Raw genomic sequence first — 72,089 nt, 5'->3', positions numbered from 1 at the left:
AAATGTGGGAAGCCAGTGTATTTTGGCTATGTCTTGTGTGTACCATATATTGTGTGTGCTTTTAATGTACATATGTGCCTATATAAATGTTCCTAGTTGAATTTTTCTCAATTTCCCTCTGCTTTTACATACCCACAGTAAACTCATGATGTCAGTGTTATCTTTGGCAGGCTGATATAGATGTCTTAGCGTATCATACAGTATACTAATTAAGGTAAGGATAGTCCAGAAACGCATCTGGTATCCATAATTTATAATATAAAAATAAGGACAGTACAAATATGTAGGCAAGTATGTTGGCATTTTATGATTATAAATTATTCTACTTAAGATAAGGCTAAATACACAGGTGGCCATTGTTTGGAGCAAAGATTATAGCAATAAAGGTAATGAGGATCATAAGTTAAGCCTAAATAAATACTGGATAAGAGCATAAGCGGAGTCTACTGAAGTGTAATTTGTCTCCATAAGGATAATACATTGCAGTTATTAGACAATAAATTAGGCCCTAAACATATGTGAGAAATCTGGCAACCATGTTCGCTGGCATACTATACCTCAACCAAAAGGGTACTGCCCTTTTAGCATCTGGCCATTTATTAAAGAGGGAAGGCAAGGGGTGCACCTTGATTCTGACCTTAGAGGAGATCTGGCAACAATGTAGCTTGGATGCAAATTGTTATATTTCAGCAATGGCTCTAATATAGTGTGGTGGTTAGCGCACTGGACTCACATTCGGGACGCTGACGGTTCCAAGCCGCATTCTGATCAAGGTCTTCCGTGATTTCCTTAAATCTCTTCAGGCAAATGCCGGGATATTTCCTTTGAAAGGACACGGCCGATTACCTTTCCCCATCCTTCCCTTATCCGATGGGACTGATGACCTTGCTGTCTGGGGGAACCAACCAACCAACAAACCAACCATGGCTAAAGTTACTTTCACATCTGTCAATGACTCCTCATGCAAGATAAGATGCTGCGTCCTCTCTGTCACAATGTTCTCAGTTTAATCATAAATTTCTGAATGCTCCATGAGAACATACTTTTATTAATTGGGTATGGTGTGGTACTGAGCCAGATGTTTTTCGGAAATCAAGAAATACTGCAATTCCCTGACTGCCTTCAATTAGAGCAGGGCTTAACAACTGGCTGGTTTTGAGCGCGAGTACTCGCGTCTGCTCAGGCACGTGCTCGCGAGCAGGTGCAAGGTCGCGGAGTAGGAAGGGTGGGGAGGGAGGGGGTGGGCTCGAACGCATCAATTGCCTTCGACAATGATGTTCTGTGACTGTCTTCGTCTGTTTCAGTAGCTACTAAAATGTTCTGTCTTCCCCCGCCATGCCGGTCTGCGACATCAACATTACCGTTCTTAAGACGTTGAAAACACTCTATGCACGTTCTTCCACTAATAATTCCCTCACCATTGGTCATGCCAGCATTTTAAGAGCTACGGCCGCAGATTTCTTCATGTTAAAGCAGAAAGTTAAAACTTCCCGCAAATGGCGAGAAATGGGCACGTAAGTTGACGTACTTAATCGAGAATAACCTTATGATCCAATCACAAAACGACATTTTTATGGCATTATGTTTACAGATGCCTAAGCTTATTGTATTACACGTATGACCAACCACTTGAACCCCACTTGCCACTACTGCCGTCTATTGCAAAGCGGCGGAGGCAAAGTTGTAGACCTAATAATTTCGAATATGTTGCACTACTATACATTATCGAACGCTCTTCCAGGTCAAAAAATATCAACAGGTCTTGATTTTTCTTAAGTCTTGCTTATGTTTTCAGTCGCAACGTTAGAACTGCCTTCTCATGCCAAAGGAGTCTGTCGAATTAAAAATGTTATGGATCTAATAAACTGGGACGGAAGTTCCAATTTAAACAGGGGTTCGGATATGGCACCCAGTTTATTGAAATCTAGCCGCCCAACACATCTACTAGAGCTGGAAGATGCTGACAGAAAGTGCGTTTCACGGGAAAACTGTGCGTCTTCCGAAAAACAAATGAGCATTAAAATGCGTACAGGACGCCGGTAGTGTAGCTAGGCCACTAACAGCGGCGCGACGCCAGCAGTGCCTGGCAGTCTGGTTGGACTCTGGACAGTGAGTACAGCTGACAGCACCTGACACTGGGTCGCCGGTCGAAATATCGTGCAGAAAAATGGACACCTGTGACTGAAGGGGAAAGTAGTACAGTCACGGAAAAAACACTGGCAGCAACGGGTAAAATTAAGCCAATTCAAAATATTATGTATTCAGTGCCCTACACAGGGTGTTACAAAAAGGTACGGCCAAATTGTCAGGAAACATTCCTCACACACAAAGAAGGAAAATATGTTATGTGGACATGTGTCCGGAAACGCTTACTTTCCATGTTAGAGCTCATTTTATTACTTCTCTTCAAATCACATTAATCATGGAATGGAAACACACAGCAACAGAACGTACCGGCGTGACTTAAAAGCCCGCATCTCGTGGTCGTGCGGTAGCGTTCTCGCTTCCCACGCCTGGGTTCCCGGGTTCGATTCCCGGCGGGGTCAGGGATTTTCTCTGACTCGTGATGGCTGGGTGTTGTGTGCTGTCCTTAGGTTAGTTAGGTTTAAGTAGTTCTAAGTTCTAGGGGACTTATGACCACAGCAGTTGAGTCCCATAGTGCTCAGAGCCATTTTTTTTTTTTTTTTACTTAAAACACTTCGGTACAGGAAATGTTCAAAATGTCTTCCGTTAGCGAGGATACATGCATCCACCCTCCGTCGCATGGAATCCCTGATGCGCTGATGCAGCCCTGGAGAATGGCGTAGTGTATCACAGCCGTCCACAATACGAGCACGAAGAGTCTTTACATGTGGTACCGTGGTTGCGTAGACAAGAGCTTTCAAATGCCCCCATAAATGAAAGTCAAGAGGGTTGAAGTCAGGAGAGCGTGGAGGCCATGGAATTGGTCCGCCTCTACCAATCCATCGGTCACCGAATCTGTTGTTGAGAAGCGTACGAACACTTCGACTGAAATGTGCATGAGGTCCATCGCGCATGAACCACATGTTGTGTCGTACTTGTAAAGGCACATGTTCTAGCAGCACAGGTAGAGTATCCCGTATGAAATCATGATAACGTGCTCCACTGAGCATAGGTGGAAGAACATGGGGCCCAATCACGATATCACCAACAATGCCTGCCCAAACGTTCACAGAAAATCTGTGTTGATGAGATGATTGCACAATTGCGTGCGGATTCTCGTCAGCCCACACATATTGATTGTGAAAATTTACAATTTGATCACGTTGGAATGAAGCCACATCCGTAAAGAGAACATTTGCACTGAAATGAGGATTGACACATTGTTGGATGAACCATTCGCAGAAGTGTACCCGTGGAGGCCAATCAGCTGCTGATAGTGCCTGCACACGCTATACATGGTACGGAAACAATTGGTTCTCCCGTAGCACTCTCCATACAGTAACGTGGTCAACGTTACCTTGTACAGCAGCAACTTCTCTGACGCTGACATTAGGGTTATCGTCAACTGCACGAAGAATTGCCTCGTCCATTGCAGGTGTCCTCGTCGTTCTAGGTCTTCCCCAGTCGCGAGTCATAGGCTGGAAGGTTCCGTGCTCCCTAAGACGCCGATCAATTGCTTCGAACGTCTTCCTGTCGGGACACCTTCGTTCTGGAAATCTGTCTCGATACAAACGTACCGCGCCACGGCTATTGCCCCGTGCTAATTCATACATCAAATGGGCATCTGCGAGCTCCGCATTTGTAAACATTGCACTGACTGCAAAACCACGTTCGTGATGAACACTAACCTGTTGATGCTACGTACTGATGTGCTTGATGCTAGTACAGTAGAGCAATGAGTCGCATGTCAACACAAGCACCAAAGTCAACATTACCTTCCTTCAATTGGGCCAACTGGTGGTGAATCGAGGAAGTACCGTACATACTAACGAAACTAAAATGAGCTCTAACATGGAAATTAAGCGTTTCCGGACACATGTCCACATAACATCTTTTCTTTATTTGTGTGTGAGGAATGTTTCCTGAAAGTTTGGCCGTACCTTTTTGTAACGCCCTGTATAGAACACCCTATATACATATATAGCATGGCGCTACTTTCAATAGCCGGCCGCGGTGGTCTCGCGGTTCTAGGCGCGCAGTCCGGAACCGCGCGACTGCATCGGTCGCAGGTTCGAATCCTGCCTCGGGCGTGGATGTGTGTGATGTCCTTAGGTTAGTTAGGTTTAATTAGTTCTAAGTTCTAGGGGACTAATGACCACAGCTGTGAAGTCCCATAGTGCTCAGAGCCATTTGAACCATTTGAACTACTTTCAATAGCCTGTATTGTTGGTAGCTGGGGAAGGAAGGAAAAAATATATATTTTTTATCCAGCTTGGTAGATCGGGGCTAGGGAGGGGTCGCGCAGGCATAGTTCACGACGATAGTTGCGACACAGATTCACCGCCAGGTGCCAAGGTCTCGTGTGAGCTGGCAGGCGGCGTAGTGCGAGTTTCTGCGCATAGCGTATCGCTTGGCGCATCTACCGTCGCGCATTTCCTGCAAGGGGCACGTGACCGGCTTAATAACTCAGCGAGTTAAACAAACTAGGCCATTATTCACACTGAAAATGCCGCCAGCCGTGTTTATGGAACGGCGCTCTTGACATACGAGACTGTTTACTAATTTTCATTGTGCAGCTTGTTGCATGCAAATAGCTCGGCCTTAAACATTCCCGACAAAGAGTCGCCGCAGATTTCTGCTGCGACGCAAGTAGCCTAGTTGTGAGTCGATGTTCAATAAAATTGGCGCGTAAACGAATCATAAATATGCTTGCAGCTGTTTCGATTCTGTGCAGAAAAATCAAGATGTGAGTAACTCGCTTCGTTGTGTGACACATGCCGTTATGTGGAGGCTGCTTCTAGTCTAAGCATCTATCCTTACTACTCGCATTAGGTGAATCCAATTCCTGGCGATAAGACACAATTTCCTATGCGTCTTGCCACTCGTTCGATGTGGTCCAGCAGGATTTCTTCGCTTGTAGTAATTAATCACTTGTTGAATATATTCCAATCTTTGCCTTACCATACCACTAATACTATCAAAAATGGCTCTGAGCACTATGGGACTTAACTTCTGAGGTCATCAGTCCCCTAGAACTTAGAACTACTTAAACCTAACTAACCTAAGGACATCACACACATCCATGCCCGAGGCAGGATTCGATCCTGCGACCGTAAGAGTCACCCGGCTCCGGACTGTAGCGTCTAGAACAGCTCGGCCACTCCGGCTGGCCTAATACTATCAATGGCTCCCTCTAGTATCATGGAATTCATTCCTTGACAATATATATATACAGGGTGTTTCAAAAATGACCGGTATATTTGAAACGGCAATAAAAACTAAACGAGCAGCGATAGAAATACACCGTTTGTTGTAATATGCTTGGGACAACAGTACATTTTCAGGCAGACAAACTTTCGAAATTACAGAAGCTCGTTTAGTTTTTATTGCCGTTTCAAATATACCGGTCATTTTTGAAACACCCTGTATATATATATATATATATATATATACAGGGTGTTTGAAAAGGCTCACCGGCCATTTACTATCTTCTTCTGTGCCGATGCACAAACAGTGCCCGAACTCTTACGGAAGTCGGCAGCAAGCCGCTAGAGTATAACGGGCAGGGGCACTATGAATACAGTGTGGGACAATAAGTTGCAACACCGTTTGTTGCAATATGCTTGGGACAACAGTACATTTTCAGGCAGACAAACTTTCGAAATTACAGAAGCTCGTTTAGTTTTTATTGCCGTTTCAAATATACCGGTCATTTTTGAAACACCCTGTATATATATATATATATATATATATATATATATATATATATATATATATATATATATATATATACAGGGTGTTTGAAAAGGCTCACCGGCCATTTGGCCATTTACCATCTTCTTCTGTGCCGATGCACAAACAGTGCCCGAACTCTTACGGAAATCGGCAGCAAGCCGCTAGAGTATAACGGGCAGGGGCACTATGAATACAGTGTGGGACAATAAGTTGGGAATGTGGGTCTCACGGGAGGCGTGCCAGAGAAAATTCCCTGCAGTCGCGCTATCCTCTGTGTCCTCGGAGGCTCAGATGCATGCCAGCACGGTAGCTCAGCGTGTTCGGTCAGAGGGCTTAGCTACTGAGTGAACGGATCAACGACCATCGGACGTACGCCACGAACAAATTCGACGAACAGTATATAACAAAATGAGATAAAAAAAGATGGATAGAGTGTCTGCCATGTAGCAGGAGATCCTGGGTTCGAGTCGCTGTCGGGCCACACATTTTCAACTGTCCCCGTTGACTTACATGAACGCCTGTATGCTGCTAGGAGTATTCGTTTCATTGTAATTCCATCTTAGCATATGTCTATCTTCCTATCCCTTCTGCTAATTAATGCTTCCCACGTATTTCTTTCTTTGGTGATTTTTTCAGAATACTCACCATTTCTCATCTTATCAGCAGACATTCTTTTCTCCATCTTTCTGTTACGCTAAACCTGACCGCTTCTGTTTCAAATCGGAACCTATGTTTGATACTGACAGACTTATTTTAATGAGGAATTCTTTCTTTACCTGTGCTAGTTTGCTCATTACGTGCTCCTAGTTGGTTTCTGCTCTCCTCATTACTTCACGTTCCTTTGATATACTCCCAGTCTCTATTTTACGCTCGGTAGTCTTGAAACTTCTTTATTAAGTATTTCACTTAAACTGCTGAGTGAAATTGAATGTAAGTGAACCTACTTTCTCTTTACTTATTCTTATAATGTCAACACTGACCCCACAATATTCTAGCGCAATGCAATCTGACTGTTCAAGAAGAGGATAACCGCAATCTGACTGCTCAAAAAAAGGATAATCTGACTTCAAATAATTAATTCGAAAGAATGGCCCTGACTAAAAAGAAATCTTATCAATAACCTATACATTTCATTAGACACTTACTTCACAAAAATCTTTACTACGCGAACTACTGCAATACAGCGAGCGTCAGTACTGCCAGCTAAATAAAAGATTCTAATTACTAAAGCCACTAACTACTAATAGACATGTGGTTAGCAAAGGAAAGATTTTGTTGCAAATCAAATGATGTATTTTTTTACCTTAATAATGTGACATCCAGTTCAGACACAAACATAAATCGTCACTGACATCTAGTACAAAGGTATATAATCATGAATAATATTCAATTTCCAAGTCGAACATGTACAGATCGTCAGCCTACGCTAACTCTTCAGACCTCTACCCTCCATCAATGCTAACTTCTCACATCTAACATCCATCACTGCTGGCCGTTCACCTCCAACTGCCCAACAGTACTTCCATCACTGCTAGCGACTAATTTCCAACTGCCCAACACTACTTGCGATTAACTTCCAACAACGAGTCCAACCAGCCACAGAGTCTCTTACAAAGAAAGCGCAGTCAGAGATCCAATGCAAAGCGCTACACAGCGCTGCCAACACAGAAGCAGCCCACTTACAGTCTCATCATTGTATTCATGTAATCCTGTAATTCATTCTCACTCCCGCAGATTAATGATGTTCTCGATAACCAGTAAACCCCAGAGTCTTTAAGTGTAATGTATAAAACAGATTTAAACTTCGGGCTACTTTACAAATCAGTTAATGGTTATGTATTTGACATTAAGCATGTAAATAAGAAAAAGTTTAGACGAGGTTTGAAATTATGCTTTAAGTATGCTGGAAGTCGCTAAGTGCTGTCGTTATGAAGCACTCGATAAGTGTCTTCCGGGTAACTGTGCTCCATTTTAATCAAAACCTACTTTTGTCACGCATCTCAACGTTTGTGACGTCGTTTTCCCTGATCTGTGTGTCCTACAATGATATAATTTTGCAGGTACATTGAGTCGCGGATGTGGATACTGCCTGCAAAGTGTGCTACAAACAGCGTTAGTACTAAAGAATTACAGTAAGAAATTAAAACTTCATGCCTGATGCTGAAGTCTGAATCTACGAACAGTGCAGCCGGCGGTTGTCACCGAGCGGTTCTAGGCGCTTCAGTCTGGAACCACGCGGCTGCTCCGGTCGCAGGTTCGAATCTTGCTTCGTTCATGGATGTGTTTGATGTCCTTAGGTTAGTTAGGTTTAAGTAGTTCTAGGGGACTGAAGACCTAAGATGTTCAGTCCCATAGTGCTTAGAGCCATTTGAACCATTTCTACGAACAGTGTAAACATGTTGTTGTTGTTGTCTTCAGTTCTGAGACTGGTTTGATGCAGCTCTCCACGCTGCTCTATCCTGTGCAAGCTTCTTCATCTCCCAGTACTTACTGCAACCTACATCCATCTCTTGGTCTCCCTCTACGATTTTTACCCACCACGCTGCCTTCCAATGCTAAATTTGTGATCCCTTGATGCCTCAGAACATGTCCTACCAACCGATCCCTTCTTCTAGTCAAGTTGTGCCACAAACTCCTCTTCTCCCCAATTCTATTCAATACCTCCTCATTAGTTACGTGATCTACCCATCTAATCTTCAGCATTCTTCTGTAGCACCACATTTCAAAAGCTTCTATTCTCTTCTTGTCCAAACTATTTATCGTCCATGTTTCACTACCACACATGGCTACGCTCCATACAAATACTTTCAGAAACGGCTTCCTGACACTTAAATCTATACCCGATGTTAACAAATTTCTCTACTTCAGAAACGCTTTCCTTGTCGTTGCCAGTCTACATTTTATATCCTCTCTACTTCGACCATCATCAGTTATTTTTCTCCCCAAATAGCAAAACTCCTTTACTACTTTAAGTGTCTCATTTCCTAATCTAATACCCTCAGCATCACCCGACTTAATTCGACTACATTCCATTATCCTTGTTTTGCTTTTGTTGATGTTCATCTTATATCCTCCTTTCAAGACACTGTCCATTCCGTTCAACTGCTCTTCCAAGTCCTCTGCTGTCTCTGACGGAATTACAATGTCATCGGCGAACCTCAACATTTTTATTTCTTCAAACATAGTAAGCGGTAAATGATTTTCCTCTCATAATTACGTTGGGTGTCTGGGAGAAGTTTCGTAAAGGTTTGGAACTACTTGTAAAGTTTAATGAAATTCACTGAATGCTCTCATTCTCAACCACTGGATGAATACAGTCCGGGTATTTTCACGACTTTTGTCACGATGCCTCGTGACATATACACAGTTTCTAAATGTAATACTTGTCTTACTGTCTTAAACCTGTAACATATTATACACGGTCCACTGAAATCAATGTGACCACGGCCTATGTGGCATGTCAACGTGCAATAACCACTCACAGACGGCAGGTGGCAGCACTAGCAATGGAGGGTATACAAAACATGTTAGGGGGACATGGGACACAGTGCAGTCGTTGTCGTAATGCGTAAGCGGATCGATTTATGTGACGTCCAAACGTGCATGATCATTGACTTCCGGACCAAAGGAAAGCATTTCAGAAACAGCTAAGTCTGTAGACTGTTTGCGTTGCGCCGTGTTTAAATTATACTGTGCATGACAAAATGGAGCCATCCAAAACAGACGCTGAGGCAAGTGTGATGCACCACGGCATAGGTGACAGGAGTAAACGGCGACTGCAGAGATCGGCACGGGCTCTGTTGGGCAGCTGACCGACCAGGTGAATCAAGGGCCTACCTTTTGTATACGGTGCGTGGGTCTGCTCCTGTGAACGGCTTCTGTAAAATAGGCCGAGAGTGAACGAAGCGAATAGGAGCAAGAGAGGTGAAGCACTTCGGTTCTGCATATAACTTTAACACTTTTAATAGAGTCGAAAAGACAAGTGAATGTCAAAAATATACATAACTTCGGCTAGGATGAGCACGTAGGTGTGAAGCCGTAGCCCACGTCTAGTCTTGTGAAGTTCGGAAGATTGTTCTGTATAACCTCAAAGCCAACAACTACTCGTTGCTGTCCAAACTTTAACTGAACGTATCTAATACAAAGTCTCAATGAAAAGCTAGCCCACTCAGTAGTAGAAGGGATATTTCCAGGCCGTCTGCTCTTGATGAAATGGGCCGAAATCAAGACGTCACTCGCTGGGCTCCACAGTGTCTGCCAGAGGGCGCTGTGGTCGGCGTAGTTAGTCTTCTCTCGTAGTGCCAACTTACGAGAGCGCGCACCTACGTTGTAGCATCGTAACTATCGACGCCACACTACCAAATAATCGTTCAGCGTTCGTTGCTGTGCATGCACTTCCGCAGCAGGAGCCTGGTTCGTGCTGACTACTGTTAATCGGCGTTAAGACTGAAGCTGGCACGCCGCTACCGCATCTGGACGTCCACTGAGTGAGAACAGGTGGCGTTTTCAGATGAATCTCGTTTTATGCTCCACCAGACAGATGACCGTTGGCGTGAAATGTCTGAAACCACAACCAGGAGGGAATGTTATGGTCTGCGGGATATTTTGGTGGCATTCCCTGGGTGATTTCGTCATTCTGAAAGGCACAATGGATCAACATACACCTCTATCGTCGGGGACCGTGTCCATCCCTACATGTAGTTTGTTTCTCCTCGGCAAAATGGCATCTACCAGCAGGAGAATGCAACGAGTCACACAGCTCGCGGTGTACGTGCGTAATTCGAAGGGCACCAGTTCGAGTTTGCTGTACTTCCCTGGCCACCAAAGCCCTCGTTTCAAACCAGGTCCAGAATCTGTGGAACCACTTCAAGTGAGCCGTTCGCGCCATGGATCCTCAGCCAAGAAACCTAGAGGCCCTGGAGTCAGCATGGCTCCACATCCCCGTCATTACCTTCTAGAACCTCACTGATCCTCTTCCGGCACATCTCGCAGGAGACTGCGCTGTTACAGGTGGTTATTCAGGATTTTGACAGATGGTCACATTAATGTGAAAAGACAGCGTACCTCTTAATAAGTAGATTATGACCACAGTTTAACAGAATGAGATTTTCACTGTGCAGCGGAGTGTGCGCTGATACGAAACTTCCTGGCAGATTACAATTGTGTGCCAGTACGAGACTCGAACTCGGGACCTTTGTATTTCGCGGGCAAGTGCTCCATCATCTGAGTTACCCAAGCAGAACTCACGCCTCGTCCTCACAGCTCTACTTCTGCCAGTACCTCGTCCGCTACCTTCCAAACTTTATAGAAGCTCTCCTGCGAACCTTGCAGAACTAGCACTCCTGAAAGAAACGATATTGCGGAGACATGGCTTAGCCACGGCCTGGAAGATGTTTCCAGAATGAGATTTTCACTCTGCAGCGGAGTGTGCGCTGATATGAAACTTACTGGTAGATTAAAACTGAGTGCCCGACTCGGGACCTTTGCCTTTCGCAGGAGAGCTTCTGTAAAGTTTGGAAGGTAGGAGACGAGGTACTGGCAGAAGTAGAGCTGTGAGGACGGGGCGTGAGTCGTGCTTGGGTAACTCAGATCGACCACCGGCACGGTAGCTCAGCGTGTTCGGTCAGAGGGCTAGCTACCCTCCGTAATAAAATAACTGAGTTAATGGATCAACAACGAACTGAAACGGGTGTCTTTCGACGTCCGCCCAGAGCAGATACAACGAACGAAAACGAACATGAGATTTAAAAAAAAAAAAAAAAAAAAGGGTGGTAGAGCACTTGCGCTTGAAAGGCAAAGGTCCCAAGTTCGAGTCTCAGTCTGGCACACAGTTTTAATCTGCCAAGAAGTTTCAACAGTTCAACATTTTAAATTCGGTCAAGAGGCCTAATTACATAAAATATTGAAAATGTCACTTTTGTTGCCCCTGAAAGCCGTTAGAGAGGGAATAGGCAAAAATACCATCGGTTAACCAAAATATTGGCATGAAATCACTGCAAACAGTAATTGCCATAAAATACATAGGAACAATCATCCCGAGCGATCTAAATGGGAATGATTACATAAAACAATGAGAAAGGCGAGAGTCTATGCGAAAATCTTAAGGAAATGTAATTCTTCTAAGAAAGAAGTTGCTTACAAAGCACTTTTCCGGCCCATAACTAAGTACTGTTCATTAGTCTGGGACCGTTAGTGCGTCGAATTAATAGAAGAGATGTAGATCCATTGAAGAGCCCCAATGTATTCCGCCATGGGATGGTTTAGTCGACGCAGGAGCGTTATGGGCATGCTCAAGAAACTCGATACGCTACAAGAGAGGCGTTGTGCACCACGGGGAGGGTTTCTGTATAAATTTCGATAGCGTACGTTCCAATAAGATTCGGGAAACATTAATTCCTCCCGCATAAGTGTCGCGAGACGATAAAGACGGGGGAAATCTGAGGAACTAGAACCCATACCGATGTCTACGGCAGTCACCCCGTCCCCCAGCCCCCCTGCTCCCCTCCACAGATACACAACACATACACAACTCGTTAATGGAACAAGGAAGTGGGTGGGGTGGGAAGGCAAGGTAGTGGTACCAGAAGTATTCACCACAACGCACCCCAGCATCCCTGTCTTATCCTTTTTAGTCCGAGAACTTCTTGATTCACCTCTCTTAGATCTTGAGCTATTAAGCTGATTGTACGATAGTTTCTGCATTTATCAGACCTTGATATTCATCACGGATTTGCAGCCGGATCATGTCGTCGTCCAGACACAATATTTCGGCGGACCAGCTGTCCCCCATCTTCAGGTGAGTTGCTAGTGCACTGCCTCGCCGGAACTGAATTAGAGCCACAACGACGGAAGCCTTTACACACCAACGGACAGGGCACCGCGCGTGCGCGAGATGATGGGCAGCGCCTCCTGGCGCCAAGTAGACACGCAGCGCGCCGGTGGGAGAAGACAGCAGGGACGATAAATCCCAACAGCACTAGTTGGAAGAATCCAGTGATCGAAAAGAAGACCGTTGTTGTTTAATGTCGGACAAAATCGGATTCAATATCTTACTTAGAGGAAAACCTTTATCCCTGTTAATAATATTACTGGATAATCTAATTTCAATGGATTCTTTAAGAACACATTCCCAATAGCTAGAAGCAGGAGAGATCACACGTCATCCTGTGTCCTTCGTTAAGGCAATGTTCCGCCACTGCCGACGTCTAATGTTGGAACAACCGAGTGTGCCGATGATGTTCCACGCACCGGTCCTGAATAGATCGAATAGTTTGACTAATATACTTTTTTCCACAGTGACACGGAATTCCATAAACCCCGGGACTCCTCAAGCCCAAATTATCTTTAACTGAGCCAAGAACGGCTCTAGTCTTGGCCACCGGCGTAAAAACACTTTTAATATTATATTTTCTTAAAATTCTTGAATTCAGTAAGATATGGAATCCCATTTTGCCCGACATTAAACAACAACGGTCTTCTTTTCCACCACTGGATTCTTCCAACTAGTGCTGTTGCGATTTATCGTTTCTGCCGTCTTCTCCCACCAGCGCGCTGCGTGTCTACTTGCCGCCAGGAGGCGCTGCCCATCATCTCACGCACGCTCGTGCTCTGTCCGTGGGGTACAAAGGTTTCCGTCGTTGTGGCTGGTATATCTCCCTCTCTATACGTCGCCCCATCCCCGGCTCCTCCCTGCCGCGCCTCCTCTGATCCCTTCCCTCCACTCCTTCCCTCTGCTCCTTCCGTTTCCGCGGCCCCCGCTGGGGTGGTCGACCGGAGGGCCACGGCCCACGCTCAACCCTCCACTTCGCCTTCATCATCGCCGTCGTCATCACCATCGCCCTCACCATCTCCAGCGCCGACTCCGACTCCATCACCGGGACCTGCCACTCCACGCCACCTTCCAGTTGCTCCCGTCCCCCACACCTCCTCTGCCGCCATGAAACGCCCCAGTGCCAACCCTGCCTCCTCTGCTCCTAAAAAGGCTCCGCCTCGTCCCCCTTCCCCTGCCCAGGATGCCATGGATGTCACCCCACCTATCCCTGCCCCCTCCTCCTCCTCCTCCTCCCTCTCCTCCTACCGCTACCTCCTCTCCCGTCCTGATCCCTCCCTTCTTGAGTCCCGGAACCTCACCCTCTTCATTCGCCAGCATTTTCCCAGTGCCCCAATCTCTCTCCTCTCTGAGGAACTAGAGCCCATACCGATGTCTACGGCAGTCACCCCGTCCCCCAGCCCCCCTCCTCCCCTCCACACATACACAACACATCACTCCTCGCCATGATTCGGTCCTCATCTCCTCCTCCAGCCCTACCCTTCACACAGATCTCCTTTCCCGCATCCCTGTCACTCGCTTTGGCCCTAATGACTCCCTCACCCCTGCCCCTTCCCTGCCTCCCTCCCGCCAACCCCAAACCCCGCATTGCCCACCTATCCTCACCGCCGTGATCACTCAGCTTAGTCCCATTATCACGGAGGAGGAGGTGTTGGCAGAGCTCAAGGCGCATCCCCATCTGGAGGTGCGTGCAGTTTGCTGTATACATAACTCCGCTGACCCCAACTGCCTTATACGGGTCTTTACTGAACACGCCCCTTCCATAGACCATCTCCTGTAGGAGGGTGCCCTTCTCTTTCACCGAAGCTACCAAGTTGACCCTCCCCGTTCCCCTCCTCAATCCCTCTGCTGCCAGAGGTGCTTCCGCTATAATGCACACCCGACATCTGAGTGCCACGAGGCCCCCACCTGCCCCCACCTGCCCCCACTGTAAGCAAGCCCACTTCTTACAGCAGTGCCCCAATCTCCAGCCCCCCCCCCCTCCTGTAATACCTGTAACCTCCCTCATCCTACTTACTCCCAGAAATATAAGGCCCGATCCCCTCCTACCACTCCTGCACTCACTGTTCCTGTCCGCCCTCTGGACGCCCCCACCCCTCCCGGCCAATTCCCTTCACCCACCCCCTACCGCTCAGGACATCATCAGATTCCTCACCATTGTCCTCCAAAATGTTCACCCATTCCAGCGCCCCCACACCCTCGAACAGATATCCCTCGCCACCTGTTCCGTTTTCCACCTAAAAATGTATGCCACCTATTCCAACAACCATGCCCATTTCACCTTCTCCTGTCTTGACACCCTTGTCTAAATCCCTGTCTTTGCGCGACAGCACCGTATCCTTTTCAACAACATCTGCTCCCTTCCCGCCAACAAGAACCTCTTCCTGCACACCCTTACCACCCACCACGTGGATACTTTCCTCCTCAATGAAACCTTCCTCCAACCCCACCACACTGTCCACACTTAGCCCTACCTCCTTCACCGCTCCGATAATCCCCTCCTGATTGCGCGTGGCGGAGTTGCCATTGGTCACCACCGCCAGATCCCGGTTCAGCTCCAACCTCTCCTTTCTGACCCAACCAAATACCTGATTTTAGTCTCTTCTTCCCCACCCTTACCGTCACCTGCGCCACCACCTATGTCCGCCCTAACGCTCCTATTCCCTTCGACTTCCTCTCCCACATTGACCGTACCTTCTCCTCCTACGTGATCGCCGCCAACCTCAACATCCATAGTCGTTCCGCTGCCCAGTTACAGCGGTGGCATCGGTCCTCTCCTCCCTTCAAGGCGACCTCATACCCATTCCCCAGCACACCCGTCCCGAATCCAACTCCACTCCCCATGTTATCCTTTCCTCCCCTAACCTCCTTGGCCGCATAATGGTGGATGCCTGGAGCCTATTGGTAGTGACAATCTCCCTGTCCTTCTCTCCATTTCAGATGGTCGTCGCGCCCGCCCTGACCCTCATCATGACCCTCCCCCAAAGTACATCCATGACTATTCCCGTGACAACTGGGATGCCTTCCGGGATACCCTCTCCACACAGGTCGACAGCCACCCCTTCACCTACCACTACCCTGATGATGTTACCCATGCCGCCTCCTTTCTCCAGCAGACCTTGTCTGAGGCTGTGGAGGCCCACGTCCCTACTGTCGCCATCCAGCTGCACCGTCCTACCTTACCCCCACAGGCTGTCCTCCTCCTCCGTGAATCCCGCCATCTCTACCGTGCCTTCCTCCACACGTGTGACCTGGACGCAATACGATGCCACCGGCAACTCCAGCGACACATTCGAAATTTGCTCGCGGCTAAGAAACACCAGGACTGGCGACAGACATGCACCCGTTTAAATGCTACCCTACCTATAAACTCGTCTAAGTTCTGGTCAGCCTTCCGTCGCCTTACCGGAACTAAACCCTCCCCCTACTATCCTCTTCTCCATGATGATCATCCCTTTCCTGACACCGTTAGTAAGGCCAATCGCTTTGCCTCCTACCTCTCCGATATCTTTTCCATCCCCAATGATCCCCAGTTCGATTACTCCCTCTTCCCAGATGTCCTCGATCGAACTGACACCTCTGTCCCTCCCCTTGCACCTGGTTTCCAGTACTTGGACAACATTGCACACACGAAACTCAATGCCCCTATCACTACACAGGATCTCATTGCCACACTCCGCACAAAACGCAACACCGCTCCTGGTCACGATTACGTCACCTATCGCCACCTTTGTGAAGCTCCTGTCTCGTTTCTCTCCACCCTGGCCAGGCTCTACAATGTAGTCCTGTCCACTGGCTACTACCACGACCTGTGGAAAACTTCCCGTATCCTGATGTTCCTTAAACCTGCTAAACCGCCATTAACCGTCTCCTCCTACCGTCCCATCAGCCTTACGTCGGTCTTCAGCAAGGTCCTGGTATCCATCCTCACCTTACGCATCCACCAGCATCTCCGCCAGCACCGCATTCTTCCCGTTACCCAGTGTGGCTTTCGGCCGACCTTCTCTTCCGATGACCTTCTCCTTCACCTCACTCATCTCCTTTCTGAACAGCTTAATTCCCGTCGCTCCGCAATCTTCCTCTCCCTGGACCTCGAACGTGCCTATGACTGCATATGGCATTCCGGCCTCCTCTTCAAGCTCCAAACCTTCGCCCTTCCCATTAACAACGTCCGTCTGATCGGCTCCTTTCTCTCCCACCGTCCTTCCTACGTCACCATCCGTAACACGGATTCCTACACCTTTTTTCCCTCTGCCGGTGTGCCCCAAGGCTCCTTCCTCTCCCCCCTTCTGTACCTTTTGTATACGGTGGACATGCTGCCGCTGTCACCCCCCGTCCACCTTCTCCAGATTGCTGTTGACACCGCCTTCCTTGCCCTTGCCCCCTCCCTGCAGCGCTCCCAACACCTTCTCCAATCCCATCTTGACTGGTTCACCAGTGGGTGCAACCAGTGGTTGATCAAGGTCAATCCCTCCAAAGCCCAGGCGATCATTGTAGGCAAAACCACCCCTTCCTTCCGCCTCCTCGATTTCTATCGAACCGTGTATGGCCGTCCTATCGCCCTCACCCCCACCCTTAAGTACTTTGGCGTCACCCTCGACTGTCGCCTCTCCTGGACCCACTATCGCCCTCACCCCCACCCTTAAGTACTTTGGCGTCACCCTCGACTGTCGCCTCTCCTGGACCCCCTATCTCCGGACAATCCAAGCCAAGGCACGCTCCCGACTCCATCTCCTCAAGCTCCTTTCCGGCCGTACGTTGGGTCTGGACCCCTCCACGATACTCCACACCTATAAATCCCTCATTTGTCCTATCCTTTGTTATGCCCATCCGGCCTGGATCTCCACCCCCTACCTTTTATAAATCCCTTCAGATCCTTGAACGCCATGTTCTCTGCCTCGCCTATCGCATCCATCTCCCCTCCCCCACGCGGATACTGTACGACCTCATTCCATTCCCCCACCTCCTCCTATTCCTTGAAAGGATACGGATCCTGTACACCTCCCATAAACTCGATCCTCCTCATCCGCTTGTCTCCCCCATCCCCTCCCACCCCCGCCCGCTGCCGCGCCTGTATTCCCACATGCCACCCGGCCTCCATCTCTCCACCCTCCTTACCCTCTCCCAAGGTGGCTTCCGCCAGCTCCCTCTCCCTGATGATGACCTCCTCCCCACCATTACCTCTCCTACAAACTTTGATCCTCCTTCCCTCTTCCTGTGTTTGCTCCTTTGGGCACCCTCTCTCCCTTCTCTCCCCCTTCCCTGCCTCCTTCATTTCTCCCCACTCCGCCCCCGGGCTTCCCCACCCCTATCCTTCTACTCCTCCTCCCATCTCCTCAGCCATTGGCATCTTTGTTCTCCCCTCTCCCCCCCCTCCCCACCCTTCTTCCCCTTTTGGCAGGTCCCTGGACTCGCACACGCTACGTGGACTTCCGCGCGCCAGAGATCATCGCCATTAATGTCTCGTGTGTGCCGTCGTGTTCAGTGTTCAGTGTTCACCGTCACACTCCATCGTTCACCAGTGCCATCGACATCTTCCGTGTTTGTGCGTCGTGTCAACAGTTTGTAGTGTGGATTGTCATCGAGTGTGAACGGCTTCATGTTTTTTATGTTCATGTGTCTACTGTTTTTTCCCCGCCGTTTTGTTCCAACTCTTGTGTCTTCTCTGTTTTACCATTGTACTGTCTTGGGCTGAAGAGCGGCGTATTGTGCTGCTGCCAGCCTACCTGTTTTGATACGGGTATTAAAATCACAATAAAGAAAAAAAATGGCTGGAATTCAGTTCCGGCGAGGCAGTGCACGAGCATTAACTCAGCTGAAGATGGCGACCAGCTGGTCCGCCGAAATATTGTGTCTGGGCGACGACATGATCCGGCTGCAAACCCGTGAAGAATATCAGAAGTTATTACGCCGGGAATGTCTATGAAATTTATCAGACCTTGTTAGCGTAGGAGCTGTATGGACGATATTCTTCCGAAATAATTATGCTCTGAATCACTGAGATTCTGCACAGTACATTGAAAAATCTTTTCGTTGCAATGGTTTTACCAATTACGAAGGAATGTTAACTTTTAATGCCGTCTTTATAGACTGCAAGTTTTCCAAAGCTCTGTCAAACTCTGACTCTAATATTGGACCTCTGTGTACTCCAAACCGACCTCAATTCTTCTTTTGTCACGTTAACAGAAAATTATCTCTTGTATAAGACTTCAATGTGTTCGCTCTCTCCTTTGCTTTTAATTTCATTGGAGCATTTCTTACCATTTCTGAGCGTTTAATCAGTCATTCCGACGACCATTTCTTTTTAGATTTCTTCACCGTTTGCTTGGAACCATTTCGTTTTACGTTCCTTGGATTTCCTGCAGATTTGAATTTTAAGTGAAGTGTATTGCTGTATCGCTTTATTTTCCTGAACATTTTTGTATTTCCTTGTTGTGTCGATCAACTGAAGCATTTCTTTTGTTAACAACAATTTCTCCGCAATTACCTCTCTTAAAAGTACGTGTATGTGTCGGCCCAACTTTTGAGATTACCCAATTTAGAGATATCCATTCATTCTCCAGTGAACTGCCTACCTTGATATTCATTATCGCAGTATCTGCAGCCTCAGAGAACGTTGGACGTGCGTCACCATTTCACATTATTTCAGTTTCCAGTTCTCTATTACGTCGATTCATTTTTGTGATTCTCTTAAGTTTCAGCCTTCTCTTCGTCATTACTAAATTATGATATGAATCAATATCCACTTTATGTACCTTTTGCAATTCAATAACGGGTTTTCAAATCTCTGTCTCACCATGCTGTTATCCTGCTGACATAATCGTATGTCTCCCGGTCTTTTCCAACGTGCCACCGACACGTAAAATCGTTTTGCTTATTGAGAATGACAGTCGAGCGTCCTTACTCTTAACAGTGTTTCACGGTATTTCCAAATTTAAAAATTTAATTATCTTAGACGGGATGTTGAAAGGAAGGGTATCAAACCAAGCCGCCGGCCGCGGTGGCCGAGCGGTTCTAGGCGCTTCAGTCCGGAACCGCGAGACTGCTATGGCTGCAGGTTCGAATCCTGCCTCGGGCATCGATGTGTGTGATGTCCTTAGGTTTAAGTAGTTCTAAGTCTAGGGGACTGATGACCTCAGATGTTAAGTCCCATAGTGCTCAGAGCCATCAAACCATGCCAAATACGTTAATAACCATACTGTTAAATACCATAACGGCATCAGTAGATACTTCGACGAATTGACTGTCTGGTTATACATCAATATCATTTCATTACATAATGTAATACGGAATAGAAGGGAAAGCCAACTGGTAGAATTTTGCACAGAGCATAATTTAATAATTGCTAATACTTGGTTTAAAAATCATGAAACATGCCTGTGTATGTAAAGAGACCTGGAAAGACCAAGGTTTCAGCTACACTATCTCACAAAAGAAAAGAACACAGAATGGTAGGAAGACACGGAATAAATGAGGGTAATTCGTATTATTTTGGTGGTTAAAATATCGAGTCAAATTTAAAAAGACCTTGACAGTAGAAGTCCACTTGTCAGTGTGGAGTATAATGAACTGCTATGTCGTAAAGAAAAATTAATTAATTTGAACTTTGACTTTGTCACATATAATACAGGTACTGCGTTTGAACTCTCTTTTGAGTTTTTTGCCTAGATGCACAGATTTAAAAAATCTGTGAAAAATTTTGCGTATAGGTGAATATGTTTTCTTCTTAGCTGCTGTAAGGAGAGAACAGGTTAGGTACAGGATGAGTTAGCTGTCGGAGGTTTCCGTTTCTCCGGTTCTCAGAGAACGCCAGGCAAAGTTGGAGAAAACCGCTACAACTCGCGATAAAAACTCCGTGTCTCGTGACAGCTAAAGTACTCACACTCACCGTAAGATTTTCTGGAAACACTTTCAGAATGAGGAGATTGAGCAACAGTGGCTGTATGATATCTTCTTACTAACAAACTGGTCGCTCAGGGAACGTCTTTGACGCACTGGCTGACGGCGAAATCGTTCGCGTCGTTCGGACCGTGATAGTAGCAGATTCGCCCAGTATTGTTAATTTGCGAAGAAATCACATTGCACTGGACTGGTAAACACAATAATCGTTTTATGAAGGTCCGGGAATCCAACATCGAATAAAAGTTCGTAGACGATATTGACCTTCTTTTTCACAAAATAAATTTTTTATTTTTGATAATTGCGATTACAAGTTGTATCTCATCTGCACTTCATATTACGCGTATAAGCAAACTATGTATCTGCCCCCCAAAAAGCAATGTGCAGTAATCATTTCTTATCCCCAAAATTACAAAAGGCATAGATGCCCTTTTTCTCAGCAAAGAGCAACGACGACTCAATTACGGTAGCGTATCATCGCTGTTACTCACAGCCAGAATATTACAACAATATTAATTAGACGCTCCGCTGTGTCGTTATGATTTACGTTTTTTTCTTTTCAGGTAACAGATATGATGCAAATATCATAAGCACATTATTACACTCCATAGATGCCTCAGTTCATATTCCGTAGGTACATTGCTGACGTTTACATCCCCTCTGGCCTCGATGTTCGGTTGGAAATGGTGTCATAATGTCGTTACACAGTCTCCAAGGAAAGCTGGCCCACAACAGCTGTAACTAGTGCTTGATAACCTGGGGTGGAGTTTACGTCCGGCCTGGCCCAAACATCTCCTGTACGAGACAGATACGGGACTCTGAGTATTTCGGCATCACGCAGACACTTGATAGAGACACTTGTCACGTGTGGCCAAGCGTTGCCACGGCAGCATAATTCTGTCACATGGGAGGTAACACGTGAGGAAGCAGAACGTCCGTGACGTATCATTGTGCCGTCACTGTTCCCTCATTCACTACCAGCCGTGACTGACGTCATACTCGATGGCGCCCCACGCATATCCAAAACAACGGAAGAATGGGCTCTCTTCACAGGCCGCCGTTACGCTCCCCACGCCGGTCATCCAGGGTAGTGCAGACCTCTACTCAACCGGCGGTGAAGTTCGTCTCCTGCTGCTCCTCTTCCAGTCCAACGTCCTGGAACGGTGTCATTCAGGTAACGTAGGACTTGCTTAGAGAACTTCATCGGACGTGGCCTCCCTGGTCTCCGGACCTTACACTTTGTGACTTATCTGTGGGGTTACGTGAAAGACTGCTTTTGTACTTCCTCTATGTCTGACGTTCTTGAAAGTCTGCGACAGCGGATTGCTGAAGCTGTGAACACGCGTGCGGCAGGAAATGAGCCATCGTTATGATACAGGAATGTTGGAACACGCGAGGCAATACTGACCCTACGACTTACCTTAGAAGATAGATTAGTATTTGTAGGCTTAGAGAAAGTTTTTGATAGTGCTGACTGGAATACTCTCTTTCAAATTCTGAAGGTGGCAGGGGTAAAACACAGGTAGCGAAAGGCTATTTACAATTTGTCCGGAGACCAGATGTCAGTTATAAGAGTCGAGGGGCATGAAAGGGAAGCAGTGGTTAAGAAAGGAGTGAGACAGGGTTGTAGCCTCTCCCCGATGATATTCAATCTGTATATTGAGCAAGCAGTAAAGGAAACAAAAAAAAAATGGTTCAAATGGCTCTGAGCACTATGGGACTCAACTGCTGTGGTCATAAGTCCCCTAGAACTTAGAACTACTTAAACCTAACTAACCTAAGGACAGCACACAACACCCAGCCATCACGAGGCAGAGAAGATCCCTGACCCCGCCGGGAATCGAACCCGGGAACCCGGGCGTGGGAAGCGAGAACGCTACCGCACGACCACGAGATGCGGGCGAAACAAAAGAAAAATTCGGAGTAGGTATTAAAATGCTGAGGGAATTAGATTAGGAAATGAGACACTTAAAGTAGTTGATGAGTTTTGCTATTTGGGGAGCAAAATAACTGATGATGGCCGAAGCAGAGAGGACTGAAATGCAGACTGAAAGCTTTTCCGAAGAAGAGAAATTTGTTAAGATCGAGTATAGATTTAAGTGTCAGGAAGTCTTTTCTGAAAGTATTTTTATGATGTGTAGCCGTGTATGGAAGTGAAACATGGACGATAAATAGTTAGACAAAAAGAGATTAGCAGCTTTCGAAATGTGGTACTACAGAAGAATGCAGAAGATTAGATGGATAGATCATGTAACTAATGAGGAGGTACTGAACAGAATTGGGGAGAAGAGTAATTTGCGGCACAACTTGACTGGAAGAAGAGATCTGTTGGTAGAACACGTTTTGAGGCATCAAGGGATCACGAATTTAGTATTGCAGGGAAGCGTGGAGGGTAAAAATCGTAGAAGGAGACCAAGAAATGAATACACTAAGCAGATTCAAAATGATGTAGGTTGCAGTAGTTACTAGGAGATGAAGAGGCTTGCGCAGGATAGAGTAGCATGGAGAGCTGCGTCAAACCAGTCTCTGGACTGAAGACCACAACAACACGTGGTGCTCATACTGAATGTATAAAAATTTCAACTTTTCTCTTTCCTAAACCTTGGAATTGTATTTCTATCATTTGTGGTTTGGAAGCAGTAAATGTTTGAGATCTGTTCCTTCTCTTTGAATAGCCCTGTATAAAACTATATCTTTGTAAGACCAACAAAGTCTCTGACATTGTGTCATTTCATCTATATTCCTTATGAACTGCTTATGAAAACTGCAGAAATTGCAAAAAGAAAGAAATTAAGGAGATGGAACCTAGAAGTCTAAAAGAACGCGAAGTTGTAGAGAGTAACAATTGGAGGGTAAAGCCACGTTTGACTGAATCAGAGGTAAGGAATGCTATAGAAGGCGAACGAGGAGTCGTGATAGATGGATCAGTGAAGGCAGCAAAGGATCAAAGAAACGAAGAGACAAAGCATAGTAGAAGTCCTTGGATAAGGCATAGATACTGAATCCAAATGATGAAAGGAAAGCGTATGAAAATGTAGTAAATGAAGAAGGCAGAAGGAAACACAGGTGTCTAAAATACGAGATAGACAGGAGGTTCATACTGGCAACGCAGGAATGACAACGCGAGATGTCCAATGCTGTTTAGATAGATGCAGCTCCACAGGAAAATTAAGACATTTGGAGAAAAAGGATGCGCCAGAACTAATATGAAGAGGTCATATGGTAAGCCAGTATTAAAAAAGAAAGAAAAGCTGAAAGGTCGAAGTATTATACAGAAAGGCTGTACAACTTGAACGTAAATAATAGAAAGTGAAGAGGAAGTAAATGAAGATGAGTTGGAAGGTATAATATTACGAGAAGAATTTGACAGAGCACTGAAAGACCTAAGTCGAAACAAGGCCAATGAAGCAGTTGACACTTACTCAGAATTATTGAGATTCATGGGAGAGTCATCCATACCAAAACTATTCCACCTGGTGTGCAAGATGTATGAGACAGGTGAAATACTCTCAGACTGTAAGAAGAATCTAGTAATTTTAGTTTCCACAAAGGCAGATTCTGACAGCTATGTTTAATACTGAACTATCAGTTTGATAAAATTTTCCATTCAAAATAATGACATGAATTATTTACAGAAAAATGGAAAAACTAATACTGAACTATCAGTTTAATAAATTTTGTATGCAAAATAATGACAGGAATTATTTACAGAAAAATGGAAAACTACTAGCTTATGCTTACTACCTGAGCCCCCATCTTACTGTTACTCGCTCCTGTGAACGGGAACGCGTTATGCAGATCTTGGTGCTTCTCGCGTCCATCTAGAAAAGATAACCAGAAGATGCCTAAATAAGGCGAAGCGCGTCGTTGAAAAATAAAAAAAACTAAAATTGCAACCAAGACTGTTTTTAACCAATACTAATAGAAACTGATCTTCAGGAAGATCAGTTCATGTTCCGTACAAATGTAGAAACACTTTCAGCGTCTCATGCTTTAATCTAATTCTCACAATATCCCCTGATTTAATTGAACTACGTCCCATTACCCTTATTTTGCATTGCCTGATGTTCATCTTACAATCTCTTTTCAAGACACTATCCATTCTGTTCAACTGTTTTTCCAAGCCCTTTGCCGTCTCTGACTGAACTACAATGTCGTCGGCAAACCTCGAAGTTTTAACTTCTTTTCCCTGAACTAACTCTCTTTCCAGATTCTCATATGGCGTCAGTATGGCTATAATATTGAATTCATACATTAAATTGAAATTTCAACACAAAGAACCATTAAATCAAAACGATATAACCAGTAATTATTAGCACATAAGGTGGTAACCGAGAAGTACGAGAATAGTTTCTTCTGATTGGTCTTTCATGCCCATAGTGAAATATTATGGGGGACAAGGCTAACGGGGGGAGAGGCGGGTGGAGTGAGGGGGGGGGGAGGATGTTGAGTGTGTAAAGATCCAGGATAAAAATTGCTTGGGGGTTAGCACTGGACCAATAGCCTAAAAAGATAGACGATGGAAGGGAAGAAGGAACAGGGGCGAACATCAATACGAGTCACCCAATTTCGGAATGTGATGACAACTGGATCTAGCTACTAAGAACCCACTGGGAGCCAGTGCTCTACGGTAGATGACGAGGTTCAAATGGCTCTGAGCACTATGGGACTTAACATCTGAGGTCATCAGTCCCCGTACTTAGAACTAATTAAACCTAACTAACCTAAGGACATCACACACATCCATGCCCGAGGCAGGATTCGAACCTGCGACCGTAGCGGTCGCGCGGTTCCAGACTGTAGCGCCTAGAACCGCTCGGCCATCCCAGATGACGAGGAAATCTGCTGATATTGTGAATCTGTTAGCCCTGTTAGAATTTGTCCTTTACGTTTCGTATGCCGCATTACTTACTAGTTAGCCTTTCACTGGTTTTGCAACTTGCGTATGTTTCCCACAGCTGGATAACCTTGCCTACGCCACGCCTCCCGTCCGCCCACTGAGAGGCGGGGCTGCTGGCGCCATCAACCACACACTTCCTGTACTAGCACTCCGTGTTTCAGGACGCGGTCATGTAGTAGGTGATATCGAGATCAAATTTTTACATGAAATAATTTTCAAACTTTGAGTGTTACAAGTAAAGGAAAACACAAAAATTGATTTTTTTTTTTTTTTTTTTTTTTTTGGTCATCAGTCTATTGACTGGTTTGATGCGGCCCGCCACGAATTCCTTTCCTGTGCTAATCTCTTCATCTCAGAGTAGCACTTGCAACCTACGTCCTCAATTATTTGCTTGACGTATTCCAATCTCTGTCTTCCTCTACACTTTTTGCCCTCTACAGCTCCCTCTAGTACCATGGAAGTCATTCCCTCGTGTCTTAGCAGATGTCCTATCATCCTGTCCCTTCTCCTTATCAGTGTTTTTCACATATTCCTTTCCTCTCCGATTCTGCGTAGAACCTCCTCATTCCTTACCTCATCAGTCCTCCTAATTTTCAACATTCGTCTATAGCACCACATCTCAAATGCTTCGATTCTCTTCTGCTCTGGTTTTCCCACAGTCCATGTTTCACTACCATACAATGCTGTACTCCAGTCGTACATCCTCAGAAATTTCTTCCTCAAATTAAGGCCGGTATTTGGTATTAGTAGACTTCTCTTGGCCAGAAATGCCTTTTTTGCCATAGCGAGTCTGCTTTTGATGTCCTCCTTGCTCCGTCCGTCATTGGTTATTTTACTGCCTAGGTAGCAGAATTCCTTGACTTCATTGACTTCGTGACCATCAATCCTGATGTTAAGTTTCTCGCTGTTCTCATTTCTACTACTTCTCATTACCTTCGTCTTTCTCCGATTTACTCTCAAACCATACTGTATACTCATTAGACTGTTCATTCCGTTCAGCAGATCATTTAATTCTTCTTCACTTTCACTCAGGATAGCAATGTCATCAGCGAATCGTATCATTGATATCCTTTCACCTTGTATTTTAATTCCACTCCTGAACCTTTCTTTTATTTCCATCATTGCTTCCTCGATGTACAGGTTGAAGAGTAGGGGCGAAAGGCTACAGCCTTGTGTTACACCCTTCTTAATACGAGCACTTCGTTCTTGATCGTCCACTCTTATTATTCCCTCTTGGTTGTTGTAAATATTGTATATCACCCGTCTCTCCCTATAGCTTACCCCTACTTTTTTCAGAATCTCGAACAGCTTGCACCATTTTATATTGTCGAACGCTTTTTCCAGGTCGACAAATCCTATGAAAGTGTCTTGATTTTTCTTTAGCCTTGCTTCCATTATTAGCCGTAACGTCAGAATTGCCTCTCTCGTCCCTTTACTTTTCCTAAAGCCAAACTGATCGTCACCTAGCGCATTCTCAATTTTCTTTTCCATTCTTCTGTATATTACTCTTCTAAGGAGCTTCGATGCATGAGCTGTTAAGCTGATTGTGCGATAATTCTCGCACTTGTCAGCTCTTGTGTGGATGATGCTTTTCCGAAAGTCAGATGGTATATCGCCGGACTCATATATTCTACACACCAACGTGAATAGTCGTTTTGTTGCCACTTCCCCCAATGATTTTAGAAATTCTGATGGAATGTTATCTATCCCTTCTGCCTTATTTGACCGTAAGTCCTCCAAAGCTCTTTTAAATTCCGATTCTAATACTGGATCTCCTATCTCTTCTAAATCGACTCCTGTTTCTTCTTCTATCACATCAGACAAATCTTCACCCTCATAGAGGCTTTCAATGTATTCTTTCCACCTATCTGCTCTCTCCTCTGCATTTAACAGTGGAATTCCCGTTGCACTCTTAATGTTACCACCGTTGCTTTTAAGGCCGGCCGGTGTGGCCGTGCGGTTCTAAGCGCGTCAGTTTGGAACCGCGTGACCGCTACGGTCGCAGGTTCGAATCCTGCTTCGGGGATGGATGTGTGTGATGTCCTTAGGTTAGTTAGGTTTAAGTAGTTCTAAGTTCTAGGGGACTGATGACCTCAGATGTTAAATCCCATAGTGCCCAGAGCCATTTGAACCTTTTATTACGTGATATAGTGCGAACCACGCATTAAGGGTAACAGATACAATATACATAGATTTCTGGAATGCGTTTCACACAGCACAACGTTGCATAATGTTAACAAAGGTCCGAGCATACGGAAAAGCTTCTCAGATATGTGAGTGGCTCGAAGACATTTGAGTAACAGAGCCCAGTACATTGTCCTGGTCGGCGAGTGTTCATAAGAGACATGACTATCGTCAGGTGCACCCCTAGGAATGTTCTCGTCATATATAAACGATATGCAGGATTGGTTGAGCAGCAGTAAGCGACTGTATGGTGTTTGCTGACGCTGAACGGCACGAGAAAGTGTTGTCATTGAGCCACTGTGGAAGGATACAGGATGATCTGAACAAAATTTCTGACTGGTGTGATGAATGTAAACTTACTCTAAATCTATAAAACAATCATATAACGTTCGAATACAATATTAGTGGTATGCTGCTTGACACTGTCTCCTCAATTAAATATGTAAGTGTAAGGTTGAAAAGCTAACAGCCTTGCCGCATTGGTAACACTGGGTCTCGTCAGATCACCGAAGTTAAGCGCCGTTGGGCTGGGCTAGCACTAGGGTGGGTGACCATCCAGTCTCCTGAGCGCTGTTGGCAAGAGGGATGCACTCAGCCCTTGTGAGGCTCAGGTCTCGTAAATTGACAGTGTGCTGACCGCATTCCCCTCCATCTCCACAGCCACTGACGCCTGTGGGCGGAGGATGACACGACGGCCAGTCGGTACCGTTGGGCTTTCATGGCCTGTTCGGGCGGAGTTAAGTTTTAACATTGGAAGACAATGTTAACTGTTACCAGCACGTAAGATCGATAGTAGAGAAGGTGAATAATTGACTTTGGGTTATTGGGAGAGTTCGAAGAATGCCTAGTATAATCTATAAAAGAGACCGCGTAAAAAATCTACAAATACATCTACATCTACATAAGTACATATACATAGTTACTCTGCAATTCACACTTAAGTGTCTGGCAGGGGGTTCATCGAATCATTTTGATACTACTTCTCTACCATTCCACTCTCGAATGGCGCGTGGGAAAAGGAACACCAAATTTTTCCGTTCTAGCTCTGATTTCTCTTATTTTTCTATGATGATCATTTTTCCCTAAGTAGGTGGGTGTCAACAAAATATTTTCGCATTCGAAAGAGAAAGTTGGTGATCGAAATTTCGCAAATAGATCTCGCCGCAAAGAAAACCGCATTTGTTTCAGTGACTGCCACCCCAACTCGTGTATCATATTAGTGACACACGCACCCCTAATTGCACGATAACACGAAACGACCTGCCCTTCTTTGCACTTTTTGATGTCCTCCGTCAATCCTTCCTGGCAAGGATCCCTTACCGCGCAGCAATATTCCAACAGAGGACGGACAAGTGTAATGTAGGCTGTCTCTTTAGTGGGTTTGTCGCAATTTATAAGTGTTCTAACAGCAAAGTGCAGTCTTTGTTTCACCTTCCCCACAATATTATCTATGTGGTCTTTCCAATTTAACTTGCTCGTAATTGTAATTGCTAGTTACTTAGTCGAATTGACAGCCCTTAGATTTATGCGATTTATCACATACCCAAAATTTATCGTATTTCTTTTAGTACCCATGTGGATGACCTCGCACTTTTCTTTGTTTAGTGCTAATTGCCACTTTTCGCACCATACAGAAATTCTCTCTAGATGATTTGGTAATTGGAATTGATCGTCTGATGATTTTACTAGACGGTAAATTACAGCGTCATGCGCAAACAATCTAAGGGGGCTGCTCAGATTATCACCTAGATCATTTATGTAAATCAGGAACACCAGAGGGCCTATGACACTACCTTGCGGAACTCCAGATATCACTTCTGTTCTGCTCGATGATTTACCGTCTACCACTACGAACTGTGACCTCTCTGAGAGGAAATCAAGAATCCAGTCACGCAACTGAGACGATACTCCATATGCACGCAATTTGATTAATAGTCGCTTGTGAGGAACGGTATCAAAAGCCTTCTGGAAATCTAGGAATATGGAATCGATCTGAGATCCCTCATTACTTCATGGGAATAAAGAGCTAGCTGTGTTTCACAAGAATGATATTTTCTGAATCCGTGTTGGTTATGTATTAATAAGTCATTTTCCTCAAGGTGATTCATAATGTTGGAGTAAAGTATACGCTACAAAATCCTACTGCAAATTGAGGTCAGTCATATGGGTCTGTAATTCAATGGGTTACTCCTATTTCCTTTCTTGAATATTGGTGTGACCTGTGCTACTTTCCAGTGTTTAAGAACAGACCTTTCGTCAAGTGAGCGGTTGTATTAGATTGCAGAGAAAGGCTTTATTGTGTCTGCATACTCTGAAAGCAACCTGATTGGTACACCATCTGGACCGAAAGACTTGCCTTTCTTAAGTGATTTGAGTTGTTTCGCAACACCTAAGATATCTACTTTTATGTCACTCATGCTGTAGATGGGCTGACGAAAAACTGAAGTCATCAGCATGTACTTAGCTGGCTCATAAGTGGCAGTTTTTAGCGGTATACACTCAGAGTAAACTAAAAAGGTCGTACTACTTTTTAGCGTAACACAGTGCAGCGTTAGGTTGGTTCCACATTTCTAGGAGTAGTAGCACTGCCTCCTCCCATAACCTTGAAAAATGACGTCATCAAAGACATTTTCCCTATCAGTGACGTCATGCATGACATCACCGATGACCATGAACTCAAAGCGTCCTCCATATCAGTGATGTCACCATCCTCATCAGTGCGGAGCCATGCCCCCTGATTATCTCCAGCCAATTATACTGCAATGTTAAAAATCCGAGATGGTGGAAACAGTCCAGTTGTGTATATGGAAAATTAAAAACATACTAATCCTCTTCCCTCCCCCCAGCCCTCCTCATTTCCAGCCAATCAAAAATTCCAAGATGGAGAAAGACCAGTTATACTTTATATCCTCACCTCTTTCAAACCAATTAGAACATTGTATTAGAAAATAACTTAATAGTGTTAATTGGGAATTAAAAACTGTCTGCTCCGTTCCTCCTACCTACAGCCAGTAACTGGTCAGCACATAGTATTAAAATGATGCCTAAAAATGGAGTCAAATTACATTATTTTCGACGTTTACATCATTCACCCTCCTTCCTCCACTCTCCCCTCCTTATCTCCAACAAGGCATCGCGCAGAATTAAAAATATAGGATGAGGGAAACACGAACTGTGTGTTTTATACCCCCACGTCCTCTCTCCTGTTTCCAGAATCAGAGTTTAGTTTTATACATATGGTGACAGATACGCAGTAAAAAATTACGTAACCATTTGTTTAAACTCAAAGGTAGTCATTATTTCCATGACTTAATAGTAAAAGGAAACCAAGAACAAAGTTATGCATTATGTACCTACACACACATAGCTCTGGCAGAATATTAAAATTACTCAAAAGGCAAAGATATGCATTATATACATACATAAACATGTCTTCGTGTTTAATACGTCAAATGCAGCGATCTGTAGCAATCAATTCTCTCTCTCTCTCTCTCTCTCTCACACACACACACACACACATAAGTATATCCCCACATTTCATACGTCAAATACTGTAGTCCTTAGAAACATGTGATCTCTCTGTACTTCTTCTGTCAAAAATACTGTACCATGCATTAGTTATCTGCTGATACATAACTGGCGTAATATTAAAATGACACCAAGATCAAAGATACACATCATATATATCTATACATACTTGTCACAGTATTTAATACATCAAATATTGTGATCTCTAGTAACCATTTCTCACTCTCACTCTCCCTCTCCCCCCCTTCCCCCGCCCTCTCTCGCTCTCCAGTAAACACGCAAATCTCTGAGCTCCATACGTCAAATTTTTTGTATCCCGCCTGGAAGGTGGCACGTGAGTAGGAGCAGAAAAAGGTGAAAATCTCTCGGTACAGCAGTGTGAATTAAAATCACCTTTACTTTAGCAACAAGAGTAATACACAACTTTGCCCTGAGGTGCGAAGCTGAAGCGAAGTGACCCAGCCGTCTGCTCTTGATAAAATGGGCTGCTAGAGGGCGCTGTCGTCGGTGTCTCGTAGTAGTGCCAACCTAAAAACTTTTATACGTCGTGGCATCGTTGCTATCGACACCACAAAATTCTGTAGTTCTTGCAGACTCTGTATTTTTTTATGTAAAAAATACTGTACACACATGTGATCTGTCTTTCATGCAAAGAAATCAGTCTTATCTCTTTCTCTCTCTCTCTCTCTCTCTCTCTCTCTCACACACACACACACACACACACACACACACACACACACACGCACACACACAAAATTGTCTCAAATTACATTATCATTACAATATATTACTGGCGGATTGAAAAGAAAAAAACTATATATAAAAATTAATAATTTCATTATTAAAAAATCAATTTTCAAAACTTCAGTAATGTACACTGTCACATGCAATAGAGATTAGCGAATTTAATGCATATTCTACATCGTCTTCCACACTTTTTACACGATTTCTGCTGCAAATAGTAGTTTCTTCAGTAGATATCTGAAACAACTTCATCAGACAGCCAAGATTTCGTGGTTGTATCTGCCTTAACGAGATCGAAAGTGCACTGAATGGCATTCTGTGAGTCAACCGGGTACGATATAAATAACATATCTTTAATTTAGCGATCGATCAACTACTTATATAGAGACAGGAACAGTTCTTTGTAAGAAATACATTGGCACCTGATGTACACTTCAAAAACAATATAGTGTTCAGAATCAGTGAAGGACTCTCTCTGAAGCGAGTTTATTATTCTCTCGTTCATCTCTGCGAATGAATGTTTATGTGAGAACTAAATAAGGAGTCACAACATTCTGCTCTTATTATTCCAACGCGCGATACTTTGTGAATAGAAAGTGACAGTTTTTTTTTTTACAATTACATATCAATGTTTTCAAAATCGAGTGTTCCACTGTTATTCTGTCTTCCACGATATTTTATGCATACCTTACTGCTGTTGAGGAAGTCGTGTTCAGCGCGACTGATGGTCGAGAGTCTTGACTGCAGATATTTCTTGCAGACCTTCAGATGAACTAGCACCATAGTTCCAAATTTTGCAGTGCCATGTTCTGCGCTTAATATCAGACGTCGCTGCCCTTTCTCTAACGCTGACAGTCTTACAGTGTGTACTGCGCTCCTCGTGTTCTTCAAATTCTGTAACTTGGAATCCCCGCTTTCATGTATTGCAGCAAGTAACTGATAAGCAAAATATATAGATTCTCATTAGTAGCAGTGCCTGTTGTACTTACATCATCTCTAAATTCAGTGATAGTCTTGACGCTCCAATGGTTCAGCATCAATGTAAGGAGCTTCCTAGTGAGTTGCCCTGATTTTATGGCACGCACCCCTGCTGAGTCAGCAGGAATTTCTTATCTCATCTGCTGAATCAGAGGTTGTACGGTTACGTTTCCAGAAACAGATAAACCTAAGCAAGCCGAGACTTGTTTTCAAAGACAAAAAGTTTCCAATGTAACTTGCTCCCTCAGATTCTCCAAATTCTCCCAACCGCAAGAAGCAGAGGAGATGTTAGGAGTTTTTAAAAAATCATGGCAACCCAGTTTCAAAACATAGATATTTATTTGTATTATCGAGAGAGGCTAGCGTTAACGTGCGCGTGATGACTCGGTGCAGCAGCTTGTGTCTCAGCAGCGACTGTAGGCACACCGACGTCCTTGTGAGAGATGAGATTAGGCGAACCTGCTGTGCAGACTGTCATCAGGCGCTCTCTTCTTTTGCCTCAATCCACACTCTTGGAGTAGTGTCGCCTATAACTTTTTAATTCTTCTCCAGAAAGCCCGAAGTTCAATGCATGCTGTTTGATCCAAATCAATAATTATGTGGACTGTTTGCGTATGAAATTTCTGCGCATGTTTCTCAACTGATGGAATATCCCTCAGTCTATCATTTTTCGTGAAACATCGTACTGTCTTAGGTAATAATGGAAGTACCTCTCTCTTCATTAGGTATTACTGTCTACTGTCTATCGCTTTCGATTCGTTCATGTTACAGCAAATTGTCCTAGCAAAAAAAAAAAAAAAAAAAAAAAAAAAAAATATATATATATATATATATATATATATATATATATATATATATATATATATATATATATATATATTCAAAAAAATATATGAGATGTGACCACTCGTTGCCTTTATGATGGCTTGAATTGTACCGGGAAAATTTTCAATAACCTATCTGAATATCCGTGGGGAAGTGGCAACCCATTCTTTCGCGGTAGCCGAAATTAGTGAGGTTAGAAACAAAGATCTGGAGTGAAATCAACGTTCTAATTCACCCCAGAGATGTTCTGTTGGGTTCAGGTCGGCACGAGGCAGAACTGTCCATTTCAGAAATATTATTGTCGACAGTCCATTGTTTCACAGATTCTACTTTATGATTGAGTGCATCATCATGTTGATAGGAACATTAATTCTCTGAATTGCCCCTGTACTGTACATACCACAAGTGCTGTAAAATGTCTTCACATCCTTCTGCGTTAAGTGTGTTCTTGAGTGCAGTAACGGGACCAGGCCCTAACCACGGAAAACAGCCCCATACTGCGACACCACCATGTCCGTGATTCACTGGCGACAGGAAGCGTAAGCCGCTCCAAACCATTCGTTTCCAGTCGTCCATTGTCTAGTGGACACCCTTCACACACCCTTCAAGCGTTGCTTAGCACTGATTGCAGAAATGTGGCGATCATTCCACTCCATTCTTTTTTCAGTCGTTTGCGATGTATTATAATCTGAAACATAAAGAAAAAGGATAATGTCTGGTTTCCTTGAACTATGTGATGCAAGAAGTGGGGCTTACGTGGATTCCGTGTCTAATGAATAGTATGAGACAACTGATATGTTTTAACACTGTTACTCGCTCGATCTTCAAAGAATAACTGACAGAGATGGAACACATTACGCCCCTGCAGAATACCACTGCGTTCAGCATTGTGGATGGCAGGGTGAGCAACATTATTTCCCCTAATACGCTAGTAGCTTGCATTTATTTCATGATGTCCGTGACTCGCGGTACATCGTCTGTATGAAGTCATTACCTTTTTTGGTTTCATGTTGTTTGTATACAATAAAAATGAATGTTGATGTTTTGACCCGATTTGCTGAGATTATATGCTGCACTTTTTACAGTGATATTCACTTAATTTTCCACAACTTCAGGTGATAACTGATGCTTCATGAAGCTTCTCTTCAGTAAATAGTGTTTCGTTGTATTGTGAAGTATTGCCCACTGCTTTCAAAGCCAGCTAGAAAACTAATCACGCTACCAATTTAATAACATCGATATCTGCTGGTGATCTGTTGGAGCCCATCTTGTAATAGTGAATGCCATCATCCTCTCTATCTTCCTCATTGTAAACATCTTCTTCTTCTTTCATTCTCCTGCTTTCATAAATACATTAATTTTAACGTCTTCATCTTGGTCTATCTCCTTTTAGCATAGCTATCCCAATCTCTGAGAAGCGCATGCCTGTTGAATTGCATCTAATTCTCCTCTAACAAAGCCTGCCGTAACTTTTTAGACAGAGCTGAATTAGGGTCTGCAATTGAGTCCTCTCCCGTACTGACATGTGCGTCATCTGCTCTCATTAATGATCCACCAGTTTCATCTAACGCAGCCTTAACGATATGTGTATGTTTATAAACTCCATTGGGATTTACTTGTCTGTAGGCAAGACAGCTTTGCTTATGAGCGTTGGTAGCCTTGACGATTTTAACATGGTTTTGAATATCTTGTCTTGTGTAACTCTGTTCAGGATAATGTAATACAATCGTTTCCGGGTATCTTACATTTTGAATTATTCAATCACCTCCATAAACTTCTACCAGGAAATCACCAATCATCCACACTCTAAATAAGTGTTGATTCAAATCTAAATCAATGCACAGCATCACGCATTTTTACTGTTGATTCAATAAAAAGAGATGCTGTCACTTGATTCTCTGTCTCTTCTTCACCTGCATCACTATCTTGCACATCGCATTCATCTTTTCTTTTCTTATCCTTCTCATCCAAAATTCTGCTTTCTGCTTTCATAAATACATAGTTTTCTTTGGCGTAATCTTGGTCTATCTTTTTTCATCATAAACGTCCCAATCTACGTAACGACTGAGGAACGGGTTTAAATACATTTTCCAGTACAGAGTTTGGAGCTTCAGTTTTTATTTGGTTTCCTATGACAGGAGCTTTCTCAACTGGAGACCGTGTGAGCGCACACATGCTTTTTTGCAAACTGCTGGAGATTCAAATTTATGGACCACTTGATAACTTAGTTGACGAATAACATTACATAAAATATTTCCACATCTGTTTCAGTATAAACTTCTCTCTGATTCACACAAGACAATAAATTTCCTGGGAACAGCATATCACAGAGGGAATACAGTTTTCCCTCCAAGTCCCAAGTTATATACTAGTTAGTTCAGGTATAAAACAAGAAGTAGCTATTATGACTGCTGATTAATCTAAAAATTTTATGATTAGTGCCAATATGCACGTTGTGAGAATTTTAATAAGTAAATCAGACAATTTAGATGTGGAGTAAAGTGTGAGAAATCTCACATCTAATACCATAAATGCTAATTTTTATTTCTTTTCAAGATATCTACTCTGATATTGTCTTTGGAGATGATACAGATACAGCTCTCACTATTACCATTTTTTGTCATCTCTTGTGTGTGGATAAACAATGGATGTTAGTCTGTAATTAAGTCTGTCGTAAAACACCTTATTCCTTCCTAAAATCGAACACCTTCTTCCTTCCTTCCTCCTTCCCCAACAATCATTTTGTAGGGGTGGTGATACTTTTATTAGATGATGTTGTAGTTCATTACAGGTTTTCAGCAAGCCATAGTTCAGAATGCAACAGCAGTATGTGTAATATTTATCATAGATTGTATTTTTTATTGTGCTACATTATCTCCTCTCCTCTCTTAAACTGGTCTTGACAGTACACATTATCAGATCCAAAACAAATTGCACCTTTAGAAACTGTTGAAATTTAAACAATACACTTTCCCTCAGTGCTGATGCATTCTAGAATAATGTGAATTTCTTTGGCCTTGTGTGTTGTGTGATTCTTTACATGGCAATTGGCTGTAGGAGAAATATAAACAGAAAGATCACGTGCTTGATCATATAATTGAGTACTGCAATTGCTTTTCAATTTATTTCTGTGATAATAATAATAATAATGAGCGTATGGCTTTTTTTAACGTATATAAACTTTTATTTACAAATTTTAACAATTACAGATCTTTATATGATATGGTGTGTTTGTTTATTGAACGGTGATATTCATTTTCTCGTTTCCTGTTCTGATTGTTCTTTTGGTAGTCTTTTGGTTGAGTTACAACACGTTTATTCATGAGTGTCCTTCAGATAGATTTTTCCTGTCTGTTGCTTATGTCTTTTTAATTACAAAACTTGCGTTACTTTGTTTTTTTTTTTTAAATTTTGAATTTAAAATGAAAAAAAAAAACAATTTTTCCTCTATGGTATTTGAAATGCACCTATTTTGGCATGTTCGCTATATGTTTGCCAAAGGCGAAATGGGGAATCTAGACCAGAAACATCTATGTGAGTAAATTCGTGAATGCAGGAGATTATTAATGTACTGCATAACGGTGGACGCAACAGTTTTCACGGAATTTGGTGCAAAGAATGTCTAATATTAAAATTATTGTTAGTCGCAAAGAGGCCTGCTACGTTAGGCACATGATGGGCCGAAATTTATATATATACATACATACAGCACAGGAATAAAACACAACAACAAAAAATCAAAAAACAAAAAAATAAAAGAAAGGAGAAACGTACCTTGTGTGGAGAGAGCGAGAGAGAGAGAGAGAGAGAGAGAGAGAGAGAGAGAGAGAGCATGTGAGTGAGAGAACACATTAATTACATGAAATACACTGTTTGACATTTTGTTGTTTTCTTGGAACACTTCTTTGTATCCTTTGCACTAACTAGATGGCTGATCATTTCCTTTTGCCTGCTTTATTTGGCTATTGGACACTGTATGACTACAACTGGCACACGTCACTCTCACTTTGGCACTGCTACACATACACACTTTCACTTTGTGCACATTTTCGTAAACGCTTTCCGCGCTGCACCACTCTTGCCGTCGGGGCTTTGGAGGGATCGGTGGGCGACATCCTCAGCGACTGGGGTTGTGGGTGTTGTGGGAGGGCGTCGGTCACGTCGTGTTGAAGGCGTCCAGCGGGACCTGCAGGAACTTCTGGAAGGTCTCGCGGTACTTGGAGCGTTGTTTGGCCCTCCTGTGTTCCTCCCACAGGTCCGTGAGGATCTGCGCCTTGTCGGTCTGCCGTTTGCTGACGATGGCGTGTGCCGTCATGGCGGTGATCCACATTGTGGCCAGGCGTTTTGCGTTGGGGAAAGGCTTCGCGTCCGGGACAGTGACAGCTGTGACATGTGTCGCCCTCTCGCCGGTTCTGTTGATGTGGGCGATCATTCTTCTCGCTGTCGCCCATATTTCCCCGCCCTCTCTGCAACCAAAACGATGCTCGATGGTGTCGGTCTGGTCGAAGAGTTCGCAGTTTGGGGATTCCCGCATTTTTATGCGTGCTAGTTGTTCATTTGTCGGCACTGTTTGGTGGATGATTTTATGCCACGTGTCCCTGGCGTGCTCAGGAAGTATCCGTTCCGAGACGTTCTTCCAGACCTGTGGCCAGTCGTGGTCTGGAAGTCTCATCTCTATTTTGGTCTTGCTTGCCTTCCCCCTCAGAGCACTGTAAATCTTTCTCGCCGTTCTTTGTTGTGGGTTGGCAACAACCGCGGTGATGTAACTCTCGTCGATTGCCATCTGTTTTATGTGCCGCAACTTGAATGGAATGTGGGTGATGTCCACCGGAGCATCTTCAGATTCCGGTTTGTATTCGTTGATCAGGCTGGACGTTATGCTGATGTTATTCTGGTGCTTCATTTTCATCGCACGGTGTAGGAGCAGTGCCGCGCATTTTGTCTTTACGTCAGTCAGTCCGAGTCCGCCTTCATCCCTCGACAGGAAACACGTCGCCTGGGAGACCTTGAAAATTTCCCGCCCCCACAGCAGGTAGTACGCCGCGCCTCCTACCGCTCGCGCAATTTCTGTCGGAGCACATAGTATTTGGGCCATGTGCCACGCTTTCGACAGGATCGTTTCGTTTACCAACTGCACTCTTTGGCTCAGCGTCAGGCTCCGGTTCGCGTGTGTCTCACGAGCCCTCTCGTTGTGTTCAAGACGCTGCGCCAGTTTTGTGCTGCCATTTCCAAGTGCCCTATGGTTGTTTGTCACTCGGTACCACTGTCTCGCTGGTCGCAGTCTGCCGTTGCCTATTGGTAGTAGCACTGTCTTCCTCGGATTCGTTTTGGTACCTGAAGCTCTTTCAAAGGATTCCATGATAGGCTGGATTATTTCTAGTTCTTCCTCGTTTTGAATGAAAATGCCCATGTCGTCGGCATAGGCCATGCATGCGATGTTTGTTGCACCCATTGTGTATCCTCCGATTTCAGCTGTTAGATTTCGTAGTAGGGGGTCGAGAGCTATTGTGAAAAGTGCCATCGATAATGGACATCCTTGCCTGACGGATCTTCCCAATCTTATTGACTTGGAAGTCCATCCGTTTACTGTTACTTTTGAGGTGGCATTTGTGATGACGTTTTTGATGGTTCTTCCGAATTTTGGTCCGAATCCGAGGCGTGCGATAGTTTTCAGCAGGTACCGGTGACTGATCCTGTCGAAAGCCTTGTAGAAGTCGACAGAGATTACGGCTGCGGGTCTCCTTGTTGTTGTTGTGTGGGCTATAATGTCCATATATGTACAGACGGCGTCGAAAATGTTCCTGCCAAGCAATGCACAGGTTTGCCATGGGCTAATGGCTTTCTTTAGTGCGACCTTGATGTTTGCAGCCAGGCACTTTGCTGCTATTTTATAGTCTGAATTTAGAAGGGTTATTGGCCGAAAGTCTTCGATTTTGTTGGCTGCCTTCGTTTTGGGGAGCAGAATCACCGTCCATTGCAGGAATTTTGAAGGCAATTCCATCCCGTTGAGAACTTCGTTTATTATTTCGGTGAGTATATCCGCCGACTGTGCCACAGAGCGCAGTGTAGAATTCTGTTGGGATTCCGTCTGCGCCTGGTGCTCTTCCGTTCCTGCTGTCTTTGATGGCGGCTTCCACATCATCATCTGTGACGTTTTCGTTCAATAGTGCCCGGTCTGCGTTGGTAAGGACCCGGCGGGTTTCTTGCAGGATCCTCGCCATTTCTGCGTCGTCATTTTCTTCTCCTCGGAACAGATCGTTGAAATGGTCTTCGACGTGGCTCATGACGTCTTTCTTCGTCGTTAACCTGTTCCCGTCCTTGTCCACGAGTTGCCTTATTTGTTTGCTGTTAGCCCTCTGTCTTTCCCTGTGCAGGTGGATGGCCGGGAGACCCCTCGCGGCGTCGTTCGGCCGCCGCTCCACAAGTTCTTTAAAGCAAGTACGGCGATTTGCGAGTGAAAGAGGATGAAATTATGATGAAAGACACACAACACCCAGTCCTCTGGAGAGAAAGAAAAATACCCGCCCTCGCCGGGCATCGAACCTGGGATCCCATGCGCGGGAAGCGAGAACGCTACCGCAAGACCACGAGCCGCGGACGATTCTGTGATGATTAACGTTAAATTGAAGGTCACTAGCAATACCAAAACATTGGCATTTAAAGTAGGAAGTCTAATAAACCTAAAAATGTTTTTAAATTCCAACTACATATTTGTATATATCAATTATAACTTAAAAAAGCACAAATATAGACCAGTACCGTAAGCTTTAAAGATCGTACCAAGAGCCAGAGCAAAGGCAACTAATGTCTGATTGGTAGCAGCGCAGGGGGGGGGGGGGGAGGGGGGGAGGAGGACAGGGAATGACATGTGGTTTATGTGGAAATATGTTCTCAAGGAGACTTTGTGTAAGGCGTACGTATTTTACAATTGTAAGTTTAGGTTCTAACTACGAGACTCACGCAGAAACCAAAGAGATAAAAACAAAAGACAAGAGCAGCTGATAATGAAAGTCTGTGGCATTAGAGATAGGAATGTGCACTAGTCGCAGATGTAAGACATGTAGAAGAAGCTGAACAACCGGAAGGAACTGTAGTTGATTAGAAACCTCTCAATTAAGATTTTATTATTCTAGAACGTAAAAGGCAAAAGACTCAAACCGACCTACCTAACTCAGAGGTATTTACTGAGTGCAGAGCTCAAATCCCCGTCCAGCCATTCTAACTTAATATTTTACGCGGTTTCCTTAAAACACTTCACATGTGTTCCGGTGTGATTGCGTAGACAGGACGCGACCCGTCCCGCGCCCGGCGCCTTTCTACCTCAGCTTTGACTCCAACGCGTGCGGAGTCGACAGGAAGCTAAGGTGCAACTTTCGTTTCCTTCCGGAAGACGATGCGAGACAATAGGGCCCGGGCTGATTCAGGACACAAATGCGCTTCAAGGCTGACAGACTGTTATGAATTAAGTAATCTGCGATCCTAGAAACACTTTGGAACACTCACAAATCGCAAGAACGACACTGTGATTCTTCACGCAGTGAACTAGGGGCAACAGTGAGACCATTTGAAGAACCGCGTTCGGTAATGCATCAGTAGCCACTGTTTATTGTTAGGTCGATAGCCACTACAAATGTCTTGAAAGAAGTTATTTTCCCTGCGTGTGGATGTTTTTTGTTTGAAACAAAAACTTAAGTTCATTTCATCATCGATTAGCAAATTTTACCCCCTTTGGACTATCGAGATACATTACACGAAAATCTTGGTGAATGCTTCCATCACGTCGTTATCCACGTGGTAATATGAGGAGAAAAACATCTAATGACACTCATAAAAAATCACTACCACCGCAGGTAGGGGTGCAACTGTTGTGGGTTGGCAGGAGAGCCAACACCGGGTTATGAGAGGAAGCCGAAAGGCACGCGTTTTAGCTCACGCAGGCTGGCGTGAGGACTCGAACAGGTCAAGGAAATTAGAATTTAGAAAAACGGACGTAGCTGGTGGAATACTTAACTTTAATCCATTACTGATGAGCGTCGCTCTTGACTGTACATTATTCACAATCTATAGTAACTGAACATGGCGCCTTGCTAGGTCTCGGCAAATGAGAGCGTATTTTGTCAATGAACCATCGCTAACAATGTCGTTTGTACAACTGGGCGAGTGCTAGGAAGTCTCTCTAGACCTGCCATGTGGTGGCGCTCGGTCTGCAATCACTGATAGCGGTGACACGCGGGTCCGACGTATACTAACGGACCGCGACCGATTTAAAGGCTACCACGTAGCAAGTGTGGTGTCTGGCGGTGACACCACATTCCTCCCCCGCAAATCGGCGCACGGTTGTGGCATAAGGCTTCCGCCCGCTGTGGGGAGGACCCCATGTTGACGTACGCGACGAGGTGGGGAGCCTAACAACAGGCGAGTCTGTGCCACCCGCACCCTGCCATTCGGACCGCGGGGAGCTAGGAAACGCCTGCAAACCTGCTCCAGGGTGCACGCCAACATGCGGTGTATGCGCCCGCAGAGAGACAGGAGGGGCCGAAGGGTCGACCTTCATCGGGCCGGGGCACCCGACGGGCTACGACGACATAGGGTCCGGAGCGAGCAAGAGTTCCATGGCGTAGGACAACTGGTCACGGGAAGCGATCGGCGGCGCGTGACCCCGGGGAGGCGCCCGGCGGTTGCAGCGGCGCGTCCACTGCGACCGTCGCCGGCGGGGGAACAGGTAGCGGCTGCGGCGGCGGCAGCGCGTCGCCATGGGGCAAAATGGAAGGCAGCGTCGGTAACACCTGGGGATGAGGCGAGCCAGTAGATGGGTCCCCAGGGCGCTGACCGGACGGCACCGTCGCTGAAAGCAGACGGGGAGCGGTAGATCCCGTGCGACGACAGAGGCGCAGCTGATTGAGATGCCGTCGCACCTCACCAGAGGCCCCCAAAACCAGATACATAGCGCGGCCGAGGCTGCGAAGAATGCGCCCTTCGAACCAACGCCGTGAACCTCGATAGTGGCGGTAGTAGACAACATCGCCTGGGGCAAAAGCAGGTGTCTGCCGCTGCACAGGAACCTGATGCGGCGGATGGAGCAAAGACATCAAGGTACGATGAGGGTGACCGTGGAGCAACTCAGCCGGCGAGCGACCATCTCGGGGCTGAGAGCGATACGAGGTCAAAAAGAGCAACAACGCGTCCTCCCGAGAATGCGACTCTTTCAACTTCAACATCTGTGACTTGAAAGTCCTGACCAATCGTTCAGCGGCACCGTTTGACTGTGGCGAAAACGGCGCGGACGTTAGATGTTGAATACCATTGGCCTTGCAGAATGACTGAAATTCTGCGGACATGAATTGTGGGCCATTGTTGGAAACAATTGTCTGTGGAAGACCTTCAATGCAAAAGATAGCAGATAACGCTTGGATGGTGGCAGATGACGTCGTGGAAGACATCCGGACAACAAAAGTAAAATTACTGAATGAATCTACCACAACCAACCAACGAGAATTCCAGAATGGACCAGCAAAATCGATGTGTAAGCGTTGCCAAGGGGAAGTGGCTTTTGGCCATGCAAAGAATTTCCGCGGTGGTGCTGATTGTTGTTCGGCACACACCATGCAAGAAGAGCACATATTCGTAATCGCGGCATCGATTCCGAACCAAGTACAGTGCTGACGAGCAAGTTGTTTCGTTTTCACTATATCCCAATGTCCTTGGTGGAGAAGCTGTAAGACAGAGAACTGTAACGAACGTGGGACCACGACCCTGGATTGATCATTATCAGAACGCAACAGCAAAACACCACGTCGTACAAAAAGTCTCTCCTGGTGAGCAAAAAATCGGCGAACCAACGGATCCCCGATCCGTGACTTTGACAAGGGCCATTGTGTAGCAACAAAACGCAGAACGGTAGCAAGGACAGGGTCGGCAGCTGTGGCTGTAGCTACACGACGAAAATCAATCGGAAGCGTTGTGACCACATCATCGGTTTCCGAATCAATGAACATGCAAGCAAGTTCGGAGGAATCGAATGCTCTATCCTCAGCAACAGGCAAACGGGACAACGCATCGGCGTTTCCGTGCTTAGCAGTGGACCGATACAAGATATCGTAGCGGTACTGCGAGAGGAAAATAGACCAGCGAATGAATTTCTGCGCCGTACGTGGAGGTACAGGCTTGGTCGGATGAAAAAGCGATGTCAAAGGTTTGTGGTCTGTGATGATGGTAAAGTGACGACCATACAAGAAATCATGAAACTTTGTAACACCAAATACGAGAGACAATGCTTCTTTCTCGATCTGTAAATAATTTCTTTGCGCTGACGAGAGCAATTTGGACGCAAAGGCAATAGGGCGATCGTGCGAACCATCGTTGTGCGCAAGCACAGCACCGATCCCGAAATCCGATGCATCCACCATCAACAAAAGGGGCTTCCGGGGATCGAATGGCGTAAGGCAAGTATTGGAAAGCAACGCCGATTTCAACTGGCGAAAGGCGCGTTCGCATTCCGTCGTCCAGACGAACGGAACACCTTTACGGCGTAAGCGATGAAGCGGAGCTGAAATGGAAGAGGCCGGTGGAACTTAGCGATGATAATAGTTAATTTTTCCCAGCACACTCTGTAGCTGCTTCAAATTCTGCGGCGAAGGCAAGTCTTGTATGGCACGGAGGTGCTCGGGACTAGGATGTATGCCTTGGGCATTGAGCACATGTCCCAGATAGGGTAAGTCACGAGCAAAAAACACACATTTGTCCTTCCGCAAGCGAAGACCATTTTGCCGCAATACCTGAAATAATGTTCTGAGATTGGCTAAATATTCTTCTTCCGTCTTTGCGTATATCACAATATCGTCCACATAGTTTGCTGCAGTAGGGACCGACGCACAAACAGTTTGTAGATAATGCCGAAACAATGCAGGGGCGGATGCACACCCGAATGGCAGTCGTTTGAATCAATACAAACCAAGATGCGACTTAACCACCAAAACGCGCTGGGATTCTTCGTCCACCGGTATTTGCAAGTGCGCATCTTCTAGGTCCAACTTCGAAAAATATTTACCCAGGCACAGTTTGTTAAAAAGATCTTCCGGGCGGGGTAAAGCAAAAGTTGCAGTCACTAGTTGTGGATTCACTGTTGCCTTGAAGTGCACACAAAGTCTCAATTTTCCGGAAGGTTTTGGCAAAATTACTAAGGGTGATGCCCATAGAAAAGCCTGCACACGTTCAATTACACCTTGTGATTCCAAATCGTGTAATGTTTTTGCGACCTCATCACGCAATGCGTGGGGAACATTGCGCGCTCTGAAAAATTTCGGTTGCGCGTTTACTTTCAGTTCCAAATGTGCTTTATAGTTCTTAGTGCAACCGAGGCCCGGTGCAAAAATGTCTGCAAATTCTTCACATAGTCGAGAAACACTGTCTGAAGGCACAGTCTGGTTCACTGGTAGGGCCTGATTTACTATAGACAAGTTAAACAACTGAAATAAATCGAAACCAAAGAAGTTCACTGCAGAAGAAGAACGAAGGACGTAAAATGACATAAGTTTTGTTTGTCCCTTGTATGTTGCAAGAAGGCTGCACTGTCCTAACACAGGGAGCTTGTGACCTGAATAGGTAGTTAACAGTTGCGGCACACAATGGAGGTGTGCCCAGCAGTTTGTAAGTGTCTTGATTGATCAGTGAAACTGCAGCCCCAGTATCGAGCTGGAATGGTATCACTTTGCCGTTAATGTCAAAGTCCACAAAAAGTTTATTGTCCTGCTGAGGACAAGAGCGACTGTCTCGTGCAACGTGTACTGACACTGATACAAAATCACGTTCGACTTGATGGGAGTGCCGGCGACGTCGACGCACACTATTTGTGGGACGAACACAGTCACTGTTAGAGAGAGTGGCACTGGGCGGAGTGGCATGAACTACATGAATTTCCATGGGCGAAGTTTCGCGAGCCGGAGTATCCTTGGTTCGATTCCGATTCCGGCGCGAAGCGAAGGGTCTGGAATGGTTTTGAGGTTACGATCTGAGCTTTTTCTGGCAAACACTTTAAACATGTCCTTCTTTATTACAGTAAAAGCAAATAGCTTGGCGTGACGGGCAATTCTCACACGAATGTCTAATAGCACACCGCGGGCATGATTTTAGCATTGCATTTTCTTGCCGGCGCAGTACATGTGGCTGAGAGCCTGGCGGCAGCGGCGCGGCTGGGCGCAAGGACTGTTTACTGTTCCGTGCAGCTCACCCGGCGGGCCGGTTAACCTGACACAGGGGTGGCGAAGTTTCAAATGATTCCTGAGCAAAGTCAAGTGTGTTCTGCCGATCCAATATGTCCATCACTTGTTGAAGGGAGGGACTGACTAGTTTCAAAATCTGTTCCCTTATATGAACATCAGAAACGTTCTGTGCAATTGCATCACACACCATAGTATCTGAATAAGGGAGTCCACATTGACACTCAAAAGCACAATCCCTAGTAAGGCCTTGCAAGGTTGCAACCCACTCTCGATTAGTCTGATCTGCTGTATGTTTTGTATGAAAGAAGGTATACCGGTTGGCAACTACATAGACTGATTCTTTGAAATATGCATCTAATGCAGACAAAATTTCGTCGTAGGACAGAGTTGCTACATCGCGTCGGGGAAATAATTTGACTATCACACGGAACGTGTGCACCCCTACGGAGGACAACAAAAAAGGCTGCCGCTCGTTACCTTGAATTCTGTAGGCGGCGAGATGGAATCCAAATTGGCGTGATCACTCTGTCCAGCTTCCCAGTGCAGCATCAAAAGGACGAAAAGTTGGTGCAACTGCGTGTTGTGGCTGCGCTAGCGGTGGAGCGGCGGCTGCCGCATCGTTTTGCATTGCACGTTGACCCTGGACGAGCTGTCCAAGGGCATCCAGTAAGGCCTGCGTCTGCTGATTCTGTAAGTGATAAAATTCGGACAGTACATCTTGAGATGGAGGCGAAGCCATTACACAAGTAAATCAGGGCAGTATACGTAAGAACGCAGTGTTGCCTCGTCGCCAATGTTGTGGGTTGGCAGGAGAGCCAACACTGGGTTATGAGAGGAAGCCGAAAGGCACGCGTTTTAGCTCACACAGGCTGGCGTGAGGTCTGGAAGAGGTCAAGGAAATTAGAATTTAGAAAAACGGACGTAGCTGGTGGAATACTTAACTTTAATCCATTAATGATGAGCGTCGCTCTTGACTGTACATTATTCACAATATCAATAGTAACTGAACATGGCGCCTTGCTAGGTCGTAGCAAATGACGTAGCTGAAGGCTATGCTAAACTGTCGTCTCTGCAAATGAGAGCATATTTTGTCAGTGAACCATCGCTAGCAAAGTCGGTTGTACAACTGGGCGAGTGCTAGGAAGTCTCTCTAGACCTGCCGTGTGGTGGCGCTCGGTCTGCAATCACTGATAGTGGTGACACGCGGGTCCGATGTATACTAACGGACCGCGGCCGATTTAAAGGCTACCACGTAGCAAGTGTGGTGTCTGGCGGTGACACCACAGCAACAGTCACAGATGTCAAGTTCTGAATGTGGAGTAAAAAAAGTGCAAACACTGAATATTGCATCCTCCAACCTCTTAAAATAAAAACCTACTACAGTTATGCTTTATTTTTGCTACGGACACCATTACAACTTGTTCTATCTACACTGCTATCAGGACTATGATGTTCTACAAGCGCTGAACGAATTTTTTATGTAATTTAGACTGATAACACCTAAGGGGGTCAAATTAGCTAAACGATAATAAATAAAAATAAAGTGTTCATTTGAAACGAAAAAAGACAGCCTCAAGTACGTAAATGACTTCTTTCAATACACCGAAAAGTTTAAAAAGAGAAAAATATACAAATTTACTATCTCGTAAATTCGGTGTACAGCATTAAAATTTTTTTGCGGAATGGTAACAGCACCTGCATCGCACACGTTTTCCGTTTAACAAGTCTCAAATACAACCCAAGCGACTGAGAAAGGGCGGTGCTGCCTCATTTTCAGAAACTAAAGAATGTTTTGAGCAAATATTTCGAAGGTTAAGTATCCCACAAAACAAGAGAAGAGAGCAAGAGAAAAAAATACCGTGAGGGGGAATGTTGCTGTACCGACAACAGCATTGAGAACGCTTTTGGCGGTACCATAGCAAGGTGGGATATTGTGACGCAACAACTTCTCGCTAGCGGACAGTACACTGTTCTTTCTCACTTAAAGTGGTCTCGGTCACCTGCAGAAAATGTCAGGGCCTCAAGTATTTAATGATACTGCACACTGCCTCAGCGACTACATCCAGGATAAGCTACACAAACTGCTTTGTTGTGGTAATCGATCTGAACGTGATAAATGTGAAAGACGGTGTCATACAGCTACACACCACTGGCCATGCGCCAAACACTCGTACACTAGAACAAGCCTCTTGTAACGCAAGTGTCTCGCCGGCACCTACGCATGGTACTGTAACTTTCTCCAAGTCCGTTTCAGTCAACGATGTCTCGTAAAAGCTATTCAGCGAAATACGTACAAGTAACCCCATTGAAACTTCCTGGCAGATTAAAACTGAGTGCTCGACCGAGACTCGAACTCGGGACCTTTGCCTTTCGCAGGCAAGTGCTCTACCATCTAAGCTACCCAAACACGACTAACGCCCCGTCCTCACAGCTTTACTTCTAGCAGTACCTCGTCTCCTACATTTCTCATTCTGGAAACATCCCGCAGTATGTGGCTAAGCCATGTCCCCGCAATATCCTTTCTTTGAGGGGGGCTAGTTCTGCAAGCTTCGCAGGAGAGCTTCTGTAAAGTTTGGAAGGTAAGAGACGAGGTACTGGCAGAAGTAAAGCTGTGGGGACGGGGCGTGAGTCGTGCTTGTGTGGTAGAGCACTTGCCCGCGAAAGGCAAAGGTCCCGAGTTCGAGTCTCGGTCCGGCACACAGTTTTAATCTGCCTGGAAGTGTTATAACAGTGCACACTCCGCTGCAGACTGAAAATCTCATTCTAGTAACCCAACCGATTTCAAGAAGTGAATTGTGCACGTACTATCGTTGACGTAACTTTCCTCTGCGTGCACTAGAGCAGTCTATATGCTACTGTTGTCGAGTAATTGACTGATGATGTTCGTTCTGGTAGGCCGTCAATAGGCATCGCATCAGATAATATTCTAGAAATGAAGGTCCTGATTCCACAAGAGCGTAGTCAGATTATTTAAGACACCTGCAATACGTAGGAGAACACGTTAGGGTACACGTGAACGCATTCTGTCAGAAATGAACATGAGAAGGACTGCAGCGAAGTTTGTGCCACGATTGCCTCGGCATGGAATTTACACAACTACTTCAAGATGATTCAAAATTTCTTTCAAAGTTCTCGCTGGAGACGAAAGTTTGGTTTATGGCTATGACACTAAAGCTAAGTAGCAGCTTCTTCGGAAAAAAAGAGGAAGCCGAGTCGGGAGTAACATTAAGTCCTTGTTCACCTGTTTAATGCCTGACGAAAAAAGTGAAGCCGACACAACGGTCGGAGGAAGAAAGAAAATGAAACTTCACGGGTTGAGAGGGTACGTGCTGTCAGTTCAGTGATTAAAATATCGAGTTAAATTGCCAAAGAACTTAACAAAATGAACCCACCTATCAGTAAGATCATGCGCACCCTCTGGCGTAAATACAAGCATCGGTTCGGCTGCAACGCTGGAACACATCTGCTGTAACTGGTCCTTGATATACTGGATACTGGCACTGGGATTCAGTTGATGTTGAAGCCAGTGGCACACACATTCTATCGGGTACAGATCCGGGGATACTGCTAGCCGCAGTATTACCTCAACATCACGCACACAGTTCATGGAGTCACGCGCCGTGTGTGGAAAAACATTATGCGGCTGGGAAATTGAATCACGATACTGTCGTATGAGAGGTAACAAGTGAGGACACAGGGTGACTCTAACATACCATTGTGCCGTCAGAATACCCTCTACCAATACCTGTGACGACCCAAAGTCACACATCATGGCTCCCCATGTAAGACGTGTATATTTCTGTTGTCAAGCCACAATTTATGAAAGATATTTATATTTTATTAATAGGATTAAGTAGGAATAATTAATATTTGTCATGTTGGAAATAATTGTGGTAGCAGGGAATGTGTAATGTCTCTTGCAGCGGTCTCTCCGCGATATTTTCAGAAACTTTTTATAAATTATATAACTCAGTACATATCTCGAAATATCTTTTCTTATCTTAGAGTATAGATTTAAGTGTCAGGAAGTCATTTCTGAAAGTATTTGTATGGAGTGTAGCCATGTATGGAAGTGAAACATGGACGGTAAATAGTTTGGACAAGAAGAGAATAGAAGCTTTTGAAATGTGGTGCTACAGAAGAATGCTGAAGATTAGATGGGTAGATCACATAACTAATGAGGAGGTACTGAATAGGATTGGGGAGAAGAGAAGTTTGTGGCACAACTTGACCAGAAGAAGGGATCGGTTGGTAGGACATGTTCTGAGGCATCAAGGGATCACCAATTTAGTATTGGAGGGCAGCGTGGAGGGTAAAAATCGTAGGGGGAGACCAAGAGATGAATACACTAAGCAGATTCAGAAGGATGTAGGTTGCAGTAGGTACTGCGAGATGAAGAAGCTTGCACAGGATAGAGTAGCATGGAGAGCTGCATCAAACCAGTCTCAGGACTGAAGACCACAACAACAACAACAATCTTACCGACTCCTAAACTTAAATATTCGATGATTATCAATGCAAAGTAGTTTAAAGCCCTATTATTCCTTGGAGCGTGCATTTACTCCATGGAATAGCTTTTCTGCTATCTATGTTTTCTCTTACGAAAAGAATGATTGGGATCTTGCCGATTAGCCATGAAAGAACGAAGATGTATATATATGTATTGTTGAGCTAGTCGCCATCTTGATGAGATTCTGTAGCAGAAGGAATTTAATACATGAACTAAACCAAAGTAAGTAAGTGTGTTCGCGTATTATTTAACTGATTATTATTGACAGTGTCTGCTTACTACGCTGTGTTGCACGGGATCAGTGGGGAATGTCTGATTTACACTGGACGAACCTGCCGTTTTGTATGCTCAAGATATCCAGTTTATTACTTTCAGTAAATAGGCTGACACGGTCTTACCAGCAGATCTCCGGTCTTCCCCATGTGATCACCGAAAGTTAATAATTATTACAAATGTTTTCAGGAGATCGACTGAAAATTTTCGTCGCACCGAGACTTCGAAATTGCTTCACTGCCTTATGGAATTTAAGTTAAGCTCAATTGAATCAGGATAGAACAGTATTGAACTGTGTGAATGTGATAAGCGTGCTTTCTGAATGAAAATTCCTTTAATATACGCATGTTTTTTACTATCCCGATCACCTGAAGCTAAATCAGGCCGGTGTGAGAGAGGTTTTTAAATTTTAGATCCCACAAAAAATAGTAAAAATGTCTGCACCAAAGTATTGTTGGCAGGAGTGACCGCACATTGATATAATTTTAAAAAGGGCGGGAGAGACCGCGTATGGATACATTTTGAAAAAAGAGTGGTGAAGACCGCGCATTGATACATATTGTAGTGGTAGCAGGGGTTGTCTGCACCAGAAAGCATTGTTGGCGGAGGAGACCGCCCTTTAGCGTTCGTAGGGAGTCAGAAGTAAGCGAGATGTGAGGCAAGTCAGCAGCAGGTTTGAAGCGAGAGGTTGAGAGGAGCGGTGTGCCTGCCACTCACCAGCTACTATTTACAAGAGGTTATAAACGGATGTACAGAGACATCAGCTAACTATTATCATAAGAGGAACTAATATTATTGAATTATTTTTTGAGAAACTCAAGACTACTGAAGGTATGTTTGCGCAATGCTAGTTGTAAGATTATTGTAAAAAGAAAGTACCATTTGAACGTTTGTGAAATCATTTCATTCAGAATATAATTAATTTTTGCCAGCAATATTGCATTACTGATTATAATCCATCCCAAAAACAATCAATGTAAAACTTTGCAAAATTTTATTGTTGTCAAGAAAAAGTTTTTACTATGAATTACGTAACTTCAGTCAAATCAATTAAAGAATAAGGTCAGCTTTGCCATTAAAGAATAACGTCAGCTTTGGCAATAAATAAAGCCACTTATTATGACAGCCCACCAGCAGCTAATAGGGTATAGTAAACCAGAGTAAGTATATTCATGTCGCAGTTCGATGTAGCAGTCAGATCGCGATCCAGTAACAGTAAAATAGGTAAGGAACAGTTTTGGGTTATTGCAGGTAACGACTGAGGGAAGTCTTCTTTTGTTATTGTTGAGCAAGAGAAAGAAATCCTAAGGGAAGGTTTCATAGGTTATTGTAGAAGGGAAGGTTGCGTAACAAAAGAGATATAGAGGAGGCGGGAAGGTTTCACCCATACTATCTTGTCAGGAGTAAACCGCTATGTCTCTCGACAGCACTGGAAGAATGGGACTTCTGCCGAGACCGCCACCATAGCCGCCGACGGTGTTCATCCAAGGTCGTACAGAGCCGCAATTGAGCGCTGAATACAGTGCAACGCCATTCATCACCAGTCCGTGCTTCCCGGTCACAACACCAGTGCAAACGCAGCCGCTCGTTTTGTGGTGTCAACAAAGGTTACGCATGGGACGATAATTCTATAACCCGGCTACTGCTAGTATCCGACCAATGGTGCAGGATGACACAGAATGTTGCCGAGAGCCCATTACTTTTTCTCCAGTGGCAAGTGCAGACGTGAAGGCACTACAATATAGGGCTACCCTCCATTGTAGTCGTCAGACGTGGTTAACCGGAACCTTGACGACTAACATGCCCGCCCCGATGTTCTCATGATATCTAAAATGAAAATAAAAAAAATTGGCAACGGCCTTTCCGCAGTGGATACACCTGTTCCCGTGAGATCACCGAAGTTAAGCGCTGTCGGGCGTGGTCGGCACCTGGATGGGTGACCATCCAGGCCGCCATGCGCTGTTGCTACTTTTCGGGGTGCAGTCAGCCTCGTGATGCCAATTGAGGAGCTACTCGACCGAATAGTAGCGGCTTCGGTCAAGAATGCCATCATTACAACTGGGAGAGCGGTGTGTTGACCCCACGCCCCTCCTATCCGCATCCTCCTCCGGGGATGACACGGTGGTTGGATGGTCCCGGTAGGCCACTCGTGGCCTGAAGACGGAGTGCTTTTTTATCTAAAATGAGCCGTCCGCCGTGACCGAGCGGTTCTAGGTGCTTCAGTCCGGAACCGCGCTGCTGCTACGGTAGCACGTTCGAATCGTGCCTTGGGCATGGATGTGTGTGATGTCCTTAGGTTAGTTAGGTTTAAGTAGTTCTAAGTCTAGGGGACTGATGACCTCAGATGTTAAGTCCGATAGGGCTTAGAGCCATTTGAACCATTTCTATCGAAAATGGGGCCACTGTCACATTCGAATGCCGCACAAATCTGGATATTGGACGATTCGACCAGCACGTCAAACGGAGACCCCAATGAGACGCTTTCAAACTCGTTCACGTGCTGGTAACGCGGTTTGACAATAGTACGTGTCATCACAGTGTCTTTCTTAGCGATCACTCCACGTCTGACGCTGTCCACGCTCCTCATACACCCCACCAGGCTTGGTAACAACACTAAAAATGAACAACGCTAATGCTCTCTTGTAGCCGATCTACCTGTGAAAACCTTAATCGTTTACTTAGCCTCCTATGGTGTGCGCGTGTACGCAGCTAAGTTGACATCAGACCATGTCTTCTGTGTGCTTCACATTTTTTCTCAGATAGTGTGTTTCTCTTCCAGGTATCGTGTCTCCTTTGCTGGACGCCACTCTAGGAAAGCTATTCACTTCTCCTTCAACCAAAGCATTCTGCAACGAGGAAAGCAAGCTTATAATAACAAAAATTAACAACCTATGAAAGAACACTATCAACGGCGTAAGTAACCTCGACGAGATCAGCTGTTGGTTGACCGTATGACTTTGATACAATCCTTGGTGTGAATAGACATAGGCATTCCCTTCCGTTCCGTAGCACTCCTTTGGTGCGCATACTGATATTCCGCGAATATTTTGACGTGACGTTCCCGAGTCCGTGACGCCCGATCTGAGTCCGGCCACTTCGGATTCGAAACTGATGTGAGAGATCACAGTGAGTTTGATACTAAATTGGAGACGTTACTTAACGAAGGCAAGGCTTGGCAAATGACGTTATAGCCGCTATGACAGGTCGGCCCACACACACTAACTCTTCTGCAGTTATTACTTCCTGAGACAACGTGACACTGTCTAGCTTTACATTGAGGTGATAAACGCCATGGGATAGCGACAATACGCGCAAAGATGGCGGTAGTATTGCGTACACGCCGCCCGGGACAGCCGCGGGCCTCTTGTCACGGTCCGCGCGGATTCCCAGTCGGAGGTTCGAGTCCTCCCTCGGGCATGGGTGTGTGTGTTGTCCATAGCGTAAGTTAGTTCAAGCTAGATTAAGTAGTGCGTATGCTTAGGGACCGACGGCCCAAGCAGTTTGGTCCCATAAGATCTTGCCACAAATTTACAAAAATTTATTGCGTACACAAAGTATTAAAGAGCATCGCATTGGTGGAGCTGTCATGTGTACGCAGGTAATTCATGTGAAAAGGTTTCCGACGTGATTATGGCACCACGACAGGAATTAACAGACTTAGAACGCGGAATAGTACGCTTTTGGAAATTGAAATAAGAACACCGTGAATTCATTGTCCCAGGAAGGGGAAACTGTATTGACACATTCCTGGGGTCAGATACATCACATGATCACACTGACAGAACCACAGGCACATAGACACAGGCAACAGAGCATGCACAATGTCGGCACTAGTACAGTGTATATCCACCTTTCGCAGCAATGCAGGCTGCTATTCTCCCATGGAGACGATCGTAGAGATGCTGGATGTAGTCCTGTGGAACGGCTTGCCATGCCATTTCCACCTGGCGCCTCAGTTGGACCAGCGTTCGTGCTGGACGTGCAGACCGCGTGAGACGGCGCTTCATCCAGTCCCAAACATGCTCAATGGGGGACAGATCCGGAGATCTTGCTGGCCAGGGTAGTTGACTTACACCTTCTAGAGCACGTTGGGTGGCACGGGATACATGCGGACGTGCATTGTCCTGTTGGAACAGCAAGTTCCCTTGCCGGTCTAGGAATGGTAGAACGATGGGTTCGATGACGGTTTGGATGTACCGTGCACTATTCAGTGTCCCCTCGACGATCACCAGTGGTGTACGGCCAGTGTAGGAGATCGCTCCCCACACCATGTTGGCCCTGTGTGCCTGGGTCGTATGCAGTCCTGATTGTGGCGCTCACCTGCACGGTGCCAAACACGCATACGACCATCATTGGCACCAAGGCAGAAGCGACTCTCATCGCTGAAGACGACACGTCTCCATTCGTCCCTCCATTCACGCCTGTCGCGACACCACTGGAGGCGGGCTGCACGATGTTGGGGCGTGAGCGGAAGACGGCCTAACGGTGTGCGGGACCGTAGCCCAGCTTCATGGAGACGGTTGCGAATGGTCCTGGCCGATACCCCAGGAGTAACAGTGTCCCTAATTTGCTGGGAAGTGGCGGTGCGGTCCCCTACGGCACTGCGTAGGATCCTACGGTCTTGGCGTGCATCCGTGCGTCGCTGCGGTCCGGTCCCAGGTCGACGGGCACGTGCACCTTCCGCCGACCACTGGCGACAACATCGATGTACTGTGGAGACCTCACGCCCCACGTGTTGAGCAATTCGGCGGTACGTCCACCCGGCCTCCCGCATGCCCACTATACGCCCTCGCTCAAAGTCCGTCAACTGCACATACGGTTCACGTCCACACTGTCGCGGCATGCTACCAGTTTTAAAGACTGCGATGGAGCTCCGTATGCCACGGCAAACTGGCTGACACTGACGGCGGCGGTGTACAAATGCTGCGCAGCTAGCGCCATTCGACGGCCAACACCGCGGTTCCTGGTGTGTCCGCTGTGCCGTGCGTGTGATCATTGCTTGTACAGCCCTCTCGCAGTGTCCGGGGCAAGTATGGTGGGTCTGACACACCGGTGTCAATGTGTTCTTTTTTCCATTTCCAGGAGTGTAGTTGGAGCTACACGCATGGGACACTCCATTTCGGAAATCGTTCGGGAATCCAATATTCCAGGATCCACAGTGTCAACAGTGTGCCGAGAGTACCAGATTTCAGGCATTACCTTTCACCACGGACAAGGCAGTGTCCGACGGCCTTCACTTAAAGACCGAGAGCAGCGGCGTTTGTGTAGAGTCGTCAGGGCTAACAGACAAGCAACACTGCGTGAAATAAGTGCAGAAATCAGTGTGAGACGTTCTACGAACGTATACATTAGGACAGTGCGGCGAAATTGAGCGTTAATGGGCTATGGGAGCAGACGACCGATGAGAGAGCCTTTGCTGTCAGCACGACATCACCTTCAGCTCCCCTCCTGTGCTCGTGACAAAATATCGATATGACCCTAGACGAAATCGTGCCCTGGTCAGATGAAACTTGATTCAGTTCGTAAGAGCTGGTGGTAGGGTTCGAGTGTGGCGCAGTTCCTACGCAGTCATGGTCCCAAGTAGCCAACAAGACACTGTGCAAGCTTGTGTTGGCTCCATAGCTATGTGGGCTGACACAGAATCGATCATTGATTCTAAATGGTTATTGTCGGCTATTTGGAGACCATTTGTAGCCATTCATGGCCTTCATGTTCCCAATGATTAAGTTTTTATGGATGACAGTGCGACATGTCATTGGGGCACAATTGTTCGCAACTGGTTTGAAGAATGTTCTGTACAATTGGTGTGAATGTTTTGGCCTCCCATATCGCCCGACATGGATCCCATCGAATATTCGTGGGCCGTAATAGATGGCCCAGTTAGTGCACAAAATCCTGCACCGGCTATAGAGGTAGCATGGCTCAATATTTCTGCAGGATACTTGTTGAGTCCATGTGTGGTGTCACCGCCAAACACCACACTTGCTAGGTGGTAGCTTTTAAATCGGCCGCGGTCCGCTAGTATACGACGGACCCGCGTGTCGCCACTGTCAGTAATTGCAGACCGAGCGCCACCACACGGCAGGTCTAGAGAAACGTACTAGCACTCGCCCCAGTTGTACAGCCGACTTTGCAAGGAACGGTTCACTGACAACTACGCTCTCATTTGCCGAGACGATAGTTAGCATAGCCTTCAGCTACATTTGCTACGACCTCGCAAGGCGCCGTATTCAATTTATATTGAGATTCTATTAATGTATCATCAAGAGCGATGTTCTACAAATGTGGATTAAAGTTAAGTATTCCAGAAGCTACGTACTTTTCTTTATAGCATTCATTACGTATCCTGTTTCAGACCTCACGCCAGCCTGCGTGAGTTTAAGCGCGTGCCTTTCGGCTTCCTCTCATTGCGTCTAGGCTGCCTTGTCTAGACACAACACCATGTCCCGTCGAGTTGCTACACCACGCCGGGCAATAGGAGATCCGCCATCATGTTAGGAGGTATACTATTACTTTTGTTAACTCAGTGGACATTGGGAGTTTAATGCTGGAATTGACGCGTATCTCCTAAATGATATCACTAGGAACGATATCCCACAATTCGTATCTTCTCTAAGGCTCTGCCCTAACCACATTTCTCAAATTTCTTACCTCTGCACCAGAGCGGTTTCTGTTTCATTTCACCAAGAATTACGTGCCAGTAAATATCTCACAGAGAGCAAGAACGAAACCACACTGCAGTTGAGGTCTTTTCTGCTTTGAAGTTACGTGATATGGTATGCATAGAAAGTTAATCTGTTTGTGATAATTTATCAGATTATTTATGGCATTTTACTTTATTATCAGTGTTTCAAACATTGTTTGCAATATCATAATCTAAAGATTGTCTCACTAAGAAGAGAACAGGTTCTGGAAATATTGAGGAAATTGTGAAAATAACAAGACTGAAGGGAAAGGGGTTTGTGACACAACTGGTAGGTTAATAAAAAAAGAATCTGGGTATGATTTTGATTCTAATAATAAGTGTACCATTCAGTTTACTGAGGAGCAAATGGTTCAAATGGCTCTGAGCACTATGGGACTTAACATATGAGGTCATCAGTCCCCTAGAACTTAGAACTACTTAAACCTAACTAACCTAAGGACATCATACACATCCATGCCTGAGACAGGATTCTAACCTGCGTCCGTAACGGTCACGCGGTTCCAGACTGAAGCGCCTAGAACTGCTCGGCCACTGCGGCGGGCTGCTAAGGAGCAGAAAGGAAAGATAATTAATGGCGTTTACAGTGGCAGGCCCAAAAACGAACAGGACATCTAATATAATTAAATGAGTGTCATGATCTTGAAAGGCATCTGCCTAAAGGGCCAGATTCAAAACAGTTCGCGTCACCGTTTAAATATTACTCTGTGATAGATACCAACAGGGTAGAAGTTTGCCGTAAGGCTTTCATGAGCTTCCACGCTGTTTGTAATAAGGTGGTTTATCGGCTAATGACTATACTAGCAAAGGGTGATCAACCTGTTGACATGAGGGGAAGACATAATAGTCAACAGAATATTCCTCAAGACATTTTAATCAAAGTGAATCAACGCACTGAATCTTACTCCAAAAGATACCTCATTATTCTTCTACGTCATTCACATACCTAGAGGCGGGTCTGACATGCAAACATATGCGTGAATTTTTTTTTTTGACAAACGCCCAGAACTCAACAATGTCATTAAATATGACTATTTTTAACATACTACAAGTAAAATTACAGATATACATTCGGAAGGCCTCAAGTAGACGTGTAAAGTATTTCACGCAATGCAAAGTGAGCTGCCATAGGAGAACTAATGATACACATAAGGATGGCATATAAATTTTACAAAGCACTGCAATACGTCACTGATCTACGCAGTAATGGGAATAATGTACAGGGAATTTGCTTTGACTTCATGCAGAATCGTCCTTTTCCGTGCATGCTCGTACAAGAGATGTTTAATAGTTGAAAATTTATGGCATTATGTATTTTGTGTTCATAATTTAGGAGACAGTGCACACATATTACCAGAGAGAGACAAAAAAGACGCAAACGATGAGCGTACTGTGTTGTGTGACTATATTAAAAACAGCACAGACCCTCAAGTAAAAGCATTACGTGTGCAATTACTCCCGCCCTGGGCAAAACTGGAATCACACACTGGTCAGGTTTTTTTTATGTTTTGTAAATCGATTTAATGAGGTGCACGTACTTTTTCCTACTAGAGGTCACAGTGTTTTATTCTGTGGCCGGAACTCTGGAGTGATAAAGGATGTGATTCGTCACCACGACAGTGATTATTTCCCTGATCAAGACGACAGTACCCTTAGCATTGCTAAATCAAAGCAGCCTTCAGTCATCGTTAAAACAGTAGTAAATGAAGAAATTTTGAACTTTAAAGGCAGGTGGCCACAATTTTTCAAAAATACTTGTGTTAACGTTGGTACAAACAGTCTTTTAAAGTAAGCACTTACAAGTACGTCACTTTCACAACATCAGAAAGAGGATATGTTACTGCTTTGCGTGTGTTGACCGTAAAAGCAGTGAAGTTTTCAGACTGTACAAAGGAAGTGAAGTTAACTTGGCTGTTGCAAAAGTGTATAATGGAATGGTCGCTATTAAAAAGAAAAAACCTGATGTTGCTAAAATAGTAAATTATGTGCCTGATGTATACAAATAGCTTTATAACAATATTTTACAACAGCTACCACTAGTCCGACTACAGATGATGACAGTGAGTAACGACTAAGAAACTCTCTAAAAGCTAAAAGGTAAAGATTTTATGTCTTTTCTGAAATTTAAATATGTCTCTATGACTTGCGTAATCCATTTTTTGTGTTTTAAGGCAATAAAGCCTTGTAATTCACAGTGAAAAACATTGTTTGTGCGTCATCCTTACCACTTTAATTAGTTGAAACCAAGAAGGGAAAGATTCCACCAACTTTGGAAACATATCAGAGCTGAAATAAAGATTTGAAAACCAACCACTACTGAATATTGCTATTGGTGTTGTAATGAATAAGTTTGTAATTGTAAGTTCCTTCATCCGACTTTTAGTTTGTTTCCTATGAAGTTTTCTTCTCCCAAAAGCGTAGGATCAAGTGGAATGTTTCCCTTCTTCATCTCATAGGTTGAGTTAGGTTCTCTCATTGATTTTATGATAGAAATTGTCGGTAAAACTGAATAAAGTTGGATCGTCGTCGTCTTTTAGCAGCTGGTTCTCAGTTCTTGGGCCGACAATTTAGCTATCTTCCGCAAAATGATTGCTACAAATTTCGCAATGTTACGAACGTATCTCGGAATCCCCTGCACACTCCAAGCAACCTTTGATTAAAAGTTCTAGGTGCGAGTGAATAAATTAAAAGGATCTTAACATGTTAGTAGCATCGTGTATGTTTCATGAACATAATTTTATTTCAGTTACTCAGTATATGCGCATTCGGAAGGACGACGGTTCAATCCCGCGTCCGGCCATCCTGATTTAGGTTTTCCGTGACTTCCCTAAATCACTCCAGGCAAATGCCGGGATGGTTCCTCTGAAAGGGCACGGCCGTCTTCCTTCCCCATCCTTCCCTAACCCGATGAGACCGATGACCTCGCTGTCTGGTCTCCTTCCCCAAAACAACCCAACACAGTATATGTAACTTTATTGTGGAACTGAAGGCCTCTTCCCGTCGTCCATCAATTACAGTACCCGTGTGCCCGTATACTACACTACTCTGGACCATTTCTGTTCGAAATGAAAGAAATAATCACTGAAAAATGGCTACCGTGACTCCCCTTCTATCAAAGTCGGTTGCGAGTAGCCTCTTCAGTTTTAATACAGAGCGCACAGAGATAGGGACCCCTATGTGGTCAGCGTGACGTCGCCATCCAGATGGGGGCGTACACGGTGGAGGCAGATGCAAGACTGACCTAACATCTTCAGTTAAATCTATATCTGTACTCTGTGAAACACTGCGAAGTACATGGTAGAGGGTACATTCCATTGTACCAGTTATTAGGCTCTCTTCCCGATCCATTAACATGTTGTTGTTGTTGTTTCTTCAGTCCTGAGACTGATTCGATGCAGCTCTCCATGCTACTCTATCCTGTGCAAGCTTCTTCATCTCCCAGTACTTACTGCAACCTACGACCTTCTGAAACTGCTTAGTGTATTCATCTCTTGGTCTCCCTCTACGATTTTTACCCTCCACGCTGCCCTCCAAAGCTAAATTTGTGATCCCTTGATGCCTCAGAACATGTGTAAGTAGGCCGTTTAGGTTTTCTTATCGGTAACGCCACGTAGCGCTCTGTATGAAAATCACTGGCTGTGTTGTGTGCAGTCTGTGGCTAGTTTGCATTGTTGTCTGCCATTGTAGTGTTGGGCAGCTGGATGTTAACAGCGCGTAGCGTTGCGCAGTTGGAGGTGAGCCGCCAGCAGTGGTGGATGTGGGGAAGTGAGATGGCGGATTTTTGAGAGCGGATGATCTGGACGTGTGTCTATCAGAAACAGTGCATATTATGAATAAGTGATTTTACTCGTGGCACTTTTGTTGCCGTATGCCTGCAATCACTTTCAGAACTCAAATTAATAAGTTTATCTAACTGTTTAAGATTGAACGTATAATTACAGGTGCACCCATGTACCACAAGCTAAAATAATAACAGTTAGTAGTAGAGGGAATATGAATGAAAACAGTAGCGTGTTTAAGTTTCCAAAATATCGACAAGTTTTGTCAAAACATTAGTATCTACAACTTTATGGACAACTATCTGTCCGCCCCCGGTAGCTGAGTGGTCAGCGTGACAGACTGTCAATCCAAAGGGCCCGGGTTCGATTCCCGGCTGGGTCGGAGATTTTCTCCGCTCAGGGACTGGGTGTTGAGTTGTCCTAATCATCATCATTTCATCCCCATCGACGCGCAGGTCGCCGAAGTGGCGTCAAATCGAAAGACCTGCACCAGGCGAACGGTCTACCCGACGGGAGGCCCTAGCCACACGACATTTCATTTCATTTCATCTGAAAAATCTTACACAAAAATAAGACAAGAGTGGTGTCTGATAGGCAGAGCATACATTCGGGTGGAGGCTATACTAATTCTCCCCTGACTTAATCCCTTTTACAATGAAGTCTGACTTTTGTTACATGAATCCACTCTGACGCTCAAGTCTGTTGAAGTGGAATAAACTACGATCAAGTATACCACAAAGTGTGGTTCACCTGGCAACAGAGAGTGGTGAACATCTCTTAACAACCCTGCACCGGTGCAGCAATACCTTACCCTTTCACTTTGATTCAGGGGCGCTGCGGCCGAGGAGCGGTGTGGTGCGGCAGCTCCATGATCTAACGCGACCCCGAAAATATGCAAACTTTGTGGCCTAGTGTTCTTATTATCTGAACGTGGGAAACTTCCCTATCAGAGTCCTGAAACAAACGCAGGCTTAAACTTGAGGTGCATCTGTTCTCTGGTCTGGCCAAACCAATTTGATTCACAGGCACGACGATGTGAGCTGGAAATGTGAAACGTTGATTGCCGAATCAGGACGAATAATTTCACCCTCGTGATACATGGTATGTTAGAGACGATATGCAGTTCCAAGTCGGTACTATGGTAATTGCTGCTAGCTCTTATTCCATCATAAGATGCAGACCACAAGTCCCACCCACTGGGGAGAGACCGGAAGTTCTCCACCAGCGGAGGACTAAAAGACGAAGAAGCCAAAGAGTCACAATTACTTTTCACCAGGCCTCTGTACAGGAGCAGAAATACCAATAACGAAACGTCCTCCAGGCTGTATATACCAACCACACTATCCTCTACTCGTTGAAACTCCCCTCTTAACTGTTCTGTTGGCCTGGTAGACAATCCAGCCACAGACTGGGGCTCCCATTCCCTCTACCTTGCCTATCCTGAGAGGAGCCATTCAGCGACTCCACATCTCTCTTATCTGAAACTAGAAGACTATGGACTACTGAGGCGTTATTCTCACGGTAAGCATGGCCATGATTGGCAAGAAGCATCTATCTAGACGGGACCACAGTTCCTCATTTACAGTGTGATCTAATCTTTCAAGAACCAACCATTTCCAGTTTGTGAAAGAAGGCTGTTAATTCTTCTCAGACACTTGTCCCTGTAAAATATATGTTTTTTCCACTTGCTAAAAGGAGCTGGCGACTTCATAGCGTTTGGAGGGGGGTCACTGTCCTGCCTCCGCTAAAGATGTACACCAGCCGCTATGTCTGTCTTGTCCCAGCTTCTTGCATGAGAATGCACAGAGACTTGTGACCTTCCCAACATCCGCAAAAAAAAAAAAAAAAAAAAAATAATGATTTGGCAGTCTCTCTTAAATGGCTTCCTCCACCCACTTTCAGCCACACAGCCACCTTCAAAACAGACTGCCACCTTGTCCAGGTAAAATGTTTTGTGAATTTTGTACAACCCTAAGTGGAAGGAGGAGAGAGTTTCGACCAGAAGTCCCTTCGCAAGTAAGATCCATTCAGCAGTGCTTCCCAGAATCACCAAAACGCCAGGTGCTGAACTCAACATTTATGACCGCCAATTCATCTCTCTTCCAGTTCTCTGTCGCCTCTGCTATGGTCCCATAGGTACAAGTTCTCTAAAGATTACACATGCAGTTACAAGAATATTCTGCCCACAATTTCCTAATGTAAAGATGTCATAAAAGACACATAGCAAATGCAGTACTGAGAAACACTGGGATCATGATTTAAAATATGAATGTTAATCTGCCTGACAAAGCTGTTACAGTGTGAGAGTGCATGCTAACTACCTCTCTGTGATCTAGTAATTTCTGCATGTGGAGTGTTCTATAAGGAGTTAAGTGTGGCAAGGGGCGGAAGAAATTATAACACTTTAATCGGGTCTTTGAGAATGATGTGCCAAACCATGACAGCTTTGCCAACCACAAACCAAAAAATACCACACCTTCTCTTGATCTTATTCAACCAGGGGTCACGCACACATTCTCGTCTGCAGGCCTACTACAGTTTTGTGATTTTCTGGGTGTCAGAATTGCCCTATGAAGTCACAGCTCCTGGACATACACCTCTGACTCTAAATACAATGACTGAACTGTTAAAAGGTCTTGCAGACATTTAACTAGTACATTCACACCAAAGCTAAGGACAGAGGTGAATGGTTTCTCTAGCCACGATACAATATCGTTGAGCACTGAGCATTCTCTGCCTCATAATGATGCAGTCTTCCATAGAGACATGTAACATGACAAATTCTATCCAAGCATTCAGAAAACCTAGGCAACTCATGTATGTGTTCTTGTGACATGTGTCATCTGTTAATCTTATTTCATGGTAAGGTATCTAGTACAATGGTGTAAATGGTGTTAGCACAAAATAAACAACATTTAAGTTACATGTGAAATGTAGTGGGACATTGCACAAACGACAACGACAAAATAAAAGTATGAGTCAGTTTTAAAAAGTGGTTTGAATGTTAGTGTGTTTGTTGTGAGAGATATTTTGTAAGTCTTAAACTTGCAGCCAAATCCACTTCAGAAAATGGTGCTGTTCCTCATGACAAACATAGTAGGAAACATAAGTGAAAGATTCCATTCAACCTAATAAAATAAATACAACAAGGCGCGCAAAAGTAAGAATTACAAAAACACAAACATATTTTAAGTCTTGTACTGCTCCCTTGTCAAGGATCCTTACGGAGTCCGAAAATTAACTGTACATTAGTCACATGAATCAACTCAACACTACACTCATGAAGTGTGGTTCAAAATGGTTCAAATGGCTCTGAGCACTATGGGACTTAACATCTGTGGTCATCAGTCCCCTAGAACTTAGAACTACTTAAACCTAACTAACCTAAGAACATCACACACATCCATGCCCGAGGCAGGATTCGAACCTGCGACCGTAGCGGTCACGCGGTTCCAAACTGAAGCGCCCAGAACCGCACGGCCACACCGGCCGGCTTAAGCACAGTCACGTATAATTTTTCTAAGGGGACGTTACACATGTCCTACCAACCGGTCCCCTCTTCTTGTCAAGTTGTACCACAAACTCCTCTTCTCCCCAATTCTATTCAATACGTCCTCATTAGTTATGTGATCTACCCATCTAATCTTCAGCATTCTTCTGTAACACCACATTTAGAAAGTTTCTATTCTCTTCTTGTCCAAACTATTTATTGTCCATGTATCACTTCCATACATGGCTACACTCCATACAAATACTTTCAGAACCGACTTCCTGACACTTAAATCTATACTCGATGTTAACAAATTTCTCTTCTTCAGAAACGCTTTCCTTGTCATTGCCAGTCTACATTTTATATCCTCTCTACTTTGACCATATCAGTTATTTTGTTCCCTAAATAGCAAAACTCCTTTACTACTTCAAGTGCCTCATTTCCTAATCTAATTCCCTCAGCATCACCCGACTTAATTCGACTACATTCCATTATCCTCGTTTTGCTTTTGTTGATGTTCATCTTATATCCTTCTTTCAAGACACTGTCCATTCCGTTCAACTGCTCTTCCAAGTCCTTTGCTGTCTCTGACAGAATTACAAAGTTTTTATTTTTTTCTTCACGGATTTTAATACCTACTCCGAATTTTTCTTTTGTTTCCTTTATTGCTTGCTCAATATACAGATTGAATAACATCGGGGAGAGGCTATAACCCTGTCTCACTCCCTTCCCAACCACTGCTTCCCTTTCATGTCCTTCGACTCTTATAACTGCCGTCTGGTTTCTGTACAAATTGTAAATAGCCTTTCGCTCCCTGTATTTTACCCCTGCCACCCTCAGAATTTGAAAGAGAGTATTCCAGTCAACATTGTCAAAAGCTTTCTCTAAGTCTACAAATGCTAGAAATGTAGGTTTGCCTTTCCTTAATCTATTTTCTAAGATACGTCGTAGGGTCAGTATTACCTCACGTGTTCCAACATTTCTACGGAATCCAAACTGATGTTCCCCGAGGTCCGCTTCTACAAGTTTTTCCATTCACCTGTAAAGAATTCATGTTAGTATTTTGCAGCGATGATTTATTAAATTGATAGTTCGGTAATTTTCACATCTGTCAACACCTGCTTCCTTTGGGATTGAAATTATTATATTCTTCTTGAAGTATGAGGGTATTTCGCCTGTCTCATACATCTTGCTCACCAGATGGTAGAGTTTTGTCAGGACTGACTCTTCCAAGGCTGTCAGTAGCTCTAATGGAATTTTTTCTACTCACGGCGCCTTGTTTCGACTCAGGTCTTTCAGTGTTCTGTCAAACTCTTCACGCAGTATCGTATCTCCCATTTCATCTTCATCTATATCCTCTTCCATTTCCATAATATTGTCCTCCAGTACATCGCCCTTGTATAGACCATCTATATACTCCTTCCACCTTTCTGCTTTCCCTTCTTTGCTTAGAACTGGGTTTCCATCTGAGCTCTTGATATTCATACAAGTGGCTCTCTTTCCTCCAAAGGTCTCTTTAATTTTCCTGTAGGCTGTATCTATTTTACCCCTAGTGAGATAAGCCTCTACATCCTTACATTTGTTCTCTAGCCGTCCCTGCTTAGCTATTTTGCACTTGCTGTTGATCTCTTTTTTGAGATTTTTGTATTCCTTTTTGCCTGCTTCATTTACTGCATTTTTATATTTTCTCCTTTCATCAATTAAATTCAATATTTCTTCTGTTACCCAAGGATTTCTACTAGCCCTCGTCTTTTTACCTACTTGATCCTCTGCTGCCTTCACTACTTCATCCCTCAGAGCTACCCATTCTTCTTCTACTGTATTTCTTTCCCCCATTCCTGTCAACTGTTCCCTTATGCTCTCGCTGAAACTCTGTACAACCTCTGGTTTAGTCTCTTTATCCAGGTCCCATCTCATTAAATTCCCACCTTTTTGCAGTTTCTTCAGTTTTAATCTACAGTTCATGACCAATAGATTGTGGTCAGAGTCCACATCTGCCCCTGGAAATGCCTTACAATTTAAAACCTGATTTCTAAATCTCTGTCTCTGTATCTATCTGATACCTTCTAGTATCTCCAGGATTCTTCCATGTATACAACCTTCTTTTATGATTCTTGAACCAAGTGTTAGTTATGATTAAGTTATGCTCTGTGCAAAATTCTACCAGACGGCTTCCTCTTTCATTTCTCTCCCCCAATCCATATTCACCCACTATGTTTCCTTCTCTCCCTTTTCCTACTCACGAATTCCAGTCACCCATGACTATTAAATTTTCGTCTCACTTCACTACCTGAATAATTTCTTTTATCTCATCATACATTTCATCAATTTCTTCATCATCTGCCGAGCTAGTTGGCATATAAACTTGTACTACTGTAGTAGGCGTGTGGTTCATGTCTATCTTGGTCACAATAATGCGTTCCCTATGCTGTTGGTAGTAGCTCACCCGCATTCCTATTTTTTTATTCATTATTAAACCTACTTCTGCATTACCCCTATTTGATTTTGTATTTATAAACCTGTATTCACCTGACCAAATGTCTTGTTCCTCCTGCCACCGAACTTCACTAATTCCCACTATATCTAACTTCAACCTATCCATTTCCCTTTTTAAATTTTCTAACCTACCTGCCCGATTAAGGGATCTGACATTCCACGCTCCGATCCGTAGAACGCCAGTTTCTTTCTCCTGATAACAACGTCCTCTTGAGTAGTCCCCGCTCGTAGATCCGAATGGGGGACTATTTTACCTCCGGAATATTTTACCCAAGAGGACGCCATCATCATTTAATCATACAGCAAAGCTGTATGCCCTCGGGAAAAATTACGGCTGTAGTTTCCCCTTGCTTTCAGCCGTTCGCAGTACCAGCACAGCAAGGCCGTTTTGGTTAGTGTTGCAAGGCCAGATCAGTCAATCATCAAGACTGTTGCCCCTGCAACTACTGAAAAGGCTGCTGCCCCTCTTGAGGAACCATACGTTTGTCTGGCCTCTCAACAGATACCCCTCCGTTGTGGTTGCACCTACGGTACGGCCATCTGTATCGCTGAGGCACGCAAGTCTCCCTACCAACGGCAAGGTCCATGGTTCATAGGGGTAGGTCCATTAACATATGGAGTGCAGAAATTATGACTTCTGAAACGACTCTGAGGGCGTTGAAACTAATCTAATTTTGCCTCAGAGATTTCTACTGGAGTGTTACGTATAGAGCTGCATCATATTCCCAGATTCGGCTCTTAAAACTGATTGCTGAAACACCGTAACTAGATTTGCACGGCATTGTTTAGGTCCATCTTCAAGTGTATACTGGTTCATTCTTTCTTGCATCTCCACGACACTCTCCGATGGGTCACACAAGCAGCTGATCGTTCTTGCTGCCATTATTTGTTCGTATCAATGTACCTCGTACGGGTCCCAGAAACTCGAAAAAAAAGTTTGGAAATTTGTGATAAGGTCTTATGGGACGAAACTGCTGAGGCCATCGGTCCCTAAGCTGACACACTACTTAATCTAACTTAAACTACTCTACGCTAAGGACAACAGACACACCCATGCCCGTGGGAGGACTAGAGTCTCCGACGGGGGGAGTCGCGCGAACCATGACAAGGCGCCCTATATCGCTCGACTACCCCGCGCGGCCCCACAAACTCGAGCGATGTTCTAGTGCGGGAGAGGGGGGGGGGGTCGCTCAAGTGTTTCACAAACGATCTCCTTTGTAGACTGACGGCATTTCCCTAGTATTCTACCAATGAAGTGGAGTGCGCCATCTGCATTACCAACGACTGAGCCAGTATGTTCGTTTCAATTAGATAAACTCTTACATCCACGAGACGACTGGTTGGATATTATAGTGATAGAGTACTGCCTTTTTTTTGTTTTTCGAACCGCACAGTTTTATATATCTGAACATTGAGAGCAAACTGCCAATTTTTGATCCGCTATGAACTATTACCAAGATGTGACGGAATATCTGCGCAGTTATTTTCAGGCACTGCTTCACTCTAGGTAACTACATCGTCTGCGAAAAGTCTGAGGTTACTGCTTATATTGTTTGCAACGATATTGTTATATACTGTATGATCAAAAGTATCTAGATATTCTGGTGTAGTGCGCAATAGACTATTAGATGTCAAGGCAGGTGGAACAGCCAGTATAAAAGGAGGCAGAGAGTATTCTCACTCTAGAAGCAGTAACGGCGGACTGGGTAAACCAGGAGAGCTCAGTAACTTGAAGTGTGGACTAGTCACTGGATGTCCACTGAGTAACAGGACCATCAGGGACATTTCAACCCTTCCAAAGCTGCCCAAGTCGACTGTTGGTGATGTGGGCGAAGGAACAACCACAACTAAACCAAGATCAGACAGAGCTCATGTACTGACGGACAGAAAACATCGAGGATTGCGAAGGGTTGTTCTACAAATTCACATGAAATCAGTGGAAAGGCTCAGTCGTTAATTTCAAAGAGGTACTAGCAGTTCAGCTAACATAGTGACTATGCGTAGGGAATAACGGCGGAAGAGCTCCACATAAGTCACACATACTTGCTATCAATGTTAAACGATGTTTGAAGTGGTATAAAGAGCGATGCATATGAACAGTGGATGAGTGGAAACAAGTGACAGCCTGATGGAACAATTTGGCTTTGACAAATTCCTGGAGAATGTCGCCTGCCATCATGTACAATCGAATCAGTGGAGTACAGAAGAGATGGCGTCATAGTATGGGGATGTTTTTCGTGGCTATGGAGCAGTCCCACTGTTACGCTTCAGAAAAAAGTAAAAGCGGAAGTATATGAACAAATTTTACGGCACTGAGTACTGCATACAGTAGAGTATTGTTTCGGAGACAATGACTGTATTGGCATGACATTACACCTTCCTAGAATGCAGCGTATGCGGAACAATGGTTTGTGGACACTCTAAACTCTCTGATCTCCTGCCGAACAAGCTATGAAGGCCCAACGGTACCGACCAGCCGCCGTGTCATCCTCAGCCTATAGGCGTCACTGAATGCGGATATGGAGGGGCATTTGGTCAGCACACCACTCTCCTGGCCGTATGTCTGTTTCTGAGACCAGAGCCGCTACTTCTCAGTCAAGTAACTCCTCAGTCTGCCTCGCAAGGGCTGTGTGCACCCCGCTTGCCAACAGCGCTCGACAGACCGGATGGTCACCCATCCAATTGCTAGCCCAGTCCGACAGCGCTTAATTTCGGCGATCTGACGGGAACCTGCGTTACCACTGCGGCACGGCCTCTGGCTTTTGGACACTAACATTCCTAAAATGAACTAGCCTGCCCCGAGTCCCAACACCATTGGGATGAGTTGGGACGTCGACCTCGCTTCACACCACAGCGCTGAATGTCAATGTCTTCTCTGATTTCGACTCTTGAGAAAGAATGGGGTGCAATTCCTCCACAGGCATTGACACCTGACTGAAAGTGTCCCCAGCAGAGTATAGTCAATTATAAAGCTGAAGAGTGAACACACTGTATTAATATAATATAATAGGTGTCCAGATTCTTTTGATCAGATGATGTACAACACGAACAGCAGTGGTCCCAAGCCACCTTCCTGGACCACACCTGAAGTTACTTCTACATCTGTCGAGAAACCTCCACCAAAATCGTGTAACCTTCAACCCATTCACAAATTCCGCTTGATAACCCATACGACCGCACGTTTGATAACAAGCATAGGTGTCGTACTGTGAATCAGTGTTTTACAAAAACCAAGAAACTACATACGTACCTGACGACTATGGTCCATTACTTTGAGTTGAAACATCCCCTTAGAAAAATTTATAAATTACTGTGCTAGTAAACCTCTTACGTTATTTGATTTTCAAACATCTGAGCAAAACTGAACGTACTCAGACATTTCGCTCTTTACCTATTCTGATCAACACTAAACTGTCACACAACATTGTTTAGCGCAACGCAATCTGACTTTGAAAAATCCCTACAAAAGAATGGCCCTGACTAACAATAACCCATACATTTCATGAGTCACTTACCTCACAAAAATCTTGGTTACTCGAACTACTGCAATACAGCAAACGCCAATACTGACAGCTAAATAAAAGATTATAACTACTGAAGGCACTAACTACTGATAGGCATAGTTAACAAATGGAAGATTTTGATAGATAACAAACAATGTAATCACCTTAATAGTGTTCAAAAGTCATAATATATACATCAGTTCATGACATCCAGTCTTACAAATTTCGTTTTTCTGACGGACACACGACCAGATCGTCCGCTCTTAAAACTGTGCGATCTCTCTCCCCACATCCACCACTGCTGGCGGCTCACCTCCAACTGCGCAACGCTACGCGCTGTTCACATCCAACTGCCCAACACTACAATAGCAAATATTCCGACAACGCAAATCAGCCACAGACTGCACACAACACAGTCAGTGATTTTCATACAGAGTGCTACATGGCGTTACCAACATAAAAACCTATACAGCCTACTTACAGAGTATGTTACGTAGTGCTTCATCTTTCTTTATACAATGGATTATTTTACAAGTTCCTCTTCCTAATAAGCAGTAAATTTTATCGCTGTAGCACGGAAAATTCCACTTGTCGTACTCGTAAAATTTGAAATTGCCACATCCAGTAACGAGGTCCATTCACGCAAAGTAACGACCATAGAGTGAAAGGTGCGGCCACGTACCCCAGGCGCCAGCAGAATGTAACAGTCGGTTTTTGTTGCAGGTACTCAAGCGACAGCACGACTTTCTCTCTCCGTAGACGCAGTTAAGACCGTCGGTCGCACCGGCGCCCTCCTAATTTCGCGTCACCCTCGCCCTGGCCCCACCGTAAGTAAGAGCGCGGCCATCAAAAACTGCCTGTTATTGGCGTTTCAGCCCCGCCAGGGGGGGACGCGCCCCGCGATACCAATTTATACAGCACGGGTTTGTTTTACAGCTGTCATAAAGCACGCACCCCTAACGTCAATAACATCAATCAGTGCGCCGGGCGCCAGGGTGCGCCCTGGCGTTTCCTTAAGTCCGAACTGGCAGAGTTACGCGGTCATTCGGAGCCACCCCTGCGCTGTGCGGCGCGGCGCGGCGCGGCGGAGGGATGAATCAGACCCTCAGGCAATAACTTTTTAGTGAACCGGGCGGGCGCAGGGGCGGCGGTGGTGGTGGTGGTGGTGGGGAGGGGGAACTGATGGCTGGTAACCTGGCGCAAGTGTTGCCGCTGTAAACATCGCATTAGCGTCTCCCCAGGGGTGGACTGTTGCCGCCCCTGATTCCCTTTCCACGCCTCACTGCCGTCAAGGTCGCCGCATGGCTGCGCTGCAGGCGTTTACAGGGAAACTCGCGCTAGCAAATCTGGTTCCTGAACTGAGAACTCATC

The sequence above is a fragment of the Schistocerca cancellata genome, chromosome 6 (assembly GCF_023864275.1).
Source record: "Schistocerca cancellata isolate TAMUIC-IGC-003103 chromosome 6, iqSchCanc2.1, whole genome shotgun sequence".
Classification (NCBI taxonomy): Eukaryota; Metazoa; Arthropoda; class Insecta; order Orthoptera; family Acrididae; genus Schistocerca; species Schistocerca cancellata.
The sequence above is the reverse complement of the archived record's forward strand: the minus strand, read 5'-3'. Positions refer to the sequence as shown.